General features: G+C 36.3%; 1 pseudogene; it reads right to left on the bottom strand.

Moving 5' to 3' along the window:
- Positions 1-54826: 54826 nt before the first annotated feature.
- On the bottom strand, positions 54827-60879 carry LOC140522892 (protein SEC13 homolog pseudogene; annotated as a pseudogene).
- Positions 60880-66034: the final 5155 nt, after the last annotated feature.

The raw sequence follows: 66034 nt of genomic DNA, 5'->3' as shown, positions 1-66034 counted from the left end.
GTCACACAGAAAGTAAAATTAGAAGAGAGTATATTTAAACTATGTACTAGGACTTCCAACCTAGTACTGTCTTCCCACTACACAACACTACAAATAATGCCTATTACAATATGGGAAATCCTTTAGAGGAAGGAGAAATAGTGAGAGCTGTTAAGATCTGCTGTGCTTCCAATTTATGAAAAAAAAAATCAGCTAAGTAAAACATTGAAAAACAAACAAAACTAACCTGGGCTTGAAGGAACCTTCTTAAATGACCTCATCATCTTCTGAGGAACCTGGAATTAGAGAGTTCAAGTCAGAACTTTGTTCATTCTACCAGAGTACCCTATTTAATTGCCTCTTCCCCAACTTAACGGCTCATTATAAGGCCATAAAATGGCAAGGCTTTGACTCTGTGAAGTGACCTGTAAACTTTTTAACTGTTTAAGACTTACCTAGCTCATCAAATTCACAATTAGATAACCAATTGGTATAACAATCAAACTGGGAATGCAGCACCTTGCCTTGCCTTTTCCTGTTTAAAGGGCACTGTGTAAACAAGGTCCTTTAATTTGGTTTTTATTTTATTAGTACTATACAATTAATGATGTGGTCAAAAAAAACCCCACAAATTTTCTGAAAAATTAAAACTGTTTCTCCCTTATTAATAACTTATTTAATTATAAACAATAATTCAATAACTCACAAGTTCAACATGTACCTGGCTCAACACAGAACAGCTGTTATTTATATAGTCCTTCAGGGTTTGCAAAAAACTTTATGTAGATTTTCTAATTTAACCTCACATACTAAGGTGGGGTTGGTACTATAGCTTTTATCTTTGCTTTTAACAGATGAGGAACCTGAGGCACAAAGAGTATAAGTGACTGGTTCCTGCTCACATTGCATCAATAATAGCACCCATACTTGACTTTTGTTTCCTTTCAAATTTTTTTTAAAAGAAATCTCTCAAAAATCTAAGTTTTGTAACATATCCAAATTAGATCTCAAAATTCCTTTCAGATAGTCTAAGAGAAAAATCTCCCACTTATATTAATAGTTGAAAGTAATATATTTAGCCAATATATACTGTGCATTAAACTAAATTTGGAAAGGCAAAATTATTTTCCCAAAGAACTTGTGTAATTTATAGTACTTTTTCCATTGAGTAGAAGGTAGAAAATGTCATAGACCAATAAAATGTGTTCTCTTCCTTCACTCCCACTTCCTAAAAGCCATTCAGCAACAAGCAACACTAAGTGGCAAAAAAAAAAAATACTCAGGATAGTTATTGAAAGATAATTTCTACTCAAGTTGTATAGTCATTTAAGGCATAGAAAACGAATTTGTTTGAACATGCACAAGCTCACCTTCTCCAGCAATGTTTTTTCTCCCTTTGCTTGATTTTTAAAGTTCTATTTCTACTATTTCAATCCCTCAAAGAAATAGTATTTGTAGCATCTTTTGGATGTCTATTTAATTCTTTTATCAAAAGAAAATGGAGGTTTTTCCAAGTGCAGAGGTCTACTAAATGCTGGCCAAGATTCTTTCTACAAAGGGTGACAATTACTCTCCATAAGGGTTAGAAGCAAAAAAGTGAATAAAAGATTTGTGAAGCACAAACCACTACAAATTAAACCCTTCTCAGTTATCCTTGGTCTTTAACAGCAAAAGATAGGCTACAGTAAACTGTACCTTTCTCCTTTTTAAAATGTAGTATTGTATTCTATTATAATGTAACACCTTTTCATGTTGAAATTAATACTGGAATTATTAACAAGGGAATCTCACTATAATTTCTGTATTATGCTTAGAAGTTGGAGGACTTTTTAATGTGACCTTTAAAGACATAAATGGATTAGGCTAATTCATTGATTTTAAATAATTCTAGGGGCTTCCAAAAGAAAACCAAATGGATATGGTGGAGAAAACAGAGACATTTTTAAACATGGATATTAAAGTTAATTAAAATATTATTGAACTTCAGTGTTCTTTCACCAAGACTATTAAGAACAAAAACTACTCTTCAGTCTTTTGGGATTAAGTCTCACCACAAAATTAAAAATCAGAAATTTTTAAAATCCAAGTATGCATGGAATACATTTAATAGTCATTTATTCACTATTATTTTTATCTTATTACTTAAAAGATAGTTTACAGTTTAAATATTTGTATATATTTTATTTGCCTTTATTTGAAAGTAAATATCTGACTGGAGCACATTTACATAGAAAAATGCAACAAGTTATTTGAGATCTTAACCAAAAAAATAAAATACGCAAATAACACATAACTTTACCAATTATATATACAAATACAGGTATGGTTTACTGCTATGGGATGTATTCTATTTAAAAAATACACACAAGCTCTACCTATGGTCTGCAGATTCCTATACTTTATGATTTACATTCATCTTTTAAAATATATAACAATTTTTTTCAGATATGGTGCATATTTTTAATTTGTCATGGGAAGTATGTATATTGATTTCATTACTTTAACACTTACGCATTAATATCAAAATGGTGAAAATATGCAATAAAATTGCCTAATATGTGACATTTCACATGTACATGAGCATTATTTTATAGGGTTAACAGTTTAGTGTCTTATTGACACCACCTAAGTTTGGCAATTGACAAGTTAAAAAAAAAACTGAGATGCATTAGTTCACAGAAATATAGACCATACATTTTTAATATACAATATTGGATACACAACTTTACTATTACTAAAATTTTAATGTCAAATGCTAATGTTTAATTCTAATTTTTGTTTCCAAGAACACCAGTAAAAAATATTAAATACTAGTTTTGCAAACAGCAAAAAGCATATTTAGAAGGAAAATGCCAAGAGAGTAACCAAGAAATGAATTATTTCATGACAGGTGGCAAAAATCAGAATTTCTAAAAAACATTTTGCACAATTTTTAGAAAGGAAGGGATTTAACTAAGAACAATATTTTCCTGAATAATGTTAAGGGCATATGCCAAAGAGCTTAATTCTATAACTAATCATTATCTGCCACCACATCAAATGATATAATTTAAAATAAAAACAAAGTAATTTTTCAACAATAATATTTTCACTGATCAAATTTAAAAAAAAAAAACAACCTTCTGCTGTAAGGTGGCATATCAAAAGTTTTCAAAAAAACAAAATCCAAAACACAACACTCACTAAAATGTTAATTTAAATTTAAAATAATTGAACATTGTTTATAAACACACTTTGAGGAACACTAGAATTAATATTCAGCGCTGAATTGGAATTGTTGCTCTTACTACAAAAAAAGTTCATATATTTAGTTAAAAATGAAAAGGTGACTTAATATTCAATATAATTGCATGTACACTTTAATAAGTTTCCACTGTCATCATGCAAATTATTCATTATACAGTAACCATCTTTTTCAAGTCTTCCTTTTTAAAAATGTATTCTATAAAATTGTAATCCGTGAATTCAATGTTCTTTGGTTGAAGGGTGAAAACTGAACTGTATTTTAGATACAATTAGAAATAGCATTTGATAGCAACCATAGGCACAAAACGGTGACTTAAAACAAAAGGTTGACCTTGTTTGCTGTCAGTAATGTTATATTTGAAAGAAATATGGAGCAACTTAAACATTAAATTAGCACACTGTCTTGAATAATTGTTTTTATTTAACATATTTTCCATCTGAATTTAATGAAGTATTTAATTTTGAAAAAAAGGCATGGGAGGGATGAAAGAATTGTATTTGGAAATGCTGAAAATTCTTGAAAACTCATTCCAATGGTGCATTCATTTTTTATCTTTCAAGAGAATTTGCTTTTATCTATATCATGTAAAGCATTTAATTGTAAATAATAGTGATATTTGTAACACTGCTGAATTACCACACAGAATTCAATTTTCTGGACAGCTTTACAAATTTGATTTCAGTTAATCTGACATAAGATATGAATACCTCTAAAAACAGGTCTTGCTTTTAAAATGATGTTATAAATAAATAGTTTACTAGAAAATAAGAACATTCAATCTCCTGGAAACTGAATACAAGTCAACAGGCACATTGTAAAAGCAGTTTACAGATATTGCCTATGGCACAAATGTTTATTTGATAGTCACAATTTTCTTTAACTTAAATGTGTATATTGAGATACAAATGAGCTACAACACAGTTGGTTTTGCTCATGCAAATGTTTTGCATTTTTCACCATAAGAAACAATAGTTTTATATGATAAAGCTTCCAACTGAGTAATTGTTCAGATCACTGGGAGTAGAAGTGAAATGAGACAAAGCAAGAATAGTTTTAGATTTCTAAGATAAAAGGCAAGATAGATGGAAAAATCTTCTAAGAGAGCCTAGTACATTTGAAGACTAACCATAGTTTCAAAGTGAATGGAATTAGATTTTAACTTAAATTGCCAATTTGTAAAATGATAACAAAGTTTCCAAGTAAAATTAGAAACACTTTCATTTAATTCCAGTGTTAACAAAAAGTATTTTGTTTTACACATAATTTTGCTATTCAGTCATGCTAATAGTTGTTTTGATGCTTATTTTGAGATGAACAAATATGCAGAACCACTTTTAATGTACTCAAGTATTTTCCATAGGCATCTAATATGTAAAAAAGATGTTTTAGTTTTCTCATATTTTTATCACTGACAATGATTAATTGTGAAAGTTTTTTTTTTAATCAAATTAATAAATAGTTGGGTTGTAACTGTTGACGTGTTTAAAAATGGTCCTGGATAGTTTATTTGCTTTTTAAACCTCTGTATCATACAAAATACTTTCTTTTAAATACTTTAGTAGGGCTTAAATAAAACAATGTGAATCAATTAAAACATACATGTTGATTTACAAGAGTACATAAAAGTTATGCTATTCTATCCCATGAATTGTCAGACACACATATCCAAATACTTATATATAAAATACATGAAGGTCTAAATAGTGATCCCTTAATTTCATGGTTTCCTTCTTGGAATTAAGGAATAATTTAGACCTATCTACTTAAAAATAAGACTTGGAAACTTTAAGATACACTATTAGAATATAAATATTCTCTAATAAATATTATAAAATATTTCTCCAATTATAATTGATCATTTAACACTACAGACCTCTTTTCTGTATAATTAAGCTTTTGTTCAGCTAAGGAAAAAAACAACTAGAAACTGATTGCTTGAAAATGAGCTGCATGACCTTTGTCCTGGTTTATCACCTTTGACCTTTAATTTGATGATCCTGCATATCAACTCCTTCTATTTTTAGAAGTAGAATGTCAATAAAATTGTGTTTAAAAATTTACTACCTTTGCATTGAAAGATTAAATTCATTATAATTTGCTTTTCAAGTCATCTTTCTATGTTAGCATGAGTCTAAAAATGAACAACATATTCATGATGTTAAATTGTATTTCTAGCTAAATAAATTCAGGCATCTCCTGTCTCATAAAAGTTAGGGCAGAGAAAAACTTATTAAATATTATATTTACTTTTTTCTTTCTTTAACAATTTCAATTATGTACTAAGTGGAATGTGTTTCTTAGATGATTTCCTAATTTAAATAATTTTGGAGATAATGTCTTTGATGTAGGTTTGATATTTTTTCAAAATCTGATTCAGCAGGAAAAAAATGGCAACCACAAAGCTCGTCCTCAACCTTAACAATCTCATAACTAAGGAAGTGAATTGGTCATTGTTTAAATTGGCTCAAAAATCATCTTTATCTGCAAGTGGGCAGGATTTAAGACAAGAGAAAATCCCAATATTGATCCTATTGATTTTAGTGACACCCCCTCAATATAAAAGTGATAAGAGTAAATTGATATACTTTCCCTGTGATCAAATTTGCTCATCATTGTTATTAAAATGATTGCATGTTCAACAGATATAAAAGAAATGCATACACATACATCTATATATCGTGCTACAGTTATTGTTATAACTGAACCTCCACATAACTTTAGACTGTTTTCAGTTGGATTCAGTAGTGATCAATATGGCTGTCTTGATTCAGCACTCCGGTCAGCGACATCATATAGTGTCATTATGTCATAGGAGGAGCTCCTCCACAATACCACTATACATGTATGTATTGAATGAATTTTCTAAGTGATGGTGACTGTATACAGCTTTCTGGATATGCACATCAATTTAAAAACACTTAAATGCAACTAATCATCTTTGTTTTGCTTGGTGAGTCAGTGGCTTATTTTATCATTTTTAAATTTAAAAAAAAAATCACATATAATCCTTATTATTAAAGAAAATTACATTTAATCCTTACTACCAAATTATCTTCTCTGTAAAAAGTAACAATCAGTTTTAATATACATACTTAGCCTTTGAACACTGAACTTTTCTGTTTTCTTCTCCATCCCACCTCTCCCTCTTCCCCTCTTCTTCCCCAAATAACAAATCATGTTTCTGAATCATAGAACTATAAAGGAAAATTAAAGTCCACTCCAATAAACCTCCCAAAACAACAACAAAATCCTTTAGCTATCTATACCTTACTATGTACCTAAGTAGTGTAAAACCTGATTACAATTCATCATTTAATTCTATAAATTTTTATTCAATTAAAACATGGGCCTAGAAAAATCATTTTGTGTTCTGTATTTTTGAACACAACACAATCTGATACATGTGTATAACAATTTAATCATTTTAGGGAGATATCTTCTCATATCTGAAGCATGTTTTTTTATATGCATGTCCTAAAATTTATTTTTCTTCTTAATCATGAATTGGAAACTACCATAGCAATATTTTACATACACCAGAAAACTTACATTGTCAGTAGTATGAATTACCTTATCCCCAAACAGGTAACCACTATTTAATGTTTTCTTTGTATACAGTATATGAGAAGAAAATATTTTACATTTCATAAATTTACCAGAGTTCTTTGTGGCATTTAAGCAATTTACATGTATACTGTCACACAAATAAAAATAAGCAATTTTAAGAGGAATATGTTAGAATACTAGCATTTTAAAATTTACAATAAATACACTTTCACTTGCAAAAGTATGATTAATTGTATAATTTTTTATAGTCACACATATTTATATCGTTACAGAAACAACAATTTTAAGAACGTTAGAATACTAACATTTTAAAATTTACTACACACTGCTTCACTTACAAAAGCATGGTTAACTGCATAATTTTTCCATCAACTAGTACAATATTTCTAATCTCAACCTTCACCATGTTTTCATTGATTTCAAAATATTTTTATGACAGGATGAAACGCAAAATACAATTACAATTCTATTATTATTAACAAAAATAATCATTATTTAAATATTTGACTAATTGAAATGGTCCCATACAATTATGACAATCTATAGTTATGCAAAAGATAACTACAACTCTGTCTTGTTTCCTTAAATCCTGATGACAATTATAAAACAATTATGGTATTATTTCTGAAAGAAATTAAATTTCAAAGTAAAGCATTTTACTCATTTAAAAATTTTGTCCCATCCCCCTCCCAAGTGTCAGAAAGAGGCCATGTGCTAGTTTAATTCCTAAAGCCCTTTACATACAATGGATTACCTTATTTCACACATGCTGAGATAAAGAATTAAGGGAGACAAGCTTTGCCCCAAAATATAACAAGTGTTTGTTAATTTGCTTAATTTTAAAGACTCATCATTTCAATTAAAAAAAATTTACTCTGATCTTCCTATTAAATAATTTACCACCTAACTGGAACTCATAACTAAGGCAAGTATTTCACAGCATCCCAATTTTAGAAAAACCTCTCAAAGTTTTTAAAAATTAAATAAAATTCTGATGTCTTAAGGGTCTACATTTGGGCTTAGTAATTTTTTTTGTAGTACTAATAGATGTCTAAATGGTTTGTTGTTATCCTATTGTCTAGTCTAAACACACCAATTATCAGAACAAGGAATGAAATATGGAACATTTTCAAGACCATACTAAAAATCCATTTCAACTGTCACTTTTCTCTAGTAACATTATACTTTAAAAATTACTCATAACATTAATTCACAAAACAAAATTGTCAGTTTTTCTGTTATGGACACTTTCCACAATGTTCAAGAGCAGAAAACAAAAATTACATTGATTTTGAATGTAATTTATTTTCCCTTATATTGCATTCCATCCACAGTAATACAGATGTTGATGTAAACATCTTCACAGAGAATTTACGTCTACAGAGAAATGTAAGGTATTCTTTCAGAATCTATATGGATCAGGAAAAACCACAGAAAGAACTGAAGGGAAATTTAAGGAACCAGAGGGAGTGACCTAAGATTTCATTCTGGGTTACATGAAACAATTCAAAATGGCGGACTTACTATTACTTACATTTAAGAAATCGGCTTATGAGAAAAGAAAATAAGCATGATACAAACTGCTTCCTAAAAATACGGAATAATTACCGACGTTCAATTAAAAAAAGGAACCAGTCTGGGGAGCACAAATCCTCAGAAAGCAGCCGTATTCAGAGCGTTCCAATCAGTAAGGTGTTGCAGGCAGGCCACTTCTTCTTTAGCTTTCTCCTTCTGAACCCGATTCAGAATCCGGCTTCATCTTCTTCCTTCTCTCCCAAGTTCTTTCTATGAATTCGTGAATTTACATTTCCTATACATTGCGCATAGATTTCTCCCCAGCCGGTGACTGATACAAAGCACATCTATTTGTCAGGAGTGAGAATAAAAGAGATGGGCTGGACGCCCCCTGGTGTCCGGTGGCCGGAATGTCACGGCGAAGCCCTCCAAGTCGGCTTCACTTGGACCCGGGAGTTCCTAAGTTAACGCAGCCTCTCGGGTTCTCACCGGTACCATCTCCGGGATTCCAGACCCCAAAGGAAGTTTCCAGCGTCTGCCCCGTCCTTCCCAGACACTTCGCTTTTCCCACCTGGTCCCATCCTTTCCCTCACCCCGCCTCCCGGTCCTTGGCCCCCGCCCCTCTCTTTCCATAAGGAATTAAACCGCCCCACATCCTTCTAAGGATGGCGAGAGGGTCGGCGGGGAAGCGGTAACTTTGTAACAAGGTTTATACAATCTCGGTCCTTCCAGCGCCAGCCCGGGCTCCGAGGTGCGAGTGAAGGAGGAAAAAAAAAAGGTGTGAACCCGGAAGTACATCGACCCACGCAGCACAGTTAATGGCAACACAAGGGCAATAAATCACGAGAGGGAAAGAAGCATTCAACGCCTAGGCAGACTGGTGACTTTTATTTTTTTAACGATTCTTTCCCCCTCCTCCGTCTGGCCCTTCCGTTCATCCCTCCCTTTTTCTGGTCTTCCATTCTCCTTCTCGAGCTGCCCACCTCGACGCGACTCACGTGCCGAACTCTACAAGCCTGCGAATGTCCGCGCGTGCACACACACCACACCCCCCCACGCGCGCACACCCACACGAACACACTCGGGATCAGACACAGCGACTGGGGCGGGGGTGGGGGGGAGAGAGGGAGGAAGAGGAGGAGGAGGAGGAAGAAAAGGAGGAGGGCGGGTAAATGGTACTGCTTACCTCCCGGGCCTCATGGTCGCGCTGCTAACTCTGTGTGTGTGTCAGTGTTTGCGTGCGTGTTTGTGTATATGTGCGTGTCTGTGTGTGCGTGTAATTCGGGAGGACTGGGGTGGGAGAAAGAAGCCCGTATTTGAATCCCTTCAAGAGGGGAGTGAAGAGGGGCGGCGGGAACAGGGCTGGGGAGGTCGAGGGCTGGGGATGTCCAAAGGGAAGGAGAATTGCTGGGGGCAGAAGACGGAGGATCGAGGCCAGAAGGGTCAGTAGTACATCGTGAGCCGGGGAGGGGAGAAGCGAAAGCGGCTCGAGGCTGCGGGGCTCAGAATCCGCCGTCGCCGCTGCCGCCGCCGATGCCGCCGCTGCCGCCGCCGCCGCCGCCAGGAGAGGGGCGGGCGGGCGGACGAGCGGGCAGGGGAGCGGAGGGGGGGAGGGCCGGGGAGTCAGTGGGGAGGAGGTTGTGAGACGCGGCGGCAGCAGCAGACACTCACGGCTCGAGCCCTGCGTCAGGCAGCGGCACGCGCACACCTGCCCACCGCCCGGCCCAGCCTCCTGATTGGCTGCCTGGAAGGGGCGCGCGAGATTGAAGCATCCCCATTCATTCCTTTGGGCTGCGAGAGTTTGAAGGGTGGAGGCGGGCCGGGCGAGGGAGCTCGTTGGTGCGTCACGGGCTGTCTGGTTTTTTTTCTGAGCCAGTCTGCGTTTGTCTGCCCCTGCCTCGGTTTCCCTCTCCCTCCCTCCCACGCGCACACACACCCCCCGGCCCCCGATGCCACACTCCGAGCACCCACCTGAGAATCTGTTTCTGAGAAGCTGCTTGTTGGGCTGGTGTGGTTTTGAGTTTGAATATCAGAGCTGTCACTTAATAGATGTGTGTTACTTTGGGCAAATCCTTTCTTCAGATCCTTTCTTCATGTGTAACAATGTAACTCTGGCGTTTCCTATGCTGTAGGATTGCTGTAAAGGAAGTGCTTCACAACCTCAAAGAACAATAAAAATATAATTTGTTATTACTATTTCCCCCCACTCTTTCAAGATTTAAAAAAAAAAATCAGAATATTAATACTATATACGTAAAATAAAAGTGTATTTTTATTTTCTATTTTTAATTTTAATTTCAAATTCTTTAAGGCTAGTTATTTGTTCGTTTAGGAACTGGCAAAATATGTATAACCTCTTCTCTCATTTTCCATTCATTTCAGTAAGAGTAAAAAATAATACTCATACTTATTAAGAAGATCAGTTCTTTATTAGGGAAACTACCCATTTCTTGTCTCTGCTCTGTGGAAAATATCCTTTATGAATCTAATGGAAATGGAAAACAATTCACCCACGCATGAAAGCATGGTGAGGCATACTACTCATATGGTTTTGAAAAATTGGGGGAAAACTTATTATACTACTAATAAATACTATGCAATACTTTAAAAGCTAGATCTGGAAAGGACTTCGAAGACCTTTAGTTTCATTCTCTTATTTTACAGATGATTATATGGAGACCCAGAGAAATTAAGTGATTTGTCCAAGGTTGCACCAGTGGTTGGTAAATCTTGGTCTCTTCAGACTCCAAAGCCAGCACCCTTTCCACTGCTTCCATTCAGTTTTGATTCAATTCAACTCAACTAAGGTATTTTTAAAGCAATTTCCATGTGAAAGGTACTGTGCTGGGTGCTAGAGACATAATGGCCAAACACAATTTTTTCCTCCCTTGAAGAGCTTATATACTGGGAGATACAACATATACAAAGATAAATAAAATGCAAGGTAGGGAATTAATGAAGAAAACAGAGGAATCAAACAAAAAAACGCAGGAATATTTGAGAAAAGAGAGAAATAGCACTAATGACTCAAGAGGGAAGATTTCAAAGAGAAGGTGGTACCTAATCTTTGAAGGAAGATAAGGCTTTTGAAAGGTATAAATGAAGGTCATTCAAGGCATAGGAAACAAGCAAGCTATGCAAGTGCAGGGATATAAGATATAGTATGTGGATTTTAGGAACAACCAGAATGGTAGATTGTGTAAATGGTCTAGTAGAAAGAATGTTGAATTTGGACTTTGAAGAACATTGTTCAAATGACAGTTCTGACGCTAGGTACCTTACTATCCATGTGACCTTGGAAAAGACATTTAACCTTACTTGGCCTAGTTTCCTCACTTGTAAAATGAGAGATTTTGAATAAATGACCTCTAAGTTGTCTTCCTATCCTAAATCTATGCTCCTTTTTTAAAGGGAGTAATGTGAAATAAGCCAAGAAAGGTAGGTCAGAGTTAGATAAAAGGCTTAAATGTGAGCTTAAAGAGTTTGTACTTGATCATACCACATGAGTGCTACCGAAATTTTTGTATAGAGGAATGACATGATTATATTTGTTCCTTAGGAAGATTGTTTTGTTATCTATGTAAAGGATAAATTAGAAAGATATTGGTAGCAGGGAGACCAATTTGGATGTTACAACAATAGTTTAGACAAGAATTAGTGATGCCCATGAGAATGAAGAGAAAGGAATGATAGCAAGAGATGTTGTGAAGGTAGCACAGATTGGACTTGGCAATTGCCTCCTTATGGGGTCCAGGGGTAAGGAAGAAGGACTTCAAGGTTATAAACCTAGATCAATGAGAGGTTAGTGATGCTATCATCAATAACAGGGCAGCTTGCAAGAAGGGTGTAAGTAGGGGGAGAGAATGAGTTCCATGTTGGACGTGTTAAATTTGAAATGACAGTGGAACACCCAGACGAGATATCATTTGGAAATAAAGGACTGGAATTTAGGAAAGAGAACAAAGCTGGATTTCCTATGTGTTGTTTATTTAGTGAGCAAATGTGACCCTCAGCCAGAACACATTACCGTCTCTTTAAATGACTCCATGGAAAGAGTATTTAGAAAACGAAGCTACAGTAGCATCTACTATTTGGGGCTACAGGTAGCTTCCTGGCAATGTCAGTTAAAATTTCAGTTGAATGGAGAGCGAATAATGGTGTCCTGTTCCTATGGATGAATGACAGTCTCAGCTCCAGAAGGAGTGAAAAGGAACTTGAAACAAGTTCTGAGATATTTTAAACAGCATGCAGTCTACAAACTTGACTGGGTAAAATATATTCCATTAGGTTTATAGCTGCAGGCTTTGTTTATTTTTAATGAGGGAGGGATCATTTACCCAACTCATGGACTGACTCATTCAGAGCCAGATTGTAGTGTCCCCTTTGAATGGGGCTAGGATATTTGGTTCGGAAGACAAGCTCTGTTGTAGGGATGGAGCATCAAATGAAATACTCCTACATGTCCTTTGTTATCACCTGAGTGGAGTTATTAGATGGTATGATGCTATTTTAAATAGACTGCTTAAAGACAACAAAGTGCTAGAAACTGACAGTTTCAGACTTGAGAGATTGGATTTAGTAATTCTGAACAATAAGAGCTATAATGCCACTATCCTAAATGTTACCATACTCTTTGAAAATATTCTTCCTTCCAATATCCCAAAGTGACAAAATAAAGGAATACCAGACTGTTTGCCACCATCTGGCCCAGGAAGGTCATAGCATTTATTGCAAATACATTGATAGTGGAGATCTTAGGAAGATGGGATCCAGCTAACAACATTATGATGTCTAAATTAAAGATTGATTAGTCTAATGTTTGCTGGGCTGATGAAGAAATAAATGGTATGGGACTCTATCAGATGAAGCAAAGACATGCACGTAGAGCATATAACAAGAGTATAGCAGTATGGAGAATGAATTCTTGCAAGGAATATAATGAGAAGCAGCTGTGTTATCCTATGAATTTACATGCCATGTTTTATAATATTTTGCATTTGGCAAACAATAATAAAATTATAAAGACCACCAAGTGTGCTTGATTTGGAGGCAGATTTGAGTTCGAATGCCAACTTGATCACTATCTGCTTAATGTTGAACAAGTTACTACTTAATTTCTTTAGTTCTCAGTTTCCTTATTTCTAAGGAGTTGGATCAATAACCTCAAAGGACTCATCCAACTCTAAATCTACATAGACATAAGTCTACTAACTATCATACATGTGGTAATTATACCTATTCAACCAATATACTTTTCTTTTTTTAAAAAATTACTTTATTTGTTTTCAGTATCCTACAATCACTTCCACATATCTTAGATTTTTCCCTCCCTCTCCTTCCCCACTCCTTCCCTGAGGTGGTGTACAATTTTATATACATTCTACACATTCCTATTAAACACATTTTCACCTTAGTCATGTTGCATAGAAGAATTAAAATGAATGGGAGAAATCATAAAACAAAACAAGACATAGTACAAAAGAAAATGGTCTGCTTCATTCTGCGATTCAATTCCATAGTTCTTTCTCTGGATGTGGAAGGCATTTTGCCTCGAGTCCATTGGGAATTTTTTAAGTTCTTGAAGTACTGAGTCTGAGAAAAATTCCTCGCTCAATGTTGTTGCTGTGAACAAAGTTCTCCTGGTTCTGTTCCTTTCACTCAGCATCAGTCATGTAAGTCTTTCCAGGCTTCTCTGAAGTTTTCCTGTTCATCATTTCTTATAGCACAATAGTATTCCATTACATTCATGTACCACAATTTATTCAGCCATTCCCCAATTGATGAGCATCCCCTTGATTTCCAGTTTTTGGCCACTACAAAGAGAACTGCTGTAAATATTTTTGTGGGACGCTTTCCCATTTTTATGATCTCGGGGGTACAGTCCTAGAAGCAGTATTACTGGGTCAAAAGGTATGCACATTTTTTTGTAGCCCTTTGGGCATAGTTCCAAATTGCTTTCCAAAATAGTTGGATCAACTCATAGCTCCACCAACAATGAATTAGTGTTCCAACTCTCCTACATTTTCTCCATTTATCATCTTCTTTTGTCATGTTAGCCAATCTGATAGGTGTGATGTGGTACCTTAGAGTTGTTTTGATTTGCATCTCTCTAATCAATAGTGATTTAGAGCATTTTTTCATATGATTATAGATAGCTTTAATTTCTTCCTCTGAAAACTTCCTGTTCATATTCTTTGACCATTTATCAACTGGAGAATGACTTGTAAACCAATATACTTTTCAAAAAAAGTTTCTATTGATGCCTTTTGTTTTTACATCACAGTAATTTCTGGATAGACTCCAAATGAATTCTTTTCCTTGTACCTGAGAAAAATTATAAGCAAAACTGATAGAAGACCAATTCTGATAGTGTCTGCCACATTCCACACCTCAAGTCCTTTCCTCTCCAGCACAAAGAGGGAAGTGCCTAGCACACAGGTTTCATTTATAAAACCCTTGAAAGACACTGTGTCCATGAAGGAGAACATTAATTTTCTCTGAAACAATCATATTTTGGGGACTTTCTTCCCAAGTTAACAACTCCCTGCAACTGGATACCTTAATTATTTTCCTAAATCTTTTCCATTATATTCTCAGTACCAAACTATGCTATTCAATAATCTTTTATTCCTAATCGGTGAGTCTTACAAATAGGATTTAAGCTGCAGATTTATTGAACAGTGGACTCGTGTAGAACTGAGTTGAGAGGAAAATATTTTTTATAATAAAACTAAAATAGTGTTGAAAGAATAGGCATGTTCATACAGTCAGATATGAAGATTAGAAAATCAAACCCAAGTGGAAAAACCTCATTAACATTGTCAATTAAATATTATGAAAACATTATATTATATTACTAAATCATTGCATTACTATTTACAGTTCATGGACAAACATAAGACTTAACTTGTTAAAAACCGCATCAGGATGACTGCACTATTCTCCATTTTTGCATGAAGGTTAAATCTAGTCCCATTTTAGTATGGGACTGGTCTGTGGAACCAACTCTGGACTTGATATCTGAGTTCATGCAAAACTCTGATTCAAATTCTCACTATGACCCTGGTGCCATTCTGGCAACCTAGAATTTCTCCAGTTTAGTTACTATGGCCAGATTCTCTGGATGATTGCTCCTCTTAATTTTGCCTATGTAGACATGGCCTTAATAGCTTTCCACAGCACTTTCACATGATCATTGATTACCCTCTCAATTGATTCCTACCCCTGCCTCCCAGTTGTGATACCGGTTTAAAAGTGCTTTTTCATTAAGCAGGCCATAATTTATTTTTCACATTAGATATCAGCTTGTTCAGAAGTTTCTTTTAGATATAGTTCTTAATTTGGATATGCATTAGTTACAGTTGCCACTGATGATTCACAGTAGTGCCAAATTTTACATAATCTATCATGCCTTAAGATTTCAAAGATGATTTAGTGGAACAGGATGCAGACATGATTACTGTATATGAAAAAAATAAAGCAATTAATTATAAATCATTGTATCTCAAATAGGATGTGCTTTGAGTTAAAAAGTGCAAGCATTATAGTAATTATTTATGAAGCTGAGTTTACAAATGGTGCACTTATGGAGATGCACTTAAATGCTCCCATAACTGTATTATTTTTTTATTTTTAAGTTCATGATCAAATTCAGGTTCAATGTCTACATAAAATATATAATTTCTTAAAATACTGAAATAATTACTACAAAGAAGATATGGACTAAAATGAACACAATGAATAAAATTGTTTTCCCCTATCAATCAGGATATTCTCTTTCTGTCTGATCCTGAACTAATTGTAATCATAGACATATCACAGAATCATAGAACTGGAGTATGATCTCAGCAGCCAACTCATACACCAAAGGTATTCCCATTTTAACATACCCAACAGGTGGTCCTCCATCCTGAGTTCTAAGTCCTCCAAGGAGGGGGAACCTACCCCTTCCTAGGCAGTTCACTTGGCTTTGGGTCCATTCTAATTAAGTTTTTCTTCATATCAAGCCTAAATTTGCCTCTTTTCAGTTTTCAAAATTTTGTGCTTTCTCTGCTCTCTGGAGCCACAGAACAAGTCTACTCCTTCCTCTATATGACAACCCTTCAAATACTACCTCCGTGTGCTTGGTGCATTTCACCCCTTCATCTCATCCCCTTGGGATCCTTAGCTCATTATAAGGTTCATTTCAAATACCATCTCCTGTAACATCGTTTCCCTAAATTGTCAGTGCTACCCACTGCTCTCTAGTTCTATCTTATTTTGTAAAACCCTTGGCTCAAAGGGTCATTTACATAAGATTCTCATTGGTGGAGATTAACTGATTTGAGCCTAGGGTTATATTTGCATTGATTTATCTGTGTACTTATTGTTTACTCCTAGAAGATATAAACTCTTTGAGGGCAGAGACTCTTCAATTTTATCTTCACTACCTACCACAATGGCTAACATGTAGTACACACAAGGAATGGTTATTGAATTAATAAACTATGACTCCAAAAGGGAACTAAATTTAATGTTACCATCAAGACAACACTTCAAATTCCAGTGAATTCTTTTCTTCTGTGGGCTCTACAAATTCCACCCAGCTCTTAGTGCTACCCTGAGCTTTGGATTCTTCACCCAACCCCCTAAGGGAAAATACATTTTCAGCTATTAGGCAATTTTTTCACTCATATTAAACCAATACCTAACTAGTTTTGATCATGAAGAGTACAGACCTTTTCCTCCTCCATTTCTTGGCTTTTAGTCCTCTACTCCTGCTGCTGCTAGAATTGGGAGTTGTGTGTTCATCCTCTTCTCTCTAGGAGGTAGATCCTTGAAGCATTGCAGTTTCCCTAAAGGTGACACCAGGATATTGGCACTACTGAAAGAAACTTCTTTTTCTGACTAGAAGCCCAAATTCTAGTATCACATTGCCTAGGAATTCCACCCTCCTCTAACAATGAGTCATGAACAATTCTGTCTAGGAATTTCTATGAGCAAGCATGTCTGCCTTGCCATGTGCTTCCTTCAGCCACAAAGCAGTTATTAATGGATCTTGATTCGGTTCCAACATATATTCCCAGGCTGTTTTAATATTACTGTCCCTTAAGTATTCAACATTACAACCAAACCGGCCTAATTGATACACACATAGTATTCTATTTCTTGCTTTCCTGCTTTAGGAGGGGGATCACAACTGTACCCTATCACTTTATCATCCCTCACCCTCCATACTTTTAGCTGCTACAGTTTCAGAACCTCTCTGGAAGAAAGTCAGAAGAGAAAAAATCCCCAAAAGGATACTGAGTATTCAGTGATTATTCCTTTTATGGGCCAGAGATAAACTGGCTACTTCCATAAGTGTATCATTGAGATAACAGCTTAAAGACCCAATTCATCTTGCAGTAATCCCAGCAATGAAGGCCATCCTCTAGGTAGATCTTGTGTGTGATCTCAAACCAACCAATTAATTCTGGGGGCATTTCAATAAAATAATCTTTTTTAACATTTTAAAAAAAGTTTTGAGTTTCAAATTTTATTCTCTCCTTCCTCCCTTCACTGAGACAGTTAGCAATCTGATATTGGTTATACATGCAAAATCATGTAAATCATTTCCATATTAGACATTTTATACAAGAAGACTAAAATAAAAAAAAGAGAGAAAGAAAGTGAAAAATAGTATGCTTCAGTCTGTATTCAGATAATATCAGTTCTTTCTCTGGAGGTAGATAGTATGTTTCATCATGAGTCCCTTGGGACTGTCTTGGATCATTGTATTGCTAGGAATAACTAAGTCATTCACAATTCTTCATCATACAATGTTGCTGTTACTGTGTGCAATATTCTCCTGGTTCTGCTTATACTTGGTATCAGTTCTTGTAAGTAAGGTTTTTCTGAAATGATCTTGCTTGTCATCTATTATAGCATAATAATATTCCATCGCAATTCTATGCCAAAGCTTATTCAGCCATTCCCCAATTGAAGGGCATCTCCTTCATTTCCAATCCTTAGCCGCCACAAAAAGAGCTGCTATAAATATTTTTATACAAATAGATCCTTTTCCCTTTGTGGCTTTTTAAATTTCTTTGGAAGACAAACCTAGAAGTGGTATAACTAGATCCAAGGATACACACAGTTTCATAAGCCTTTGGGCATAGTTACAAATTGCTCTCCAGAATGATTGAATTACAACTCCACCAACAATGCATTAGTTTCCCAGTTTTCTCACATCCCCTCCAACATGTATTATTTTCCTTTTTTGTCATATTAGCCAATATGATAGGTGGGAGGTAGTACCTCAGAGTTGTTTTAATTTGCATTTTTCTCCTCAATAGCGATTTAGAACATTTTTTTCATATGACTATAAGTAACTTTGCTTTATGCATTTGAAAACTGCCTGTTCATATCTTTTGGTCATTGATTATTAATTGGGGAATGACTTCTATTCTTATACATTTGACTCTGTTCTTTATATATTTGAGAAATTATTAGTGATGCAAAAAGCAGTGCTTTTTCTCCCTCTGGGGACATTCTTATTTGCTAACAATTATAAGAAATTGTCTTTTTGTTTTCTTTTTGGATCTCTTTCAGGAGATGATAGGTGGATTCTTTCAATATTTATTTTGTCCTCTGGTTCTAGAATATCAGGACAGTCTCCCTTGATAATTTCATGAAAGATGATGTCTAGGTTCTTTTTTTGATCATGATTTTCAAGTAGTCCCATAATTTTAAAATTGTCTCTCCTGGATCTATTTTCCAGGTCAGTTGTTCTTCTGATGAGATATTTCACATTATCTTCCATTTTTTCATTCTTTTGGTTTTGTTTTGTAATTTCTTGGTTTCTCATAAAGTCATTAGCTTCCATCTATTCCATTCTAATTTTTAAAGAACTATTTTCTTCAGTGAGCTTTTGAACCTCCTTTTCCATTTGGTTAATTCTGCTTTTTAAAGCATTCTTCTCCTCATTGGCTTTTTGGACCTCTTTTGCCAACTGAGTTAGCCCATTTTTAAAGGAGTTAATTTCTTCAGCATTTTTTGGGTCTCCTTTAGCAAGGTATTGACTTGCTTTTCATCATTTTCTTGCATTGCTCTCGTTTCTCTTACCAATTTTTCCTCCACCTCTCTTACTTGATTTTCAAAATCCTTTTTGAGCTCTTCCATGGCCTGAGACCATTGCATATTTATTTTGGAGGTTTTGGATGCAGAAGCCTTGACTTTTATGTCTTCCCCTGATGGTAAACAGTGTTCTTCCTAAAATGAAAGGATGGGAGAAAATACTTTTTCACCAAGAAAGTAACCTTCTATAGTCTTATTTTTTTCCCTTTTTTGGACATTTTTGCAACCAGCTACTTGACTTTTTGGTCCTTTGTCAAGAGTAGGGTATACTCTGGGGACTTGTAAGGTCTCAGTTCCTCCAAGATGGCACAATCAAGGGAGAGGAGTTTACTCATCAACAGTCTTTTTGTTTTCTTAACCACACTTTTACACATGGGCATGTTTACTTTCTGCAGGAAAATACAATAAAGCATCAGAAACAATTCTCTTCTTATTTTTGACCAAAAGGTAGAGAGGATCATAAATATAGAATATACAATTTTTATTGCATAAAATTTAAAAGAAACTTAATAATGCATCTAGAACACAAAAAGAAACTATTGAATATGAAAAAAAATCTTAGCATTAAGTATCACTGATTAAAACATCTGATATCCCAGACATATAGGGAATTGACACAAATATACATACAAAAACCAAAAGTCGTTCCTAAATAAATAAGTGTATAAAGTGCAGGAACAGAATTAAAAATTGATTGCAATGAATATATGAATATGTGCTTCCAATCATTAATAATGAAAATGATTTTTCATTATCAGATTTGCAAAAATGACAAAAAGTGTGAATGGTCACTAATAGAGCATTAGTGAGAAAATAGAAATACTAATACACTGTTGATGAGTTGTGAGTTGTTCAACCATTTGGAAAAATATTTTGGAACTATACTATACAATTTAATAAAATGTTCCTATCCTTTGACTCAGTAGTCCCACTACTGGGCATATATTCCAAGGAAGTCAAAGACAAACTTCCAAAATATTACTGAAATTATTTTTGTTGTAGTAAAAGATTGGAAACAAAGTGGAATTCAGAAATATGTCTGAACAAACTATGATGTTTTAATGCTATAGGATATTATTTTCTATAAAAATTATATGCATAAAAATTCAGAGAAATATAGAAAGATTTGTATTAACTAAGAGTGAAATAAGCAAAGCCATGAGAACAACATATATAATGACTGCAACAATATAATTGAAAAGGTCAGTACCAAAAAAACTGATAATGGTCTTGGATAACAGATAAATCTGTTGAGAACAGATAATGTGGAAGACAGATAATGAAATGTACTACCTCTTCTCAGCAAAGAGATAGGGGAATAGAAAGGTGAAATACATGCATTGTGATCATTGCTTTTCTTTGTTATGTAGGGGGGTGATTCCAGTTAAGGGTGAGGGTGGGAAATCAGGATTAATATCTGGAAATTCCTGTAATAAAAGGTATCAGTAAATTTTTAAAAATTTATAATAACTCTTCTCCTGGGCAGGATTGTAAAATTACTGCCTTTCATTACTTTCTAATATTATTTTATGATATGACCTTTTATATTTAGATCATATATCCTTTTTGATACTTATTATGGAATATGATATAAGATGCTTGTCTACACGATGTAGTGAGAAAAGTGTAAGACTTAGAGTTAGGATGACCTGGGTTCAAATCCTACCTCAGACACTAAGCTGTGTGACCTTGTGCAAGTCACTTAACCCTATTTTCCTTAGTTTCCTTATCTGTAAGATGAGTTAGAGAAGGAAAAGGCAAACCATTCCAATATCTTTGCCAAGAAAACCCCAAATGGGGTCATGAAGAGTGGGACACAACAGAAACAACTAAACAACAACAAATATAGTTTGGGGTTTATTGATCACATGCCCTTGAATCCTAACTTTTCCCCCATTATTTCTCTTTAGGTTCTAAGCGTATTTTGTCTTAAAATTAATTTTGTTACAAATTGTTTGTTTGTCCCCTTAAGAATAAACTAGCATTTATATATCCCTTTAAGATTTACTGAGCCCTTTACAAATATTATATCATTTCGTCCTCATTCTGAATAGCTACTTACTACTAAGGTAGGTAGCTCTTATTATCTCCATTTTATAGGTGAAGAAACTGAGACAGACAGTAATTAATTAACTTATCCAGGGTCACACACCTAATAAGTTTCTCAAGTCAGATTTTAACTTAGTTCTACTTGACTCTAGTGCCTTAGTAGTTTGGTCCAGAACTAAATATAGAAGCAATTTTAACTCATATAACACATGACTCAGAGTCACTCTAGAACTCTTGTATCACACAGACTAGATCCTATCCAGGAGGACTGACCCTAAGAGTCATTTTCTCTGGGGCTTGTGGTCTCCACTTGAAGTTGTTTCAGAAAAATATCTCTATATATTCTTATAACTTGTGTCTAGGTTTCCTCAAATGTGAGGAAAAGAGTTCGACTTTTATTTCACCTAACATAAAATGCAAATGCTGCAAAAAATCCATAGGATCCCATGAATTGATAGAGAAACATATTAGATTCTCAAATTACCTGTCAGCAACCTTCCCTGCCTCCCCTTAAGTGACTGAACTTGAGGTTGCTATTAGGGCAATGCCCATGGCATTCCATAAAACCTTTCTCTTCCATAGAGTCATACATAGTCTCTTCCAGACCCTGGAAGAGACCCTGAGACCTAAACTCCCTAAGAAGGTAATATACTTTGAGGGCTTCTGAAAAAAAATTTCCCTTTTTTTTGTCTGACTCATCCTGTTCTAATAACTCTCAGGCTTTCTTTCTAAGCAAGAACTATGTGGATTATCCTGCCCTTTGTCTAAGGAATACACTGCATCGTGAATCTCTTTCTACAAGATCCATTGACCAATCCTTGAATTTAGGAACTCTGGAACTTGGGGTTACCCATCAAGCAATAACCAAATCTGGACTTCCCCTCTGGGGCCAAGTACATGCACATACATGCTTTTATCATGTGTTTCTGCAGACAACCCTTCATTACTACCATCTGTTAAACTGGGAAATCCCACTCTCAAGATCTCTTCTCTCAGGCCATGTGCAAACACTGGAACATGCATTTGACACAAATAGCCATCAACTACTCCTGAATGGAATGAAAATATCAATCCCTTCTCCTTCTATCAAACCTGATACATTTTTTTTTTGAAAACGCAAACAAGGGGAAAATGCCAAGGAAAAGTCTTCAAGAGAACAAGAGACCAACTAACTTACTTTTATTTACCACAGGTAAAGGGCTGCTCATTCTCAGTTCATCAGTCATGAGGAGGAAGCCCCTGTCTTTAAAACCCAAACAGTAATGCACCAGTGGGCATGTTCACATTTCATGAAGAATTGCCCCTTGAATATCACCAAACAAGGAGTCATGCCCTAAAATTTCAATAGGTTTATTAATCAGTGATTCTCCTGATCACCACACTGTTCCTTTTAGAGGTAGTATTATTTTTTTTTTAAATGTACTAGCACTACCCCACCATGAATATTTCCCCAATTGTCTGTCTCCTTTTCTTCTAAAAATTTTCAAAGGTCACCAATAGACTTAGCAATACCATTTATTAGTGCTCTCAGTGCTCTTGGAGATAATTCATCCTAGATAGTAACTTGAACTCATTGAGAACATCTCATAAACATCTTACTCATCTTGGGTTTCAACTCCCTATTGATCACCTTTGTTTTGACTTTTTCAGTATTGGAATCATTTTCTTTGGCAGGGAAAACAGGCATACAATGAATAATTTTGTCTTTTTTTTTTGCTTTCAGTTATTGTCACATCCTACCACACATTCTTCTTCTCCTGCCCCAAACCACTGGTTCTCTTCTTTTTAAAGCCTTCTATCCCCATTCACCCTAATTAGTCTAAAACATACCAGCAGCAAAACAAAACATGCATTTTTTTTTGTCTTTAGTATTTATCGCAGTTTTGACACATCTTACAGGAACATGCCAGGGTTTTATATTCATGTGTCATGAATTGTCCTGGTTTCCATCTTCTATACATGTGTTTTTAAATTGAGTTGGTTGATAAATTATCAGCACATCCACACCGATCTTTTTGCAGAACTCTCCCTTTTCTTCCTTATGGGAATTTTTGTTTGTTTGTCTTCAGAATTTCATTCTTGAGAGGTTTTTAATTCTACCTAGGTTGACTTCTTTGCTGAATTTTAAACCTAGGATCTTACTTAACCTTTCTCAGAATTCTTTGAAATCCATTCTCTGAAAATCTATACTGCATGTCAGACTGTTTTTTTCCTTTGTCTCTCTACCATGAATTCTAAAGATTAAGTGGTCGGTTCCCTATAAGTATCCCATCGTCTTCACTTCAACAATTAACTCCTTACCTGTTGTCAGAATCAAGTCCAGAAATATCATTTCACTTTAACATTTTCTTCACATTTTGACAGATGAAATTCTCATTAAGACAAACCAAGAATGTGTTAACTGCTCTGCTTTTGGCGCAGAGAGAAAGAGAGAGAGAGAGAGAGAGAGAGAGCTCAAACAGATGCCTACATAATTGACATCCCACATCACCACTATATTATGTTTCTGTGCCAGACTTCTTGTTTATTTCCTCCTGTTCAGGTGGTATGTGGCATATTCTCATAACAACATTGCTTTTGAGTCATCTATTAGTAATACTTACCCAAATGTTCACCTCCCTGCTTCTTTCCTCTGTTTCCTGGATTTCTGCTATATAGTATTATTATTAATTATTGTTTATTTATTTTTAACATTAATTTTAAAAAATTTTTGAGTTGCAAAATCTCTTCCTTCCTGCAGCTCCTCCCCCACTCATTGAGGAGTCAAGAAATATGATATCAATTATACAGAGGAAATCATGCAAAGCATATTTTCATGTTAGCCATGTTACAAAAAAGGACAAGGAGAATCTTTAAAAAATTATACTTCAGTTTGCATTCAGACTTCATCAATTCTCTCTCTGGAGGTAGATAACATTTTTCATCGTGAGTCCTTTGGAATTATCTTGGATCATTGTATTAATCAAGGTAGCTAAGTCTTTCACAATTGATCATAGTTACACTATTACTGCTACTGTATATAATGATCTCGTTCTATGCACTTCATTCTGTGTCATTTCATATAATTCTTCCCAGGTTTTTCTGATATCATTCCCCTCACCATTTCTTATAGCACAATAGTATTTCATCACAATCATATACCACAGCTTGTTCAGCCATTTCCCATTTGATGGACATCCCCTCAATTTCCAATTCTTTGCCACCACAAAAAGACTTGCTATATTTTTGTATATACATGTCCTTTTCTGTTTTCCAATCACCTCCAATCCAGTTAAAGTATCAATATCCTAAGGTCTAATACATTTATCAGGTGAGAATATATCTTAATCATTCACAAGGAAGCCTGTTCAGATTGGCTAAGGGATTTGGCCATTTTCTGTGAGGCTAAAGCCATAAAGGTAATTGGAATTAGAGATTCAAGCATCTGCCAAACTAGATGAATTTCAAGAGTCTGGCAGTGGAGAAAAACTGCCCCTGAAAAGGAATCATTTGAATGGGGAGGACAGTGACTCATCATTGTTTAGCCCCACCCCACCTTAGGTCAGAGGAGGGTCATGAGTTTCACAGGATCTAGAGGATTTGGACTTTTTTTCCTCAGCACTGCAGCAGTCTTCACAAAATGGCTGATGGACTGTGTCTACATTAAAAGCCAAGGACAGACTGGACTCAATTAGATAAGTAGATTCAAGGTCCTACAAAAAGTCTGGGAGAAAAGATACAATAGACCTAAGGGAACATCTTTGAAGACTAGCAAAATGACTCCCAGGAGCTCCATGTGTACTCTAAGTTTGAGCCCACTTTCCCTTGCACTCTGTATGTACTTGAGGTAGAGTGTGTCATAGACCTTTGGGGATTGTTTTGTGCCAACTATACTATTATAATAAATGCTACTTTCTGAAGTTAATTAAATCTGTCCTACCTGAAAATTATGGTAGAAAGCATATGGCTGGGGCTTGTCAGCATTAGAACCATTCCCCATCCCTTCAAGGTTACTCCCATAGTTATGAGAGGACATAGTAGCCATGTTCTTGGGACTCAACTGAATTCAAGTAGGCTAGAATAGTTCCTTCAGAACATGTGTTATACTTAAAAGGGATTGAAAGTGTTATCTACATTTAATTGGCTCAAGAGACTAAGGCTCAAACCACTGAATTAGCTTCCTAGTTGCCTGGAATAGCCAGGACAAGGGGTCCTTCTTCAAGCTTCTGAGTACAGATTTTTCAGCATGACCAGCACATGAAAGTTTTGTTCAGCTTAATGAAAGCTAGTTTCTCAGCGAATATTCTTTTCCTACTAAGAATGTCCTTCTCTCATTGTGGCTAGGTAAATCTCCTTTTGTTCACTGCTTGATGGAATAGAAGTGTCTCATTTTGTTGTCATCTCATCTCAAGCCTGAGCTGCCAGACCAGCGTAATTAATCCTGTCCTATTCTGTTCTTCCATTTATGGAATTTCCAGTCACTTCCCACCAACGGTCAAGGATACCTAGAAGATCCACTTTTGTCTACTTCTATTAGGATCACTAGTTTACTTTATTTGTTACCCTTACATCACGCATATGTGTATAGACTGAGGTCATGAGCCATTGTTGGCTCCTTTCCTGTACTTTGTCAAAGTTCTTTGTTTCAAAGTCCTTTCTTGAATTTTGTGTCCTGTAAATTATTTGCATCTTTATGCTTTAACTTTGTTGTAGCTGTTCTCTATGTTGTATCACTTGGTAAACAAATAGGCTATTCACTTTTTCTCTTTTTTAAAATTTATATCTCTGTTGACTAAATCAGCAAAACTCCAGATAAATATCATTTTATCAGTTTTCATGAGATGAGACCTAGCAAAGAGCCTGTAATTTCTACATTTTAATTTGTGGTTCAGAAATTTAAATCCTGTTCTCTGATACCATCTTTTTTAATCAACTCTTCACTTCCCAAATATGTTATCTATTTCACATTTATTTCCTGCCTTTGAGTTTCCTTAAACATGGTATGTATGCCTATATCTGTTGAGTGAATTTGAATGTATAAGGCTATTGCTTTGGGGTACAATCTGTAAGTGAAAAGTATAGATACTAGGTGGCTTATATAGGCATGGATACTAAAACTAGTTGACCTAGTCTTCTGACCTAGAAACAAGTTATATCCATGAACTATAAGTCAGTGTTCCAGTTCCAAATTCCTTTATCATGGGAATTAATTTGTAACATATAACACTGGGTACCTCCTTGGTACACTTAAAATAATCTACTTCATATGATGATTTTGTTCTTGTTTTTATTTCCTGAATTATATTATATGTTCACTATATTATAAGCTCTATGAGAACAAGGACCTTGTTTTATTCATCTTTATGTCCCTTTTAGCATTTAGAATGTTGCCCTGTTCACTTCAACAAACTTTTATTAAATGTTTAAAATCTCTTCCCGAGCATGCAATTCTTAGAACTTGCCCATGAAAAAAGAAAAAGCAGTTAAAGTCTGATGCCTTTATTCTTGTGGCTAGTGCTGACTTTTGACCAGCGAAAACTACTTCTAGTAAAAACATGATCTCTTTAATTTCTAGTTCACCTATCTTTCCAATCTTCTTATGATCTTTCAATCATTCTTCACTGTAAGAAGGAAAGGTGTATGTGAGATAGTGTCTATGGAAGTTATAGTAGTTATAAACTTGGCCTCTTCAAGGTAGGAAGCTAAAGTGGAAGACTTGGTGCTGCTACTTCCCTTTTCGCTTCAGGGGGCAGAATCTGGGATTCAGAGAAATGAAAGAAAGGACAGGAATTATGAAGCTCCCTCACCATTTTCTACACTAAATTCCTCCACTTATTTTAAAATGAGAATTCTGGTTCCTACAGAAGTCACCTCTGGGACCTAAATTTTGGCAAGAGTTTTTGAGACACTTGATAGTCTCATGAGAAACTGAGGGATGAATGTTTTCTCATTATATAGTCAGTAGAGTTCAAGATTTTAGTTTTCTTGAAAGTAGAAAGTCTTTCTGCCGCACCTGCCATCCCATCAGCAAAACCAGCTTTACCTTAAATGGTTAAGTTGCAAAGCTTACTTACCTTTAAAATGCAGGAGTCAATCCTTATTCTGCGTTTTTCATCTTTTAAATGTTCACTGTTGTTATTTCATAGTAACAAAAGGCTTCAAATCTTTGGCTTAAATGGCTTAAACTCCAAGGCACATGGTCATAAGTTTGATCCTGAATATACAAAATTAAACCTATTTCATGTCAGCACATGTCCTGAATATTTTCTTAAAATAATGGATTGAAACTAAAATTATCCCTGCTCTTCCTTTCTAACAGAATTTTTTAAAAAGACTTGATTATGATATGCAGCTATAAAGAAAAGACTCATTTTTTTTACAAACAAAAAATAACTTAAGCAATAAAAAAAATCTTAGAAAAAGCCACTCCTATGGAGAGTAATAATAGCTTTTATATGGCACTTTAAGGCTTTACAACAACGTCCATTTTATGCATGATGAAATTGAGGCACAGAGAAAATTAATTACCCTGAATCACACAGTAAGTATATGAGGGCAGCTAGATGGTACAATGGCTAGAGAGCCAGGCTTAAAGTCAGGAAGACTCATCTTCCTGAGTTCAAATCTGGCCTCAGACTCTTACTAGCTGTGTGATCCTGGGCAAGTCACTTAACCCTGTTGTCCTTAGTTTCCTTATCTGTAAAATGAGCTGAAGAAGGAAATGGCAAACCATGTCAATTTCTTTGCCAAGAAAACCCCGGATGGGATCAGGAAGAGCTGGACACAACAGAAAAGACTAAACAACAATAAAAAGTATTCAAGGCATAATTTGAATTCAACTTTTCCTGACTCTGAGTCTAACAATCTATATGTTGTAGCATCTATCTGCTTTGTAATCTTAGTTCTAGACCTGGAAAGAAACTTGGAAACCATTGAGCCCAAATCTTCTTATTTTGACAGATGTAGAAACTGAATCCCAAGGGAGGCTGAGTTACTTGTTCAAGATAAAATAGGTAAATTACTCGAAGGCAAGCTCTTTTTGCTATAGTACTATGTCTCCAATAGTATTCATTATAAAGAGGCTTTGGGAAGCTAAGTATTAATTCCAATAATATTGCCATAATTTGAGAAAAAAAAAAAGCTTGTGAAATTCCTCTTTCAGAAGTGTTTTTAAAGTTTGTTTACTAGCCCTCTTCTGACCTCCACAAAATATGCTTCATTAGAGTCACAGGACATTATCTCTTGACTCATTGTCTCTTACCCTTTATTCCTTCTTTTGCTCCATTTCATCTGATTTCTTCCTTCTCTTTTCTCCTTTATTGATGCCAATTCAATTGAGCCAAAAGCCCCAGGGAAGTAACATGCTGGAACTAGTTATGGTCATGTCCAGGACATCTCAATGCTCATGATAAAATACTGTCTTGGGCAAAGAGGTTGTATGAGACAAACTGTCATCTTGCCTATCATAGTGTGTTCTCACTCACTTTTCTGGCTTTGGGCCACTGAGGTGAATTCCACTCCCAACTCCTACCTAATGCCATATGTTTAGTTACACACTGTGAACCCTGGCTTCAATCAGTAAGATATGCTATTTACTTTGTCTGCCACAGCTTGGACCACATCTTCCTTCCCCTGGAGGTTTCTTTTCTTCAGCAGTTGTTAACTGCATCTCTTCCTTTCAATATCCTTTGGCTCTATCTGCTGTAGGAAGGGAAGTCAACAGCCTGGAGCTGTGAAATTGCTTACAGAAGGTCTATAACCCAGCGGGAGGGGTTGGAGGACTAGACTGAGGGTGAGGAAGGGTGGTTAGGGTAGAATGACTACAAGAGGAAGTAACAGATTGCATGTAAATTAATTTGTGTGCTTGCTGTAAGTGCTGTAAATATCACCATGGTTAAAATTAGCTGAGCCCTTATTGTGAATTTGAAATATTAAAAGTTAAGGTCTATCTTAAGCTTCTCTGGCTTTTTCTGGCTTGAGCACACTCATGCAGGGCTGAGCCTGTGCCCCAGTCACTTCTCAGGGTCCATAGTACTCAGGGCTGAAAAGACTTGGTACTTTGTTATAATGAAGAAAATCCTGAATGGTTTCTTGGTCCTCTCTCTACCCCATAACAATAGGAGAAGGTCAGGGTCATTTACAAAAAAGAGAGTCAGCTTCTAATTTACTTTATTCCTTCCTTTTCTGGAACCTGTGGCACATAACTCTCCCAGCCTGGGCTCCTGGTAAAGGGTAAAAGAGAGGGTTGACAACCTTATTCTCACCCTGGCAACATGGCATCTCTTAAGCACAAGGCAGCTATAGGTACTGATCAACTGAGCTGATCCTACATCTTGGGCTCCTTACTGTTAATTGTTTTTTTCTTTGTTTCTTTCCAGAGCAAGAGTGACTGTACAACCCTGAGATGGACTTTTCTGGTTTTGGAGGCAGCCTTATGAGCTCTGGGACCTATAGTCAGAGCCTACTTGAAGGAAGAGAATTTTCTATATTAAAGAGGAAGACTTCCAAAAAAAGGATGAGCCCAGTCCCTGACCTGGACTGTGAGAAGGCATGGAGCTGTAGGGAATTATATAGAAGGTAAAATGTAAGATACTTATTCAATAGTTTCACAAACTGCTTCATATTCTGATGTTCAAATCTCAGTTTACTCAGTAAAGCTTAGTCTCCCAGACCTCTGGAGTACTATTAATTATAATTCTTAGTTATGTTCAAATTTGTATTATACTTCAGCAATAAACACTAAATCATAGTAATCTGAAAGAATCAAGTGATTTATGTGCTTAGCCGACTGACTACCAGGGGAGTAACCTAGGAACTTGTTCAAAGAAAGCAGTTAGAGTTTTCAACAATCCACACAAATTCTCTAATTACTTAAAACAATTTGAAAGAAAAAATGTTATAGTCTGTCTGACCAATTAGCTATTTCGAATATACATATTTTTAACTAAGAAGAAAAAATGTAAAGAATCTCCTTAAAATGACCCAATTATAAAGAGGAAATCATTATAGGAAATGTTAAGTGGTCAATATGGTGAAGGTAATCTCTACATGTTTGCTTTGTATGTCTATTGGAAATATCTTTGTTTTGAAATGATTGCAGTCCATATGGCTACCATTTGGAATCAAGATGGATGATAGAGATTTTCTCTTCCTGAAATAATCTAGAATGTCAAAATATTGAAATGTTCACTTTTAAGAACAGGCTAGCCATCATCTTCTTAGCTGGACAAAATATGAGTGAAATTGGATTTGCAGGGGAGCATGAAGAGATTAAAATTAAATATTGGCTATTAGGACCACATTTAATGAAGCCAGCTGGGTACCTCCTTAATTAAGCTCCCTCACATAAAGGGCAAGTTCTTTACTTTGCCATGATTACATTTCTTGTTTTGAAATTTATTAAAATGTTAGAAAACATTTTGTTGACCACAGCCTGATTTATTTTAGGCCTAGGTTAATTTATGTTAGTTTCAGCCAGTCTGTTTAGTAGAATAAAAACATTGTCATCCAGGATCTTTATTTGCTCTAATGGAGAAATCCCATTAACTGATGTCTCAATCATTAGAGAATATATCTCTGAAGCAACAGCACAATAGATGTTAAACTGTGGCAGGTTGCAGATTAGGCTTATGCCATCAGTAAAGCTATTCAGTAGTAAAACCTGGCTGGATTCCAGAATTATATTTTGCTGGTGAATGGCTGTGTGTGCAGAAACTTTATCCTAACACAGTACCCCTTTCTCTTCCAGTGGAAAACCAATCTTAACATAGTAGAGGAGAAGCATAAATAGCATATGTAGTCTGACAAGTTGCTTTGACTTTTTTTGTTACGGTGGTGGTGGTGGTGGTAGATGTGTGTGGGGAGGAGTGGAAAAGAAAATCCCTGGTTAATTCATTTCGGCGTGAGTGTAGTTATGATTATATATAACCCTTTTGATCAGAAAATCCATATTCTTGGTGTAATTGAATTCTACTTACTAATCTTTTCTCTGGTAACAAAAACAACACAGTGAAGTGGAAAGAGACTATACTAAGAAATTAGGACAGTCTCTTCCTAATTGTATGAATTCCTGTAAGTCACTTAATATTTGGATCTTAGTTACCACAGCTATAAATTCGAACAATAATATTTGACCTTCAAAGGCCTAATGGAAAGAGGATGGATTTGGAGTCAGAAGGATCTGAGATCTGTATGGGCTGTACAACCCTGGGAAAGTTGCTTAAACTGTCATCCTCAGTTTCCTACTCTGTAAAATGGGGACAATAATAATAATACCTATCTCCAGGATTAATGTGAAAATAAAAAATTGTCAGATTTTTGAATCAGAAGATCTGAGTTCAAATTTGAAGTCTCTCACTTACCATTAACGCCTAGAACAGTACTTGGCATGTAACCAATACCTAGAAATGCCTGCTGTTGATGGATTGTGTGACTTTAGACAATTTACCTAACCATAATGGGTATCTGCTTAATCATTTGAAAATGAGTGGGTTAGACTAGATGTCATCTAAGTGACTTTCAACTAAATCTATAATCTCATTGTCAAGGAAGTTTATTGGTCTATTTTTGAGGTCCCTTGGCATGAATTTCTTGATGAAGAGTGTGAACTTGCCCATTTGTCCACTTACTCATTAGTGACTGGGAATGATTTGGTTGGCTCAGTCTATGGTGAATCAGAGCCAACACTCTGGGCTAGACCTATGAAAAGAAGCTGAAAGACCTGCAGTGCCTTTGTTCATAACACATGCTTATTAGCTGCCTAATGTTTCCAGATATACCAAGAAAGCATTGATTATATAGATCAGCAACCAGAGATCTGAGAGTAGACATTTATTGTTGGATAGGAACAGATGATTCCTGTGTATTGAGTAGAGTGCTCTCCTCATCCCACCACCAACTCCATTCCAAGCCCTAGAGATACCAGCCACGGAGAAACAATTTACAGAGCCTCTGAGGCTAAGAAATAGCAATTTCAGTGGAAAATGTTGCAGAAGCAAGAGTTGCTGGATCCCTGTGATAGGACCAGAGCACCCCATTTCCCTGCAACAGGGATCAGTTTTCCCCAAAGGGCAACAAAGTTGTGCAAAGAACTGATTAGCTCCTTTCTCCCTTAAATCAGTTTCCTGGTCACCTAAAGGCATAAAAAAGTCCTACCTATGTGTATTCAGTGCCCTTCAGACTTGGTGGGCATCTGTAGACCATAAAACCTACCATATCCCTCTCTGCTGACTATATGAAGACAAGGGGACCTGAGTCTGGAGAAGGTAACTACCACTGTATTCTTGTTGCACATCCTTATTGCATTAGGGTTTGTTAACCATTCAGTTATTTGTAAGAGCCTCATTTCCTCTGAACAGCAAACTCTAACAAGGGCTTTCCGTTAGATACATCTCAAACAACCTTGATTTCTTGTCATTGGCCAAAAAGAGAGAGTTAAAAAAGGTATGTTCCAGCTGTGTATGCTCTCAAACCTATGGCTCCAGGAGAAGAGAACCATGTGTTCAAATGGTGGGAGCACAAGGACTCTCTCTCCTGAACAGAGAAGAGTAAATCCCTGGGTATCACTAACTTCTTGAGGAGAAGAGGCTTGTGCATATAGCCCCAGATGTAAAGAAGCATGAAGAGGCTGAGCTTTATTCTGTCTGTTGGGTGAGATAAAGGCTGTCCTGTACCCAAGTGGTTATCTTTAGTACTTGCATGAGAACTTAAGACTCTTTGAAATATATCAGTGGAGATCTAGACACAGGTTTTATTTTGAGGTGAGGGGGCTAAGGAGCCAAAGAAAATGATTTGAGGGTCTGCCCTCAATTTTGAACCTGATCCAGTTAAGCTCAGAACTTAAGGTTTTGGGAAATGAGTTGTATCTTTATAGTACTTTGTAAATGTTAAAGTTCTATATAAATGTCGGTTACTGTTATTTGAAAGCGTGCTTAGAAGTGTTACCTATTATTATTCATGTGTACATGTGGGTTCATAGTCCTTTGTACAGGATCTACATGAAGCTACCACTTCAGCCATAGGTACATATCATCTAGCTTGACATGTAGGGGGACATTCAGTATTTAGTGTCCCAGAAATAGAAAAGAAAACATAAAGTTCTACACAGTACTAATTCTCTAGTGGAATGTTAGGCATGCACCTTTAAAATACCTATTATTAAAGGTCAATTGTCGTAAGGATAAAACTTGTGTCTCTTCCCAACTTTCCCCCAAATATATATTATTATGGAGTGAGAGTAGTACCGGAAGTAATTCTTAAGCTGTGTGGTTTAGTGGAGATAGGGATGGATTCAAAATTGGATTTAATTTCTAGTTCTAATACTATCAATGTGACCCTAGGCAAGTCATTTAATCCCACTGTGCCTCAGTTTCTTTGTCTATAAAAGGTAGATAAAAAAAAAAGGTAGATGATAATACTTTACTACCTAATCTTTGAAGATGAGGAAAGTACTTTATAAACCTTAAAGTTTCTTTTCTTCTTTTCTTTCTTCCTTTCTTTCTCTCTTTTTTCTCTCCCTCTTCTCTGTTTATGTCTTGGGTCTGTCAATAATACCAAGTGTCAACCCCAGGAGTTTCTAAGATCCACTAGTGACATTTAAAATTGAAGAGATTGTTGTTGACTCCTTCTGCCTTATTTTAAATCTTTATTGGGGTTTGTCCACCAAGTACCATACATGGGTGTGTGGTGTTGGTTATAAGTTATTTGTATGTATTCCTAGAGAGGCAGCATGAAGTAGTGGATAGAGAACTGGCCCAAGAGCTAGGGTCCAAGTTGTGCCCCAACCCTGGGCTTAACCTCTTAGGACTCTGGGCAAGTGTGGTCAAACTCAAAACAGAAAGGGGCCAGCAAATTGTACATTAGGACATCTGAAGACTCACATTGACCTAGAAAACCAATTGACAATACTAGCTATTTTCTATCATATTTTTACTTATTTTATTATTTCCTAATTATATTTTAATCTGGTTTGAGCTACACTCCCAGGCTGCAGTGGGGCAAGCCAATGGGTATTTGATATCTATGCTCTAGGCCATTCTCTTAGACCATAAGTTGCAGAGAAATTGCTGACCTGTATTGGTAGAGGGAATTTTTTCACTCAAAAATCACAGAAATCACAGGACTGATCTCTATCCTTATTGCTATATGGATAGTGGTCTCTTCTCCATGTAGCAACTTATAACGCAACCCACCAAAGGCTTTCATATGAACTTTTCTTCTTCTCCTTATTACTGCTGCCCAGAAGAGTCAGATGCATTTTCTGTGAAGTAGGATTTCATTTCTCATAATGATTGTGTTTGGAAGATCATTGCACATTCAGAGACTTTTTTGACCTATATCTCTGAGAAATGTGAACTGTACATGAGCTTAGAGCACAGTAACATCACCAGACAAGAGCTTCAGTTGGTGAAGTGTTACATCAAGTGGGGTTGCTTTGTTTGGTTGTTATTGTGGTTGTTTTGTTTTTTTAAAGATAGAGTAGATGTATTTTGGATGGTAAAGGCAAGATGTGGAGTTGAGTTCAAGAGGAAAAAAGAGAAAATGAACATTTTTGGTAGTATACTCCAAAACTGAGGAGAGAGTTTTCAGCTATTCTCCAACCAGGCCCCAGGAAATCACAGAAAAAACATTACAAGCAGTAGGCAGTGTTGCATGCTTAATATCCACCAATGGAACTGTGAGTTCCAAAGTGACTATCTTATTGTTTTTATGGAGAGTAAGAAACACTGAAAGAGAATTTGATTAAAATTACCTTGGAGCATAATAGATTTCATCTCTTTGTACATGGATGCAGATTCCCTTCCTTATTATATGTGTTGTTTCATATCTTAATTAAATGTTTTTGCTGTTGTGTTTATGTGTCTCTGGAATGATATGGCAAGATAATAATACATCAGATGGGAGCTCAGTTCACAACTTACTCTCCTCAGTCACACTAAACCTGGATAAATAAAATATACTATATGTAAATATAATACAATTCAACATATATTAATTAACCACTTACCACATACAAGCACCTGTGCTAGTGATGCAAAGTTAGAGAAAAGAAGAGATCCTTTCCTCAAGGAACTTTTACACCCTACTGCTTTCTTTTATTTCTGAGTACATTGTATCATATTTTCTAAGTATTAGGTGAACCAGAACATGGGACAAATATGAATTTTTCTGTATGAAAATTCAGATTGTTACTTATACTTGTATTAAAAATAAACCGTCTTTCCAGAAAGGCAGTTTCTTCTAATATCTGCCTCTGCAGCTTAAACAGCTGCCCATTAGGCAGAGCTCACAATAGCTCTGGTCATTAGCAGCCTCTTAAGCAACAGAAGCTCAAAGGATTCAGGGTAGGAAAGAGCAGAGTTGCCAGTATATCTGATACATATGTTGTCTTCACTTTGGGAGAAGATCATTTTTAACTTTAAAAGATAAATTTTCATGCTCTTTAATATAAAATATAGAAGCTGATTTTTTTGTGTGTATTTAGTAGAATACAATTATACTTAAGCATGGAATTGGAATACAATGATGTTGATTTGTATTCTTTATGAAAATATCAATAGAATATGTGGGATGGCAAAGGAAATGGTTACCCTACTTAAGGGAACATAGGAATTACAAGCACTTTAAATTTTTTGATACATTTATAAATTCCTAATACAAAAATACATTACCTAATAGAGAAAAAGAGTTCAACACAAGCAACTGGCAAAAGGAGCAATATATAAAGTTGCTGAAACATTCTGCTATCATAATCCCTGATTGCACCAATGAGAAATATGTTTCATTATCTGGTGTTTGGGACCAAGACTAGCCCTTGTAAAGAATCTGAGCGGTGCCACTTTTTAGTATTGTTTCCATGTATGTTATTATAGTTATTTTATAGTTGTTCTCTTGGTTCTAAATATTTTGCTCTGAATCAGTTCACACAAGGTTTTTCATGCTTCTCTGAATTCCTCTTATTCCTCCTTTAATGTGATATGATAAAATTCTTTTATATCTATATATAACAATTTTTTCAGCCATTCTCCAATTGATAGGCATCTACTGTTTCAACTTTTTCTATCATCAAAGTGTTGATATTGAATGTTTGGATATATGTGAAGCCTTTATTTCCATCTTTGACCTCCTTGAGATGCATGCCCAGTAATAGGATTGCTGGATCAAAGACTAAATTATGACTCTATTGATTTGGTGACTTTTCTTGTATAATTCTAGAACAGAGGTTTCACACATGTTGGATGCACTATTAATGTGCCAGTTATAAACTGTACCTATTAGTTCTCCACAAAAGCCCTACTCTGATGTCTCATTGTATTGTGTAGGCGACTCTAAGTTCTCAAATGCTATGCCAGCAAATTAAAACTCTGGAAATTCCTAAGTACCCCCTCCCCTTTTCTCACAGGCTTTGAGTCCTGTGCCTAGTGATAGGCTCTGTGTTGTGCATCTAAGGACCAACTCAGAGAAGTTTATAACTAATTTGGTCACAGGATAATGTATATGTATATCTGTATGCATATATATATATATCTGTATGTGTTTGTATAAGCTGTGTGTGCATATGTTTGTGTATGTATACTCATGTATATATGTGTGTTTATATGTATTACATATATATTTGTGGATATGGATATAGGTGTACTATTTGTATGTGTATTATATATGTACTATACATGTATATGTATATACATGTGTAAGTGCATCTTATATGTGTGTGTTCATCCTTTGTTGCTGAAGAAGACCATGCCATCAGAGAAATAATGACATGACTTGCACTTGACTTTGTTTTGAGTGAGGGAGGGCTGTGCAGGTCACCAGCCTCACTTCTTCTCCAGAGTTATCTGAATCCAGTAACCAAATATTCATCAGGATGACTGGAGATGACCCAGGATGAGGCAATTGGGGTTGAGTGACTTGCCCAAGGTCAGACAGCTAGTGAGTGTCAAGTGTTTGAGGTGAGTCCTCCTGACTGGTGCTCTATCCACTGCACCACCTAGCTGCCCCAAGTGCATCATATGTTTATATATGTATGTACATTTTTAAGCAATACCAATTCTTGAAAGTTTTTGTAATAGAGGAGTTGTATTGCACATTAGCAAGAGTTACCACACTGATTATATCATAGTTTGTTGAAATATTGAATTATTTATTAATTTAAGCAGGTGTCTTAATGAGATGTACTGGGCAAGAATTATTTTCATTTAGTTTGAATAATTTAGCTTTCCTGTAGTGCATATATCACATTTCTAAAATCAAGATAGTAACAAACGCTATTCCTGCCTTTGGAGTTATTTTTAGGGTCGAAGGAGCTAATGTACTTGAAAGCACTATTTGGTTCTTATGTATTTTGCATTAAGCTATACGCCATGTATTAAGAGGTGGCTGTGATGTAGGCCTTGTGGTTTTGTTTGTGGATCAGGTCCTGTTTGCTTCTCTTTGCATTAAAATCGTTAGGAAATGTGCTAACTTACCCATTAAAGACAGCAGAGCAGATAGCTTCATCATCCTATCCTTTGGAAAAACCCTAAAACATTAAACCTCAGTCAGAAGATCCCAGCAATTGAACCCTTGGTCCAGTAAAAGGCCTGGCAGACAAAAAGTTTGCCAAACATTTAGTCACAAGGTTTGGCACCACTCCCCCCCCCACACACAATTTTAAGCCCTGTAAAACAAAGACAAAATGAAAAAAACTTCAAGGTGCTTACATTGCACTAATGACTCCTATTCACTTCTTGTGTGTCATGTGGGTATAGGTTTTAGAAGGAACCTATAGCTTGTGATTAGAGATTATTAAATCTTGGGTAAAAACAAAACCAATGACCTTGGAAAGGAGCTAATTTTTTTTAAATCACAGGTTTAGAATTGGAAGGAAAGCTTCTATATATCACTGAGACTTGGTAAGATGGAACTTATGACTAGATTGTGTTTCTGGAATGGTATATACCCTATTCAAAAGAAACAGAACAGATAAAATGGGGCAAGTGAAATAGCATGGTATGCCAAGAAGATGTATTCACATAAGGAATCCAGGAACCTTGAGGTATAGAGGGAAGTGATTAAGGACATTTGGGGGAGAATCAATTAAATGCAAAACAGAGGTAATGCTATTTTGGGAATATACTATAGACCACCTGAACAGAAGGAAGAACTGGAAAAGGATTCAAGAAATAGATCACAAACTTAGTGTCTTGATAATAATAGCTAACATTTCTATTATGCTTTAAGGTTTGCCAAGCATCTTACATGTATTATTTTCTTTGATGTTTACAGCAATCCTACAAGTTAGAAGCTATTATTATCCCTATTTTACAGAAAAGGAAACTGAGACGGAAAGAAGTTAAGTGATTTGGGGCAGCTGGGGGTACAGTGAACAGAGCACAGGCCCTGGAATCAGGAGGACCTGAATTTAAATTGGGCCTCAGTCACCTGACACTTACTAGCTGTGTGGCCCTGGGCAAACCACTTAACCCTGATTGCCTCCAAAAATAAACTTAGAAAAACAAATTTAAAAAAAGAAGTTAAGTGATTTGCCCAAGGTCCCACAGCTAGTAAGTGTCTGTCTGAGGCATGTAAGTGATATGAAGGTATGAAATTGTAGTGATAGGGAACTTTATTCAGTTATCTGGAGATGAGTTCCTAAGAGTTTGAAGTGAGTTTAGGGATCATCCAAGTCCTGCCCTTACATTTTACAGAGGAAAACTCTACACCAAAAGCAAAGAAAATGATAAATTAATGTGTTGCTTTAATAATAATAAGATCCTTCAAGAGACAGTATACAGCAAGAAGAACTAGTATTCTGAATTTAGTCTGATGAATAGCATACCAAAGTAAAAATGACAGGAATTTTGAGAGGAAGTGACCACAACAACACAGTTTGGGATGGATAAGGAGGAAATAACTGTGCATAGTCAGATGTACAGTATCTATTAGATTATGGGGAAGACAAATTTTAAAGAATTCAGAGGCAGAATAACATAGCTTAAAATGCAACTGAGGGAAATCAGACTAATATAGATGAGATGTCCTCAAGAATGAGATTCTGATTATGCCCACTTAGAACAATTCCACTGAGAAAGGAAAGGTTTCCTAATAGACCAGTGTGTGACAACTCAGATTTTTTTAAATACCTGTACAGAAAAGAAGATGGAAGCAAAAGAAGGTAACAGAGAATGACTGCAGAAGAGTAGAAAAGGTGGCAATGATTTCTAAGGGCAAAAAGGGGAGGTTTTGCTAGTTTGTTGCTTTGAATTTTTCAGCTATGATGTGAGCAAAAAAAACCACTTAAGAATATCACTTTTGAAAGAACTGGTATAATGATAATGGATGCTTCTGTTTTCTCTTCCAAGGAGCATGAGGATAGAGCAAAAGTGGTTAACAGGGTATTGAAAACCAAATGCAACATTTTAATGAGTTCAAGTCACTAAGGTCTGATAGATGACACTTAAAATTTTTATTTTTATTTTGAACTTAAACACCAAAAAAAGAGCATTTCTCCATATGCAAGAGAACATAAAAAATATTCTCTAGGAAACCATGAATCTCCATCTCATAGTGATTTTTTTAAAAGTGTATAATAAATTCAACATGTTACTTTCAAAACTGTCCTACTTGTCTGTGCTTCCTTCTGAATTTCTTTCTACTCCTTTTAAAAAATGTCTCAGTGACCCTATTGCTGGGCATCACTTTTGTTGCCTCCAACCTACACCAAACTGAGAGAAAGGAAGAAAAAACCCAGTTAAGACTATAAGCATAGTTGGTCATTACATTGATCAGTTCTTAAGTCTTTGAAAGTTATTTTTCTTTACAATACTGCTGTATTCATATAAAAAGTTATTGTTCTACTCATATCACTTTGTGTTAGTTCATACTATCCAGGATTCTCTGAAATCACTCTCTGTCCGGAGGTGGATGGAATGTTACGTGACAGATCCTATACAGACATGCTTAATCATTTCATTAATCAGAATTCTCAAGTCTTTCAATATTGTTTTTCTTTACTATGTTGCTGACACTGTATAAATGATTCTCCTGGTTCTTCTTTATTTCATTCTGTTTCAACCTTTGTTACCCAGGTTTTTCTAATATTCCCTCTTCCGTCACTTCTCACATGGCAACAGAATTCCATCGCATCCCTTTCTCACAAGTTGTTCAGCCATTTCTCAATTATCTAAGAGACCACCTAAGGCATCCCCTTTAGATTGCACTTCTTTGCTTTTCCTCCTCAATATGTCCCATCTTTTAGGATCAGAAAGTTTGCTTTGCTTGCTGTTGTACTCTCCTCAGTATCATCTACCCTCTAACTCCTATCCTCATTGTTTCCCTGCTTAGTTTGATGTATTTCTACATGAAATTACGTGTGTGTTTAATCTTCTTTTGTTCATTTCAGATAAGAGTGAGTCCATCTGGTGTCTGTTCCCTCCATTCCTTCTTCCATATTCTTTTTTAAAGAATCTCAAGTTGGTTGATTGTTGTCCTTCACTCTCGAAGAGGACCAAAATGACATCACCATGATAAAGTCAAGTTTCAATATGTCCTACTGTGACTGATCAAACCAACATGAGCTTGGAATGCTCTATCACAGATTGGGCACAAATAGTTCATGTGGACATTTGGGGTGGATACTCCAAATCTGCACATCCTACATTTCCTTTGTGTTGTTTCCATTCTGCATTGCTCATAGAGCACAGCACCCTTTCTGAAGTGGGCATGCCATGCTGAGCAGTCCTGTATCAGTGTCTCCCATGTTGCACAATCAAAAAGTTCTTGAGAGAGACCTTGAGAGTGTCCTTGTATTGCTTCTTCTGACCACCATGTGATTGCCTGCCCCATGTGGGTTCTCCATAAAATAGTCTTTTTGGCAAGCATACACTTTGCATTTGAACAACGTGACCAGCCCATTGGAGTTGCGCTCTCTGAAGCATAGTTTGAATGCTTGGCAGTTTAGTTCAAGCAAGAACCTCAGTGTCTGGTACCTTATCCTGTCAAGTGATCTTCAGAATCTTCCTAAGACAGTTCAAATGCAAGTGATTCAGTTTCCTGGCATGGTGCTGGTAGACTGTCCATGTTTCACAAGCATACAACAAGGAGGTCAGCACAACGGCTCTGTAGAGCATCAGTTTGGTAGTCAGTCTCTGCTCTCTCATATGTTTCTTTGGAGCCTCCCAAACACTGAGCTAGCTCTGGCAATGCGTGCATCACCCTCATTGTCAATATGTACATCCATGGAAAATATACTACCAAGGTAAATGAACTTATCCACAGCAATCAAAACTTCTCCGTTTGTTGTCACTGATGGTTCCACCTATGGATGGTGTGGTGGTGCCTGGTGGAGCACCTGTGTTTTCTTGGTGCTAATTGTTAGGCCAAAATTAGCACAGGCAGCAGAGAATTGATCCATATTTTGTTGCATCTCAGCTTCAGAGGCTGCATTGAGTGCACAGTCATCTGCAAACAGAAAATCATGCACCAACACTCCCTCCACTTTGGTCTTGGCTTGTAGCCTTTTTAAATTGAAGAATGGTAGCTGAACTTACTGACTGGAAGTGTGTGTTTGGCCAGATGAGGACTCTGGGAAGCCACTAAGAAGCCCCTTGGCTTTGAAAACCCAGATGTCGGTGCTTCCCTCTCTGGTAACTATGGTCAGATAGTTGAACCTGTCTATTGATGGTCAGGCAAAGGAAGCCATGTTTGTTGATCTTTGATTTCTCTGTATTTTCTTTGAAGTTCCCCTGAACTAGGTGAAAGAATCTCAAATATGAGACATATAAAGTTCTATCCCCTTCTTACTCCTTTCTATACTAACATATTCCTTTAATCCTCCCTTTTATTTCCTCTCTCCTTACCTTTGGAACAATACCTATCCACCCCTAGGACCTTTATTTTTCTTATTAAACTTCCTACTACCCTCAACTTCCTTTGTAGACATTAAATTTCTGGGGGGACATTTGTTTCTTCTCCTTCTGTTAGAAAGTTTATCACTATGGCATTTTATAGGTCTTTCCTAATAAAATCAAATAAATAAACTCACCTTTCTGGGTTTCACTGTACTCTTGGGTTGATATTTCAGAGCTCTTTAATCAGTTCTGGTCTTTTCATCATGATTGCTTGAGAATAATGTATTTTATTAAAGGTACATTCCTTTCCCCTCTTCCTCTGCCATAGGATTAGACTCAGTTTTTCAGGGTAAGCAAATCTTGGTTGTGAACCCGTATCTTTTTCCTTCTGGAATACTAGATTCTAAGGTCTCCTTTTATTTAGAGTTAGAAGCTATCAAATCTTATGTTATCTTTGCTGTGATCACTTGGAACATGAACTCCTTCCTTCTGTATGCTCGAAGTACTTTTTATTTTGTTATGAGAGCTCTGGATTTTGTCTATGACTTTTCCTGAGTTTTGTTTTTGAGGCTTATTTCAGGAAGTGATTGGTGAATTCTATCTTCATTTTGCCTTCTATTGCTAATAGACCTGGGAAATTTTCATTTATAATTTCTTGAAATTTAGTATTCAGGATTTCTTTTATATCATAGTTTTCAGGAAATCCATTGATTCTTAAGTGATTTTTCCTTGCATGTTTCCAGGTCAGTTGTTTTTGTTGTTATTGATCAAGAGAAGAAAACCCAAAATCTGAAACAGTTTTAGAAAGAAATATATTTGGTCATTTGGTAAAGGAGAAAAGCCAGAAGAAGGATTGGCTCCTGTCAGTCTTTGTGAGGTTTATATTTTATAGAGTTCAGACCAAGAGGACAGGCTCCATGTATATCAGTAAACACAAACATTCAAATTAAAGTTGATTGAGATGTAAGCATAAGCATTCAGATTTAGGGAACTCAAAGCACACACACATCAGGTGGACCCAAGACCAGGGTGCGTTCTAAGCATGCTCTACAGCCATTTGGCTCCCTGGAGCTTCACAATGAGCTTCTGGGTTAGACAACTTCTAGTTCCATAAAACTAGGTTCAAACACATTCATAAATGATAAATAATAAGGTATTATCCCACAGTATCAGATACCTTACATTTTCTTCATTTTTTTCAATCTTTTTATTTTGTTCTCACATTTTTACTGTATCATGGAATCATTAATTTCTGTTTGGTCTGTTTTGGCTTCAGGGATTCTATAAGTAAGGTTTACCACTTTCTTCTTTGAGATATTTATTATCCCTTAAGTTCTTTCCCCCAGTGATTTTTAAAATCTCTTCCCTCATTTTGTCTAGGAATTTTGTCTGTGTAGAAAATAAATTTTCCTTCCTTTGAGTCTCTGCTTGCATTTGTTTGGGAGTCACTTGCTTCTTCCTTTGAGAATCTCTAGATTTGCAATATTTTCTTATGCAGGTTCATATTTTGCTGATACGATCATCTCTTCAGCTTTAGTTACTTAGTTGAGACTTTATGCCAATAGTGGACCCTGCTTAGTCTTGTCTTAAGTTTACTGGCTTCCTGCACTGACTTTTATTTCCTAGGATTAGGAATCTTTGGCTCTTTGTGGCTCAGAGCACTGGATATTCAGGGCTTTCTTGTATGTCTTAGGATCGATAATTAGTGATCTCAGAGCCCCTGGTCCTGGAGTGTCTCTCTCTGAGGGCTGCTGTACCCTCTGCCCACTGCTGCTCCCCAGAATTTCCAAGGTCCTTGGCCTGGGACATTCTGTATATCCTGAGGCTTTCTTGGGGGAGTTCTCTGTTGTTGTAGCCTCTAGACACAGTGCCTTATAGGCTGCAAGTGTCTGTGATTCATCTCTGGTCCTCCTGGGATGCTATCCTGTGCTGATACTGGCTTTGCTGGTGATCACCTTTCCTATCATCCAAGCGCTTCTGTCTAACTTTCTGTGCAGCTCTTGGGTAGAAAAAGTTACTATACTTTCTAATTGGATTTCTTGATCATTATTTGATCTGGCATGAAAATTAGGGTATTGTTGGAGTAGTATGTGGGATCTGGGTAGTCTGCTTCCTATTCAGGCAATTATCTTGGCAGGAATTCCCTGAGAAATTACATTGGTCGGTACTAAAAGAACTCGGAGATGTGATTTGTGACAATTTGTTAATGATCTTTGGTTGGCAAAGAATGGAACAGGTGAAATAGACCAGATAAATGCAAATATTCAGATTTTTCAAAAAAGGAGGAGAATAAAATGTTCATTGTATAAATCAATGTTTTTAACTAATTCTTGAAATAATTGTAGACAACATTTTAAATGATGATCTATTAGCAAACAGAAAGGGAAATAATCATTACTAAAAGTCACAACAGTTCATCATGATGAGGTCAGTCCAGACTAATCTAAATTCCCTGTTTAATAAACTCATACATCTAGAGAGCAATTGGTTTCATAGATCAGGAGTATATATACATACATAGCACATATAAATATGTACATATATGCATATGTATATTTCAGCAAAGCATTCAGCAAACTTTCTCATGCTATCTTTATGAACAAGATAATGCTTGAATCATGGGCTAAATGACCACTTGGCAGTGCTATAAATGGAATAATGGAAAACCAGTTGGTCAAGAGTAGGTTAAAGTGGATGTCTTCTGGGCCCTATCCATGCCTTAGCCTCTGTGATTCTCTGAAAGAGCACTGAATTTGATGTCAGAACACTTGTGTTTGAATACTTGCTCTCTTGTTTACTCATTACTGCATAAATCAGATAATCTCTTTGCACTTGTTTCCTCCTCTGTAAAACAGGAATTCTATTACCTATATCGCTATCTCCATAAAGTTTTTGTAGGGAATGAAAAGATACAATGTGTGAGAAGCTTTGGAAAGTTGTATTTGTATACAACTTTATAAATGTATTACACATATACATATACGTATATATGTATTTATCTAAGGCATTGAATGGCATTTTTAGATATTATTTCATGATTCACACTTTTCGTTAGTCACATTTTTCATTAATCTACATTGTCTTCTAGATTGTTAGCTCCATTTGAAGAATGAATTTATTTTTGGTTTTATATGTACATAAACATATTATGTATTATTTCTTAAAAGCATAATTAAGTACCAAGAATGATTATAACAGAAATATTTATCTGAAGACAGAGATGCAAACTTTAAACCTCAATTATAAAATAATATGGAAAGGAAACTATATGTGTAAATCAGTATTACAAAGTACTTGACTTCAAATGCCTAACTATATAACATGTTTTAAATTTTCACTGCTTTGTAAGTGAAATTCAGCAGTGTCATATGATTATTTCCCCTGTAAGCAGTGACTTTTTCCTAAAAGGGGAAAGCACATTAGCACGGAATATGCTGTTTCAATTATTTATGAAGGTACAATGTACAGGAAAGTTAATTTTGTTTATGTGGCGTATCAGAAAATTTGTAATTATTGAAGGGAATGAGAGCATATCTTACCCAAAAAGAACAGCTCTCTTAGTATAACAGATCTCCCACACAACTCTAAAATCATACACTAATTGAGTTCAGTGCGGGGAAGAAGTCTACAGCTTGAGCCTCCACTGACTTCCTATTCTCTTAAAAGATCAAGCAGGAACCATAAATAAAACAACATATTGGAATAGAAGAGTAAAATAAATAGTAGGAAAAGTTATGAAGTAGGATCATTCAAAGTCCTCACAGGCAAATGTGGGGGAATTTCCTACAAACTCATATACTGGTAGGGAAAAGAACAAAACATGGAAACCTCAGCTTCTAAGGTGAAGAATGTTTTCAACTTCAGTGCAATTTACCTTTTTTTTTTTTTAATGGCCAATGATAATAGCTAGCACCTCACATGCAATCTCATGGAAGCTTTATATCTCTGTAAGGTGGGTGCTATAATTATCCCCATTTTACATATGACAAAACTGAGGCTGATAGCAACTAAATGATTTGCCCTGCATCACACTATTGGCCATAGCCTGAGGCAGAATTTAAACTCAGTTCTTTTGGACTTGAAATCCAACACTCTTATCTACTGTGCTACCTAGAAAACCTCCAGCACTCTGGTTGTGAACATCAAGCTGTGCCTAACTAATTCTCAGTTTTACCTCCCACATCTCCTTGGTGTGATCTAGGAATTCTAGCTGTTGCTATGCTGTTCTGCCTTCTTGGCTGAAGCTCCACCCTGTGACAAGAAAAGATAATGTTGTCTGAAACTCTGTTTTACTACTGTTGTAATCTATCTTTTTAGATATGATCCACTGAAGTTCCATCATATACTGCACACATTCCTCAATGGTTAGAACATACCCACCCCCTTGTGCCCCACCCCCCATCCCAATGATTCTGAACCAAAGGCTGCCAATGTGCAAACCTCATTCCCCATACCCATTTGCCCCCTCTTTTATTCTCATATTCCTTATTTATTATTTATTATCTTATTTATTATCTCCCCAATGTTTCACTCCAGATTTACCCATCCCTTTTACTATGCTTTCTGAAATACTTGCTCTATAATTAACAAATTTGCTTTCATGTTAACCCTTTTTCCTTTCTCACTCCTTCCATCTTCCATAACTCACTGAGATCTGTATCTCACCTAATGTCACTGCATCCCTTTGCCACTCTTTCTAGTACTGGTTGGAGTGAATGGGATGTTCAGGGAGGACTATCACCTCTGGTGTGAGGACTTGCTGAGCCCTTTTCAGGACTGCTCATCCATCATTGATATCCACCTGTCAACTAACTCTGGCTTGTGGTTCCAAAAAGCTGTAGCATGCACAGCAGTCACACCCCATTAAAACCATCTCAGCAGATGGGCTAAACCAGATTGAGGGTAACCAACAGACCTCAAACCTGTCAGTGAGTTTACCCCAAGCATTTGAAGACTTCCCCTGCAAAATATGGGTGAGAACAACTTGTTCCATAGGCCGTGATGGAGGCTGAAACAGTCACTGTGGAGCTATTAGCATATGGTCAGGCATTGAAGACACCAAAGTCTTGCATCCTTGGCCATTGCTACTCCTCTTGACTTCTGTCTTGTCACTGGACTTCAGTGACTCTGGAAGAAAGAGTGAGGCTGACACCTTTGTGCAACTCTGCTTCACTTCAATCCAGTTCACACATGAGACAAAACATAGACCTGTGATGTTATTGGAACTCTTCAAAAATGGAGACAAACAACAGTATTGATTGAACATTCCCTCAGCTTGCTGGTAATGGTGAGGGAACCTGAATAATCTTGTTTCCCCTCACTACTTCTAAATTCTTACTCTACTACCATCACTAAGAAATCTGTCTTCATTTGAGGTTCACTTTATTCAAATTTATCCAATCCAGATCCTTGTGGCTATCACATATCACCGCCAGAATATTCTGCTTTCCTTGATGGTTCGGTGCCTGGCTAACAGTCTTTTTCTTCATTAAAACTAAATGATTTTTAACATTTATATTGATATTATCTCAAATTCTGTACCTTACCAATTCCTCGATCTACTCATGATCTACAATTTTGCTCTGTCTTGCTACACACAGATATTGCCATAGTCTTAATTTTACTATAACCCTCCAGTATTCTACTCTGTGTTCCTGAATTCTGAAATTTTTTTTCCTGATCATAATCTTTTATCATTCCATAAATCACTCTGCCTAACACAACCCTAACTCCTCACTTATTTCCCAAATCGTTACCCTACACTGGCTGTATTTGTGTACCTTAACCCTTTGGTGAATCAATTCTACTCTACACTGCCTTCTACACTTGAAATTCTTGCCCCTTTATTCTATCAACAGTTATATACTTTGATAAATCCCAACTGTAGATTATTCACACCATCTTCCACCTTTATTCATTCAGATACTACTGAATGGATCTAAGAATACCACAAAATCATGTTGACTGGGCCCACTACAAATTTATGTTAATCTCAATGGGGCCTTCACAGTAGCAAGGCAATCCTTTTATAACTCTCTAATCAATTTGAGATTCCACTCACCACACTGGTAAAGCAAACCTTATCATTCCTCCTCAGGACTTCAATGGCACTCTGTTCTCCATCTGTTGAGCTGAGGAATTTACCTCCTAAGTCACTGAAAAAAAAAAGACATTTAACATGAATTTTTTGTTCCATCTTCTTCTCACATAATTCAGATTATTTTCCCCCATTATCTTCTTTACTCTTATTTCACATGAAAAAGTGGCCCTTTCCTTGTCAAGATAAACTCTTCTAAAATTCATCCTTGATTACACCCCATATCGTCTTTTTCAGAGTACCTCCAGTGGTTATTTTTTTGGCCCTGTTGGCTCAGAGAGAATGGGTTTTCCTCTCTCAGTATGATTTTTTTTATTTTTAATTTAAGGGGCCATCCCTTGACTCACTTCTTTTTTTTCTTTTCATTTTATTTTAGACTCAAACACCAGAACACAAATGCAGAATAGAGAAAAGAAAAAAAACATATTATAAACTTAAATACAAAAGAAAAGCATGTCATATGCATAGCAGAACATAAAAGGATTCAAAATATGTAGCAATGAATTTTCATTTCAAGAAAGCCTATATAATAAATACTACATATTGTGTTGAGAATAGTCCATCTTTTCTTTTTCTCTGCTATGCACTGTTTACTTGGTTCTTTTTTTCCCCTTACTCTCCACCCCCAAAAGTTACAATTATGTGGTTATATTTTATATATATATAAACATATTTATTCATATATACATAAAATTTCCCTTCCTTTGAAGAGGAAAGGCACAGGCACAAGCACAAGCACAGGCAGAGGGAAGTGATGGTCTGAGTTACCCAAATGGCTGGGTCCCCTTTCAGGCACCTTGGACTACTTACAGGTTGTGCTTGTCTTTTGTCTGGAAGAGGACCATAACATGAGGGAGATGATGACATGACCTGCAGTCAGCTTCTATTTGAGTGCAGGAAGGCTGTGCAAAGTTGCAAGCCTCACTTTCTCCTCCAAAGCCATCTGGGTCCAGTGGCCAGATATTGATCAGGATGACTAGAGATGACCCAGGATGCAACAGAAGACCCTGGCCTCCTTAGGTCAAGGTAAATTTTGATGGCTGAAAGTTACCTAGTTAACTTAGGGTTTACTGGCTAGATTTCTTTCTCACAGACCAAACCTTAAAACCATTTCAGTCTGGAGCTCCTGGATTGAACAATAGGTCCCTGCCCAACCTCTGCTTAATAGCTATTTTGGGGTCCTCCTGGCTCAGAGTGAATGTAAATATTAACTGATTCTCTTTTGGCCAGCAACCCTAGGGGTCTTCCCCTCTCAATTTGAATTTTTTTAATTAAAGGGACCATCTCTTGACTCACTTCTTAAAGAAGCCTATTCATGAATGTCTATTGTCTCACTCCAAGTGAGAACCTTAGCTTAAAAGGGTCAAGGTCTCCCACTGTGTCCTGGGCCATCTTCAGTCATCTTGATTGACATCTGGCCACTGGACCCAGATGACTCTGGAGGAGAAAGTGAGTCTGGTGACTTTGCATAGCCCTCACTTACATCAAAGTCAGCTGCAAGAAATCTCCCTGATGTCATAGTCCTCTTCAAGAATGAAGGACAAATCACCCAACCTTCAATATCATCTCTTTTATCTCTTCTCTTTAATTTCTTCATATCTACTAGATGTTTCTCTGTTGCCAATGAACATGCCATATCTCCTCCATCTTTAAAAAATCCTCACTTGAGTCTACCATCTTTGCTAGCTATGATCCTATATTTCTCCTCTTCTCAGCTAACTTCCTTGAGAAAGCCCTTAATACTTGGCACCTCCAATTTCTCTCCTCTTACTGTATATTCTAAATCCTCTCGTAATCTAACTTCTGACTTCATAACTGAACTGCTGCTGCTCTCTCTTAAGTTACCCAAATCTAAAGACCTCTTTTCATTCCTTATCCTTCTTGACCTTTTTTTGACATTGTTTTCTCCTTATTCTCTTCTCAGGGTTTTTGTGATACTGCTTTTTCTGTTTGCTCTTTCTGAGTCTTCTTTGCTGAATCTTCATCTAGGTCACAGCCTCTAACTGAGCCCCTCACCCCTACTCCTAAGGTTCTGTCCTGCATCCATTTCTCCTCTTCCTCTATATTATTGTACTTGGTGATCTTATTTGCTCCTATGAGTTCAATTACTAGCAATGAAGATGATTCCAAAATTTATATATCCAGCCCTAACTTTTTTCTTGAGCTCAGTCTTGTATCACCAATAGCTTTTTAAATATTTCAAACAGAATATCCTGTAGATATCTCAAACTCCCTTTGTCTAAAACTGAACTCGTTATCATTCTCCCCAAACTACCTCACTCCCATTCCCACTTATAAGCTTCCATATTATTCTTGACAGCCCTACTATCCTCACAGTCACTCATATTGGCAAACTTAGTATGATGCTTGACTCCTCTCCTTCATTCACCCCATATGTGCCATCTTGTCACTTTTACATAAATTCACTTCATCTCTTCACAAATTCTCTTCTCTTTGCTCATACAATTGTTTTGTTGTTGTTATTTAGTCATTTTAGTCATGTCTGACTCTTCATGTCCCTATTTGGAGTTTTCTTGGCAAAGATACTGGAGTATTTTGCCATTCTTTTCCCTAACTCATTTTACAGATGAAGAAATTGAGGCAAATAGGGTTAAGTGACTTGCCCAAGGTCACGCAGCTAGTAAGTACCTGAGGCTAGATGTGAACTCAGGTTTTCCTGACTCCAGGCCCAGTGCTCTATCAACTGTGCCATCAAGCTGCCCAACACAGTTACACTGGCGCAAATCTTCATCATCTATGCCTATGCAAATATAAAATGTCACTTTTGGCATTTAAAGACCTTCATAATCTGGATCTTTTCTACATTTCCACTTCTACATTTTATTTCCATTAATTTACTCTCTTATCCAGCAATAAGGATTTTGCTTTCCTTAGGACTTGATACTCCCTTTCCTGACTCTGACTTTTCACTGACTGTTCTTCGTGCCTAAATTGCTTACCCTTCACCTAATGACTTGCTTCAAGACTCAATTCAAATCCTGCCTTCTGCAAGAGGCTTTTCCCAGGCATTCCTTCTACTGCCCTTTATTTCTAACAGAGTTAGGGTGCCTAAATTCCATTCATATTTTCCTTTTCTAAAGGGACAGGTGAGATTCGCCACCCCCACTTCACTCTAAGTGCCTTTTGCTGAGTCTTTCTGAGGCAGGGAATGAAAGTGTGTATCCCTTTCAATGTGTTTATTTAATTTGTTACCTTATACACTCCTACTCAACAACAGTAACAAAAACATATAAATATAATACCAAATTTCATATGATAATGACAGTTTCTTTTTTTAAGTGCCCCATGAGTTCCAGAGGGAAGATCATCACTAAACTGGCAAATCAGGGGAGGCTATATGGAGGATGTAGTATCTTAGTTAAGCTATAAAGGATGGATAAAAATTCAGCTGGTGAGGAGACAAGGGGAAAAAGGAGGTTGGAGTAGAAATCCTCTGAGCTCCTTTCAGCTCTTAAGTGGTGCTCCTATGATCCTAAGTGTGTTCCAGGGAAAAGCAACACTACCAGCCAAGGTACAGAGACAGGAAATACAGTAGCATCCAGTCATAAAAATTCCCTTGAAACTTCAGATCTGAAAAAGTACCTAGAAATATTAGCCAGGGTGGGGGTAGGAAGGGGGAACTGATGACCTCTACCAAATTCTTGCAATCATAGTTATGCCTTTTTTTCCCTTTAAACTAAGACAAATACTGTAATTCTAAATCCAAGCAAACAAAACCCATACTTTCCTTTTGTAGAAAGAATTTAAACTGGGCTAGAAACATTTACAAATTGAAATCTGGGAAGCTATATTTATAGAAAATATAGAACATGACTCTAGAAACTCCTCACTAGATCAGCACTCAAAACCCTCATAGTCTGGCTCCAATCTATCAATTCAATCTGATTTTAAAGGATTCATTCCTTTCCAGCCTCTACTCCTGAGATAGATAAAGGTTTGCCAAAACCAGTACAATCTTTAACAGCTTTCTTTTATTTTATCTTTTCCTAGGTGATCAAGTCAACAAAGTTCTTAGTAGCTCCTTGCCTTAGCACTAAAGAGAGCATGGATTTTTTTTCATAATCACAATCTTAAAAACCACAATTTGAGGTCAGTTGGTGGAAGACTACAAACTGTTTAAATGATTTATCATGAAGACTTTTTGATAATTAAATAAATTATTTTCTTCTAGTTCAGACTCTGACCAAAATAATTCCTTTCAATATGAACCAAGAACACACAAATGTTTTCCCCATTGGCTCATTAAGGCAGTTGAACTGATTAGACTGGTTTTACTTCTCTTTTTCTCTCAATCTTTCTCTTTCTCCCTTATAGGTAATTTGCTCTGAGTTTTTAAATTTTTGCTTTAGAAGAAGCCACTTTCTATATCTATTCAATTTTTAAATATCTTCTTCAAGGGGTTAGAATTTGAATATAGCTGGAATTCTGCTTACCTGTGAAGACACCTGTGCAACCATTCACCTCAGGACAATATATTCATTAATAGCCATGTCAATGATTACAGAACAACCAACTATGTTGGGCAATATCGTATAGTTTATTTGCAAATAAAGACACTTCACAGTCATAGAAAGAATTTTGAATTGCCAGGAGGATCCTACTTATAGTTCCAAAGTCTACTTATGTGACTTTTAGACCAAAGAAGTTTATTCCCCAGGAAAAAATAATTTTGTGAAATTTATTACTACTCTTTGTTGATCAAGTTATAATTGACCTTTAAGCAGAGGAAAACAACAAGGAATCAAAGTCATAGAATCATATAATTTTAGAACTGAAAGAAATTTTACAGCTCAGTTTTTTTCAACCTCCTCATTTTGTCATTTAGTGATCAAATGACAGGTAGTCCTACAGCCTAGGTCTACTTATTCCCTAGTCTAGTGCTCGTTCAATGATAACAAATTTCCCCTTTATTGATCTATCTTTTAAAAATGGTTGATTAATTTCACTTGGTACGTGAAGATACTGTTCTATGTATTTTAAATAAATACTGGTTCTTTTTATTAATTCCCCAGTGGAATTTTTATTACAATCATCATAAACTTATAGAGTAAAAAAATTAAACACTATAACCATTATTTTATAGTTCATAAATACTGACATCTAGTGGTTACTTTCATAGTTTAATATACTGAATTAGTTAATTTTCCCTGTTATTTGCATAATGCTCTACAAAAATCTTACTCCAGTGCCCCAAAGTGTTTGGGAATTGACCCTGGGTCCTTACAATCTATGTTAACACAAATTCTAGTCAGAAGAAAAGGTTCTATACATAGTCCTAGTAACAAATAGTGTTTGCTGTCTGAGGGTCAGCCTAAATAAGTAGCAAGAGATCATTAGACCATTCCCCAGTAGAGAAGTAGTCAAAGAATATGAACAAATATTTCTTAAAACAAGTATTGTAAGCAATTTACATTAATTTAAGCTAATGTTTCCTATTACTAATAATAAGAGAAATGCAAATCAAAACAAACCTAAGGTTTCATCTTACACACAGAAAACTAGTGAAGATGATGAAAGGCAGAAATAGTAAATGTTAGACGAGATATGGCGATACAGCCACACTAATACATTGTTGGTGGAGTTGTGAAATAATTGGCCCAACCACTCTGGAAGGCATTTTGGAATCATGCAAATAAAGTAACCAAAGTGCAGTTACTGTTGTCCACAGTGACCTAGAAATTCTACTGCTAGTAATATACTCCAAAGGGGCCATTGACCAAAAGAAAGGTACTATATATGCTAACATATTCATAGGAGTACTTTCTGTGGTAGCAAAGATTTGGAAAGGAAGTAGGGACCTATCAGTTGGGGAATGACAATAAATTGTGGTACATGATAATGTAATGTGTTACAATAAATGATGAGCATAATAAATATAGGAAAACATGGAAGGACTTAAATGAATTAACACAAAGTGAAATAAATAGGGCCAGGAAAACAATATACATAATGACCACAAGAGTGTAAATGGAAGAAGCAAAAACCACAAGATAATTGAAAAAAAGTTTAGAATTATTATTGACTTTACTAAATTATTTTTGGGAATAATCCCCACCCCAGAAACATAAATCCCAAATTCTAGGGGTACACAAAAGTTGCCAAAAAATATTTAAAAATGAACATCTTTGAAGATCATTTGGGGTAATTTTTCCTTAAACAATAATGAATCTGAACCAGTCAAGTTAAGTTAGAGACCATATCAAATCAAAGTCAGACGATCACTACTGTGGCTGCATATGTTCATAGGGACACATGATCTTATTGAATTCAGAATAATTTTATTTACTTTCCCAGTTTAAAAAAAAAAAAAAGCTGTTCATCAACTGATCCATGGTGTAGCAGTTCCAGAGATCATGGTTAGGGATAGCTGTTCTCTGGTTCCCCAGCTCCAGTGGCTGGCTAATCTTTTGGTGTGTCTGCCCTATCTAGCATGTTGGATGTCACTGTTCATTCTGTTGATGCTGCACCTTGGATCTTGTTGACATCATTGATACACACCCTCTGTCCACTGACTGTTTCCCTTCATTGAATAACTTTGTTGTTTCCTCCTGAAACAGCCAGAATGTTATTTGTGATAGACCAGCTCACATGCCATACAGCACTAGTGAACTTGTGCAGTAATAGGTGACTATGTGTTTCCCAGAAACATTGTAACAGGTCCAGAACATTCTGAAAGCAGCTGGCAATTGTGCTTATAGGCAGGCCAATGGAATGAGTCCATGCAACATCTTGGACCTAGTCACTGTCCACTTCTAGCTTATGATCCTCCTTCCATTGACCATCTTCCTCCTTTAATAGCTTGACCAAGTCACAATCACCCAATACAAACTTCTTGATATAGTTTGGTTTTTGCCTAGATGCTGGCCCAGCTGACAGCATTACAGTCAATGATGAGCATTATTGAGTTTTTTCACTTCCTGCTACCAAAATGTAGCAGCGAGACGGCCTATCTGAGCTGCCACAGGCAAGAAATAGCCTGTAGTAATGTGGGGCCCAGCCTTCTGTGTTCACTGAAGTCCTGTGCAGTCACATATATTTTCCCAAGTGCTATTTTCATCTTTCAAGTGATGACTTTCTAGTCATAAGAGCAGGAGGATTAGATATTTCCATGTATAGAATGAGTCCAGTGTGGTGGATGGCCTGCATCCCCACGCGACTTGGTGATGTGGTGAAGAAGAAAGACACATGGACAGGTGGGAGAAGATAGGCCAACTCCATTTATTGATCTGAGGGTCAGAGTATATATAGACAGAAACTGCAAGTCCACGTGACATTCTGCTCATCTCCTGTCCTAGCTATTTGGCCAGTCTTATTGTTTTAAAGACTGTTAGCCTAGATGGCATCAATTTTACATATCCCTTGTATTCTGTAGTTCTCTTGTTTGTCTCATGGTGACAGCAACTTGGGGAAGGGGCGGGGCATGGAGAGTCATTCTGGATGATAATGAGCATAGTCTCAAAGAACAGATTCCCCAAAGGTCTATCCTGAACTTGTCAACCGCACTCCATCCTGGCCCTCAACAAGCCCGGGCCACTTGTGGTACACAGCCTTCATAGTCCCTCAGGTGAGAGATGACAATCTGACCACTATTCCACACATCAAAGATTTTGACAGATCTATCTGATGAGTAGGTGGCCAGCTGGGTGCTATAATAGTCTATCTAGGCATCATGAATCATATCCTCCTGAGCAATATTTACAGTGTTAATGACTGACACATGCTGGCTCTATAGGTGGTTCTTAGTCTTGTATGTGGGAGTTTTTCCTAGACATGGTGGCCAGAATAAACAACTGAAAAGTAATATTGCAAAATTTATAAAGAAAAGTTTGGTCTGAAAGAAAAGATATGAAAAGACAGTTGGTCCACGAGTATGGAAGATTGTCTATAATGGCAATTTTTTAAAAATGTGTTGATCGGTTTTAATTAATTTTTTCTCTTTTTTCCTTTTCTTTTAAAAAATTCTTTGTCATAAGGACAGTGCTCTAGGTGGGAAAAGGTGAAGGATACAGGGGAAAATCAAGTTAACATGAAAACAAAAGTTATCAATAAAATATTTTCAAGTGTTCACCATGTCTTTTTGAAACCATCTAGTTCCTCATTTCATATAGCACAACAATATTCCATCATAATCACAGTAGAGCTAGTTGACTGGCACAGTAGATAGCATACTGGGCCTAGAGTCAGGAAGAATTGACTCTTACTAGCTTCAAATGCTTGCTAGCTGTGTGACCCTGGGCAAGTCACTTAATTCCTATCTGTCTGTAATGGTAATTTAAATGGGAACAACTTTCTCATCCATTAATAGGCCCATGTGACCAGCCTGCTTCACATGGAAGTCTGAGTCACTTGGAGCCTGTGGTGGGAGAAGTTTGTTGAACAGGTAGAGCAGGAAAGGGTGGAGCAAGAAATAAGTTAGAGCAATCCAAGCTGGGAAAGAGAGAGCAGATAGCAACTGGCATGAGTGGGAGAGCTTGTTTGTGTTTTGTTTAAGGGAACCTATTTGTGATTTGTTTAAGGGAGCTGGTTTGTGGGAAGACTAACAGAGGGAAGGCTTGGGGATGCGTTGTTACTGTGTATAGGTTTCTTTGTTGCTATGATGGATTTGGCTAGCTGGTCTTGGATTCAGCTTTCTGATGTTTGAATAAATGTTTTGTTTCTGTCTTTCATGTGGAGAGTCTGTTGCATTTCACCATTCAGAATTGTGCTGGCAAATTCATAGCCACCCTATGGTGCTGTGAATATCACATTGGCGCTAACTGCCTCAGTTTCTTCAAGTGTAAAATAGGGATAATAATAGTACCTCCCTTTAGGGTTGTTGGAAGAATCAGGGGCAACTAGGTGGTGCAGTGAATAGAGCACCAGACTTGGAATCAGAAAGGCCTGAGTTCAAATCCACCCTCAGACACTTACTAGCTGTGTGACCCTGGACAAGTCACTTAACCCTTTTCACCTCAGTTTCCTCATCTGTAAAATGAGCTGAAGGAAGAAATGGCGAACCACTCCAGTTTGCCAAGAAAACCCCAAATGGGGTCATGAAGAGAGGGACATGACTAAAACAACTGAGCAACAAAAACAACAGAGGTTCAAGTGAGATAATATTTGTAAAACACTTAATACAATACCTAGCCTATGGTAGACACTTGATAAATGCTTATTCCTTTCCCTCATATATCACAATTTATTCTACCATTCCTCAATTGATTGGTATTTCCTCAACTTCCCATTTTTTGCCACCACATAAAAAGCTGCTATTGGTATTTTTGTACAAATAATACTTTTCCCTCTTTCTTTTATTTCTTTTAAGTGTAGGCCTAATGGTGGTATAGCTGGATCAGAAAGCATGGTTTTAAAAAGATCTGGAAAGATATAAGAACAGAGGCATGTTGACTTGAACGGAACCAGAAAAACAACTTTTGTATCATCAATACTATAAAAGTGAATGTTTGAGGACTTTTACAAACTGATGAAAAATTAAGTGAGCAGAACTAGAAGGATAATTTATGAAATAACATCAACACTGTATAAATAAACAAATCTGAAAGCTGTAAGAACTATGATAAACACAATGACCATTTATGATTCCACAGGACTGATGATGGAACATATTATCCATGACAGAGTAGTGATGGACTTAGGATACAGAATGAGATACTCACACATATGTATACATATATGTGTGTGTTGTGTATATGTATACACATGTATGTATATACACACACATATAATATGGGGGTGGGAGGTATATGTATGTATGTATGTATACATATAATCATTTAGGGGATTTGTTTTACTTGACTATGAATATTTGTTACCTAGGATCAAGTCTGATATTGATTTGCCATGTGGCCTTAGTCACTTAATTTCCCAATGATCTAGGCAACTAAAGGCTATACTTTATAGAGAGAGTACTAACCTACATAAGTAGAGGGGATTTCCTCATATAAGGAGTTCCCTATATAAGTGAAGCTCTAGGTGCTGTCCAAATTCCTTTATAGGGGTGGGGAACCTGGGACCTAGAGGTCACATGTGGCCCTCTAGGTCCTCAAGTATGACCCTTTGACTGAATCCAAACTTCACAGAACAAATCCCCTGCTTTAGAACATATTTATTGTGTATGTCAATAGCATTCTTAGATTATCAAAGCTCAAAATTGGCAGAACCTCACAGTAACTCAAATCTAGAACACTTTCAGAGATTAATCACCCAAACACATTTATTGGGTGCCTATAATGTTGCAGGTATTGTGCTAGGCACTGGAGGCACAAAGGTAAAAAGGAAAGAGGCTGTGTACTGAGATTATATTTTATTGGGGGAGAATGGAAGGCAACATGCACACACAAAAATTAAATAAAAGAAAAAAAAACCTGGGGGTGGGGCAGAAGTTGTAAGTGAAGGGATTAGGAGATTAGGATCTTCCACATGTGGTACGACCACCTCTGGGGCTGTCCAAGGTTCCACCTTCCCACCCACCACTGCCTCCCCATAATGATGATGGCCAGACTCTCTGGTGGAGAGGGCTGCAGCTCAGACTGTTTTGTGCCGTACCCCTATTCTCAACTTTTTGTTTGCTTTTTTACCCCAAATCAAAGGACTCCTTGTGGCTTTATTTATGCTCCTAAAATCACATAATTTGGATGTTGCTCTGCTCTGCTCATATGTGAGACCAATATTGCTTCAACTATTTACAGCATGTTACTCACCTGGGTAACATAACAGTTGGTCTTATTAACACTGAAGCTTAAGACAATGAGACATGTGAGAAATGTGGCAAGTCAATTCTGGTCACGCAGCTTTTTAATTTCTATATTTGGTTAGTATTAGAATTAGGAATTATTTACACTGATACTTTGGTATGCAAACAGGTTGGCTTGTCAGATCTCAAAAGCATTTTCCTTCATAATCCTCCTCATGTTTACCTCTGCTATCTGATCTGATAGATTTCAGGCCCCAAGGATTGATGAAACTGAAAAGCAAATCTTCAATTAGCTAGGGGAAAGCAGAATATAGAGCTTCAATCTCTCCCTTCTACTGAAATAACAAAGCTTTAGATTTAGCATATTCAGTCCATTTTACAGAAGGATATATTCAGGCACGAAGGGGTTAAATAGCTTCCTCAAAGTCACATAGTGTCATAAAACCAGGGTGTGTGGGGGTAGGGGTGGGGATTAAAGCGTGTATCTGTTGACTCTTAGACCAGTTCACTTTCTGTGCTAGCTGCTTAAAACCACCTTCAATATTTATCTGCTCAAACCCTGAAAATGCATTCCTCATATAAATTTGTTATACAAGGAAAACTTATTAAATAGCATTTTGGCATTTGTCCATAGGATCATAGACTATAACTGGAAGAGATCTTAGAGGTCATGTAGTTCTCTCATTTTTCAGACGAGGAAAATGAGACTCAGAATTTTTCCAAGTCACATAGGGAGAAAAGCAGCCAGTTTTTGAAATCAGGTTCTCTGGTTCCAGATTTGGTATTCTTTATGCAACAATTGCTAAAGTCCACAATCTCTCTATCATCAATGTTGGAGAATCTGGGAAACTATGTAGTTTGCTGCAGAGTTCTTTATATAAATCTCTGGGAGTGGAAATCTTGTGAGACAATGCATCTTTATATTCCTCCCACTAGAAAACTCTCCAATAGGTGAAAATGAAAGACTGATTATACGTAGAAGGTTACTTGGAATTCTTAAGAGATAGCAAGAGCTGAATGGTTTAGTGCAGGGAAAGGTTTCATCTGGCTCAGTTCTAATATTAGACAAATCAGTTTGTTCATCTCTAACTGACCTATTTGTTCATTCATCCAAGTAATTACCCTAATCTCTATATAGTTTCTGTGTGCTGTAAGATAACTAGAACATATGGGATCCATTTTTAGCAGGCAATAGCATCTTCTTGAAAACGAGTTTAATTAATTTAAATACATTTAGAGAGGATCTCTCTCTATGAGAGGAGTGACTGGATTTTATTAAACTGATGATGACCAGATATATCACAGGGAGGTATAGAGATAATATATGTCAAATGCTTTGTGAATTATAAAGTGTTATGTAAATATTAGTTATCATTATTATTATTTCATTCTTCTTACCTTTTTCAATGGAGTTCAGATTACATAGTTCTAGAACAAATCTTTTCCTGCTCTTATTTTTTTATATTTAATGTTCTGTGGACTATTTAATACAGAGTTGGATAAAGCAATTGCTTTTTGTAAGATTATTGAATCTTGGATCATTTAATAGATGAGAAGGCTGAGTTCTCCAAGATAGTTTGAGGTTTCTATTTTTACTTGGGGTTTTGTTGCAAGGCAGCCCTTGAAAGACATATAATTCTACCCAACAAGTCAAGTCTTGCTAAGTATTCAGTGGGTGGAAAGTTTTGTAGTCTGTACTGATATATTGCACAGTATCTACCATTTCCTTGTGTAATCTGCATTGATCACTAAATATCAACTTCCTGACAATAACTCTTCGGTAATTTATGGTGGCAATGATAGTCATCACCAGCTTACTTGTTTTCCTAAATAAATCCTCATGACAGTATGCATTTTTAAAATGCTTGTCTTTCAACATATTGTTGGTTGAGTGCATGTGGATGGCACCCAAGGAAAACTTTTTCATTTCACTATCAGATTTAGGATCCAAATGGAAATAAAATACTTTCAGTTACATTGGATAAATTTAGTGGCATGTACCTATTGTCAACCTTTACTACTACTGTTCAGTTATGTCAGTTTGTTTCATAAGTATGTTCTCTGAGGTCAACCAATCTTCTCACTCCATTGTCACCCCTATACACAATTGCATTAATAGTATTGTAGTAGTAATTGTAGTAATAGTATTATTATCATGGCTGTACATGAATATCATAGAAACTTGCACATAAAAGGTGATTAATAAATACTTGTTGATTGATTGATCATAAGAGGTAATACAGTGGACTTCTGTGGCATGTCAACAGTAAGATGGAGGATTGAATGTTTTCTCTGATCCTGTAGCACCAATGCAATATTCACAATGCCTCCTAGGTCTATGAATATGCCAGCACAATTCTGCATGGTAAAATATAACAGACTCTCCTCAGGGAAGACAGAACCAAAACATGTATTCAAACACCAGAAAGCTGAATCCAGCCCCAGCTAGTCAAATCCATCATAGTAACAAAGAAATCTAAACACAATAACAATGCAGGGAGCACTACCATCTCCAATCCTTCCCTCTGTTACTCTTCCCACAAATCAGGTCCCTTAAACAAATCACAAACAGGTTCCCTTAAACAAAATCACAAACAAGCTCTCCCACTCATGCTAGTTGCTGCCTGCTTTCTCTTTTCCAGCTCTGACTGTGCTGACTCACTTCTTGTTCCACTCTTTCCTGCTCCACCTGTTCAACAAACTTCTCTCACCACAGGCTCCATGTGACTTAGACTTTCATGTGACCTAGGCAGGTCACATAGTCCTATTAATGGATGGGGAAGATTTTCCCATTTAAATTACCCTTACAGATTCCCATGATCTTTGTCTTCAAAACATAAACTATGCATGAAAGACAAAGCAACTTCAGCTGACTCCATGTTCCATATACCTAGAATTCAAAAAGAGACAAAACCCCCAAAGAAACAAATGAATTGATACTCAGTGACTCTGAGTTCACTCAGCACTTTTTTTGTTACCTTCTACACTATCAGGAGCAAGGCTACATTAAGGAGACACAAGCACCGAAAGCATGGATCAGAGCTTGCAGCAAAACACAATTCCCACACCTTAGTCCCCCTTCCCTCTTTCCAATGCTGTCAGAGATCCCAGATCCAGACAATGGAAGCTAACATACAGCTAGTGTAGCAGGTGACAACTCTTCAGGAGCTAAAGTCTGCTGGGGTCCACAAGCACAGCAAAGCTCTGAACTGTCAGTGCCAGGGCAGATAATTCTGTAGCACCAGCGCTGCAAAGCTCTGACCTGTTAATGCTAGGCAGAGAACTGAGGAACAGAGGTATAGGATGCCATTGGATGACACTCTGTGTGTGTGAGGGAGGCTGTGCAACACTCTACTAAGCCTGAAGGAAAAAACACAGCATCTACTAAGGGTCAGTTCTGACAGTCCAAAATTTACTTGGGGCAGAGTCCTAGGTTGGTGAACTGAATTGCCCAGCATGGGAGAAGGCTGAGGTGCTTTGAGATACACCCTCAACAGAACTGTCACTAGAAAGGACAGAGTCAGAAAATGAATAGGGAAAAACAGGGAGAAAAGAGGACTGAAACTACCAGAGATATCAGGAAGAAGAAAACCTAAAGTCTTTGACTGTAAACAGATAAATCAACAGGGAAAACATTAATAACAGAAGGACCTAGTGAATGACTTCAGACATCTAGGAATAAAAACTGCAAAACAAAGGAAAATTATCCAACATTTAATGAGACAGAGGACCCTGTGGAAAAGTAAGGAAAACATAGAAGCATAACATGCTGTTCTTGAGTGGTTCAAAAGACTAATGAGAATCGTGACAGCAGAATCTATGACTTGCACAGAAAAAGTAATAGGCAGAATTAAAAAAAAACTGGAATTTGCAATGGCAGATCTCATCAAAGAAACAAAAGAGAGCAATAGTTTGAGAATGCAAATATATACAAATGAAGAATGATTTAGAAGAAGAGAAGCAAAAAATAAGAGAAAATATGCTCATCGTGGAAGCAAAACATATTCATCTTGAAGATAGAATGCATAGAGACAATCTAAGGATCGTAGGTCTCATAGAACACTAGAGCGGGGGATAAAACCTTAACACTGTAATAAAGGAAATAATAGAACTGCCTAGAACTTCTGAACATGGAAAATGATATAATACCAATTTGAATATTTCACAGATCATCTCCAGAAAAAAGCCACCAAAAAAACCTCAAGGCTGAAAATTCCAAAAAAAAAAAAAAAATAGAAGTTAAAATGAAGAATTCAATTCAAAATAAGTTCTGCAAGCAATCAGAAGAAATCTTCAAATACAAAAGAAAGGAAATTCAAATAATGTAAGACTTTTTTTGCATCCACTTGAAAATATAGGGAATGAAATACTGTGTTCTAAAGAGCAATAGAGCTCCTGATTTACCCTGCAAATCTGAGTTTAAGCATATAGTGAGAAAAAGGTGAATGTTCAATAATAAAGAGGCATTTGAAACTTTTTATTTAGAAAGAAAACTAGAAATGAAGAGATTATTTGCTTCTCAAACACCTCCCAAAACAGAAATGCAATAGGAGTGAATAAATGCAGCAGCCAAAGATGGCAACAGTAACAAGGCAGATAAAAAAAGGAATATGTGACATGGGATTAGATTTAGGGCTAGCAATGAAATGAAGGTTACCCCTGTCATTTCATAAATAAAAGAGCCTTTTGGGTGAGGAGGAGAAAAAAGAAGGATTAAAAAAGCGGGGGGGGGGGGAGGAAGGATGAGCTTGGGTGGTGAGAGGTTCCACTGATGAATGCTACTGTGGATAAAGAAAGATGATCTATGAAGAGAGATGAGGAACTTGCACTGAGCGTGGCTTGAGGGATGTGGGGCTGAAAACTCTACTCATCCTACCTTGGTGGGTGGGATTTGGAGCTCTTGGAGGCAACTGGTATCTAGGGGAGTAAGAAAGATCCAGTGAGGAGATTTTGAGATAAATGAGGGGAAATGTATGAGAATATTGATCAGTGGTAAGATGCATAAGTGGGGATGTGGTGGGGAAGGGACCCTACCATGGGGCAAGAAACTCTCTGATACCTGCAATAATTGGCATTGTGTTGGGAGTGGGGCACAATGGAGAGTGAGAATCCGCAAGACAATCTCTACCCGACAATGGTCAAAACTGTTTACAGAAGGAATCTATATACCTTTGACATTTTGATTGAATGAGGAACACAGAGAAAAGAGAAAAATTAGATAATTATGGGGGTCATGATTCAGAGAATAAGGGTCTAGAGTAGATAGAGAAAGAGGATATATAATGAAGAAAGAGAAATCTTTTTTTGGAAAAGGGCATGAAAAGGAAATGAAAACAACTATAATGAGGTGAAGGGGAAGAGAGCAAAGAGAATCTACTTGACTGAGAGAAAAGAGGGAGGGATGAGCTATATTTAACCAAATAAAAGTGTGAAGGAAAAAGGATCTAATAAATAAAACCCCAAAAGAAAAGGGGTAACAAATGAGAGGAAGAGGTCAAGGGAGAGGGAAAGAAAACCAATGGGAACATGGCCACCTTAAAAAATACTGAGGTACAGTAACTGAAGAAACAGTAGAAGAGGGAAAAATAATAATTTGAAAAAATATTAGAACAGATGGAGGAAAAGATAAACCAAACTCTCATTAATCTGAATGGATTAAATAATCCAATAAAATTAATAAGAGTAACAGATTGGACAAGAAAACAAAACCCTGCAATTTGTTGCTTACAAGAAATACATTTAAAAAACAAAGTTGCACCCAAAATAAAACTGAAGGGATAGAAAAAAATTACAATGTATCAAATGATTTTAAAAAAGCAAGATTAGCTATCACACTATCTGTCAAAGCAAAAACTAATATTTAACAACAAAAAGGGATAAACAAGAAATTTATATTATGATTAAAGTAGTTACAGCCAAAAACCCAGTATCAATAATAAACATATGCTCCAGATACCTTAGTATCCAAATTAATAAAGGAAACTTTATTTGAGCTTAAAGAAGACATAGTAATATAATACAGACAAGAGACTTTCAATTTTGGATAAGTTTAACAGAAAGAATATTAAATGGGAAAATATTTAAATTAATTAAATTAATTAATTATTAAATATTTATAAATACCTAACAATTGCTGGAGAAACTAAAATTAAAGGATTTAAGGTATCTCCTATATGGAAAAGCAAAAGAATACATATTTCTTAGCACTCTATGGTGCTTTTTGACAAAACTAATGATATAGTAGGGCACATTGTAAACAAATGTGAAAGAAATAGTTCGTTCATCTTTTATAGACCATAATGCAACAAAAAGAGTAATTTATTCAGGGACTACAACCTGAAGATACAGACCCAAACGAAGACTTAACAATGAAATCCTAAATAATTAATAGGTGAAAGGACAAATCATAGAAACAATTAATAACTATGTTAAAGAAAATAACAATGATGAAACAACATACCAAAATTTCTGGGATGCAGCTAAAGCAGTTCTCAAGAGAAAAATAATATCTTTGTACATAAACACTAACAAAATAGAAAAAGAGAGAATAAATGAACTGAATATCCATTGAAATGAGAGATTAAAAAATAAAATGTGCACTAAAGAAGATTTATTAAAAATTAGAGGGCAAATAGATAAACTGAAAAACTATAGAAATGATAAATAAAACTAAAAACTCGTTCTTTGAAAACCCTTAGATAATCTGATGAAAAAGAGCAGAAGGCTAAATTAATAAAATAACTAATGAAGAAGGTGAAACAACAGCAAAATCAAGAGAAATTAAAATTATTATACACAGCTATATACAAACAAAGCTGAGAATACAAAAGAGAAAAAGAATATCTTAAAAAATGCATAATACCCAAACTATTAGATGACTAGTTAAAATCTTAAATAGCCCAGTCTCAAAAAAAGGAATTAAATATAGCTGTAAAGGAACCGCCAAAGGGAAAAAACAAAGA

Source organism: Notamacropus eugenii, chromosome 2 (genome assembly GCF_028372415.1).
Source record: "Notamacropus eugenii isolate mMacEug1 chromosome 2, mMacEug1.pri_v2, whole genome shotgun sequence".
In the NCBI taxonomy this organism is placed as follows: domain Eukaryota; kingdom Metazoa; phylum Chordata; class Mammalia; order Diprotodontia; family Macropodidae; genus Notamacropus; species Notamacropus eugenii.
This window is presented reverse-complemented; position numbering and strand designations above follow the sequence as displayed.